This window comes from Cygnus atratus, chromosome 1 (assembly GCF_013377495.2).
Source record: "Cygnus atratus isolate AKBS03 ecotype Queensland, Australia chromosome 1, CAtr_DNAZoo_HiC_assembly, whole genome shotgun sequence".
NCBI classification, from domain to species: Eukaryota; Metazoa; Chordata; class Aves; order Anseriformes; family Anatidae; genus Cygnus; species Cygnus atratus.
Window position 1 is genome coordinate 94,044,478 of NC_066362.1, and position 70,116 is coordinate 94,114,593.

General features: G+C 41.3%; 4 protein-coding genes across 12 annotated transcripts in view; 3 read left to right on the forward strand and 1 right to left on the reverse strand.

Moving 5' to 3' along the window:
- The window catches only part of GPR161 (G protein-coupled receptor 161), a 12,141-nt gene extending 4,371 nt beyond the window's left edge, over positions 1–7,770 (reverse strand). For 2 of the 6 annotated variants that reach the window (XM_050711725.1, XM_050711719.1), the window contains exons 1-5: positions 7,497–7,595; positions 6,036–6,146; positions 5,525–5,936; positions 4,281–5,005; positions 2,699–2,803 (exon numbers count right to left, since the gene is read on the reverse strand). In XM_050711725.1, coding sequence (XP_050567682.1) covers positions 2,699–2,803; positions 4,281–5,005; positions 5,525–5,892 — 1,198 coding nt within the window. In that variant the 5' untranslated portion in view covers positions 5,893–5,936; positions 6,036–6,146; positions 7,497–7,595. Of the gene's footprint in view, positions 1–2,698; positions 2,804–4,280; positions 5,006–5,524; positions 6,147–6,843; positions 7,415–7,496; positions 7,596–7,640 lie in introns of those variants that run through there. The other 4 variants (XM_050711722.1, XM_035540703.2, XM_050711727.1 and 1 more) reach the window with 4 other exon arrangements.
- Positions 7,771–9,233: 1,463 nt separating this feature from the next.
- TIPRL (TOR signaling pathway regulator) lies at positions 9,234–19,365 on the forward strand. 2 transcript variants are annotated; one of them, XM_035540415.2, is made up of 7 exons: positions 9,234–9,482; positions 12,471–12,650; positions 13,509–13,608; positions 15,117–15,248; positions 15,649–15,744; positions 16,469–16,531; positions 17,717–19,365. In XM_035540415.2, exons 1-7 carry the CDS (start codon positions 9,382–9,384, stop codon positions 17,864–17,866), a joined length of 822 nt encoding a protein of 273 aa, XP_035396308.1. In that variant the 5' UTR covers positions 9,234–9,381; the 3' UTR covers positions 17,867–19,365. The 2 variants fall into 2 exon arrangements, with proteins under 2 accessions (XP_035396308.1, XP_035396309.1); XM_035540416.2 differs by lacking the exon at positions 9,234–9,482 and adding an exon at positions 10,263–10,398.
- A 1,596-nt stretch (positions 19,366–20,961) lies between these two features.
- SFT2D2 (SFT2 domain containing 2) lies at positions 20,962–35,277 on the forward strand. Of its 3 annotated transcripts, XM_035540414.2 has the most exons (9): positions 21,128–21,223; positions 21,619–21,705; positions 22,013–22,098; positions 23,271–23,352; positions 25,350–25,385; positions 25,507–25,565; positions 26,273–26,302; positions 26,932–27,034; positions 35,141–35,172. In XM_035540414.2, the coding sequence occupies exons 1-8, from the start codon at positions 21,161–21,163 to the stop codon at positions 26,969–26,971; spliced, it is 483 nt and encodes a 160-aa protein (XP_035396307.1). In that variant the 5' UTR covers positions 21,128–21,160; the 3' UTR covers positions 26,972–27,034; positions 35,141–35,172. The 3 variants fall into 3 exon arrangements, with proteins under 3 accessions (XP_035396306.1, XP_035396307.1, XP_050567739.1); XM_035540413.2 differs by lacking the exon at positions 35,141–35,172 and having other exon boundaries at positions 20,962–21,223; positions 26,932–31,573; XM_050711782.1 differs by lacking the exon at positions 25,507–25,565 and having other exon boundaries at positions 35,141–35,277.
- A 2,936-nt stretch (positions 35,278–38,213) lies between these two features.
- On the forward strand, positions 38,214–53,175 carry TBX19 (T-box transcription factor 19). Its single transcript, XM_050711777.1, has 9 exons — positions 38,214–38,322; positions 38,513–38,739; positions 44,255–44,519; positions 46,451–46,585; positions 47,402–47,463; positions 48,560–48,621; positions 49,281–49,469; positions 50,344–50,476; positions 52,252–53,175. The coding sequence occupies exons 2-9, from the start codon at positions 38,543–38,545 to the stop codon at positions 52,487–52,489; spliced, it is 1,281 nt and encodes a 426-aa protein (XP_050567734.1). The 5' UTR covers positions 38,214–38,322; positions 38,513–38,542; the 3' UTR covers positions 52,490–53,175.
- Positions 53,176–70,116: the final 16,941 nt, after the last annotated feature.

Here is a 70,116-nt window from a genome sequence, read left to right on the forward strand (position 1 = left end):
AACACCAGCACACAGTAACAAAGTCACGTGAAGAGATTAGCCAAACTGAAGTGGTGGCAAGAACTTTTCAGTCTACAGCAGTCCCTTAAAAAGATATCTAAACACAGCTTTTGTGGGTAAATTTCAGTTTCAATTAGATACTGCACAGAAAAAGATAAAAAAAGACGAGATCAGAGTTTTCATTGAAAGGATTTGGAAATATTTTCTCATTAGCAATCTAAAACCTCAAGCAGCTCCAAAATGCTCAACCACAGAGATTATAACATCAATAGGACGTCAGGCAAAGGTGAAACCTTACCTTCAGTAAATAAAGGGTGAAGTTGAGGGCAACTTCCACATCTCCTAGTCAAGACAGCAGCTAACAACAGCCACCACCTAAGAGGCAGACAACCACAGCTGCCAAATGTCATGCTTGTAATCAGACACAAATGGAAATCTGAACTGGAGAATTTTTCTGTACAATTTACTTTGTCTCTGACTACATATTTTGATTTTCATTAAGTGTATTTTAATACAAAAAAAAAAAAAAAGCTTGCTGTCCGGGAATAATTTTTGTCTGATGAGTCATTTTTTCAGTTTATGAGTCATTTTCTTATTTCACCTCCCAGGACTTGCTTTGCACCTTTCCAATATAAAACAGTGTATGAGGACAAGGAAATTCACCGTGACAACTCTGCAATGGTTTCACACAAAGGGCAAGACTGCAACCTAGCCCTCCCTTGCAATGCTGGTGTCTCTGCTGTATAAGGGAGAGGCAAAGAAAATATTTTGGGGAGATACTAGGTCTATGCTGAGCGAGCAGCCCTCAGAGCCACCACTGTTGCAAGGCACAGCTTCATCTGGCTCAATCTTTTACACTTTACTTTCAGTCCCCTTACTCCTGTGACACAGCAACAAGCCTTGGACAAAGAGCCTTCACAGGTTTCCTAACTCCTCCAGATGGTGACTTCACATCCCTCCTCATCCACTTCAATGCTTTTGATTCCCAAATTTATTCTTTTTGCAATGAGGAGGTGTTCCAATGCCAATTTTACAGGAAGCGAGAGAAAGACATCACTGGGAACATACCTCTAGAACAACACACTGCTTGATAGGTCTAGTCTTTGCTATATAACAATGAATCGTCAGCAAAGTGATAATTTTTTTTAAAGTGAAACTTGCATGCTCTGCCATGCGCCTCCCTTCAGTACACAAGAGAATGAGCTGCTGACCTAAGACACAGCACAAAGTAAGCTACCAATTTGCTATGTTGTTCTATGGATCAGTTGGGGTTTGAGGCTGTCTACAGAAAATAGTTGACTTACTGATCTCCAAAGATACAGAATCCTCCTCAGAAATGTAGTGTACAATGGAAGGGTGGTGCTAGCAAGAAAGAAATACTTTCTTTTGTGAAGCCGAATTTTAGCACATTTTTTCAAGTGTGCTAGTTCACTGCATTTTTTCAGATGAAGCTAGTGAAGAGACCAGCCTCTTACATGGTAGATCTGTCCTTTAGAATAACTGATCCGAGGCAACAATTCTAGCAATCAGGACTCAGATCTCCCACTTCACTATTTTGTATACAGCTGGCACTGCTTGTATTTTTTTTTTTCTTTAACAATGTGAAAAGTCCAGCCTCCATCTAGCAGGGTAGGGTACATACAAGCACTGCATTGCAGGCAACAGGATCATTTACTGCAGTGGGTAGCACTGAAGACGAACTAAGACTTATTTCTGCTCTTTAGTTCTTCCTAGTGAAGAATCCAGTGAAATGTTATTTCACAGTGGAGAACTATGCGTCCATTCCCAGATGTACTGTATCCCCTCCATAACCAACTGCAGCACTTCTAATGGTATTAGATATGAATTTGGTTGGTTTGTTTAAACTGCTTGATATCATTCCTCAAAAGATGATAACGTACCATATTCTCAAATGAGGCAGGTTTCATACAATGTTGCTCTCATTTATAACATACAGCTGCAGAATATCCACAGCAGGCATAGAGCTACCAGCATAAAACCACTACCAGAATAAGTCCCAGCTCCTTAGACTTCCTTTAGAAATGTAAGAAACAAACCTCTACTACCAAGTAAATGTTAGAAGATCACCCTCTGGTGTATATAGAGCAGAAATACTCCTTAGAATAACTATAGTGCAGTTAAGGGGTGGTAGCTGAAATAACTGCCAGAAAAATCTAGCTACAGTTCTGGATAGAAAATTACTGGCTGAGCAGTTTTTCCCCTTTTCTAAACCACCTTCAGTTGAGATGTTAAGTAATGACGCAATTCCAAGCTGAAACCATCTTAAGCGGACATGTTTTGATTGCAGGATGAATGTGACAAGGCCTATTGCAAACTAGGAAACAGAAGCGTTCTCCATGGCACTTCGTTGCTCTGTTCGTTGTGGATACAGGGAAAGACCCTGAAGAATGATAGAAACTGAAGGAGAAAAGCACGAGCAGTGTTTCCTGTTCCTTAGAAGCATTACCAAGTGAGGGTCATTATTCCTTAGAGTAAACAGTATTTTGCAAATAGATACATGGAGAGCAAGGAAGGAAAAGAACTGCAGTAGTTCTGTTGTGACAGCTGGAACAGATGCTTCATGTTATCCATCTACCAAGAGTCATCCAAGTATGCAAATAGACTAACCCAGAGAGTTCTGCCAAGTCACAAGTGCAAGCTTCTGCCCAATAAAAGAGAGCAAGAGATTTTTAGTTACCTGAATCCTGTGAACAGCTGAAACCTGTGTCTCCTGTGCTACTGCTGTTTCCCAACGGCCGTCCGCCTGCCATGAGGGCAGTAAGATGAGGGGACAGTCCCAAATCTGCAAAAGATTCATTCTCATTACACAATGGATGGTTAAGGGGCCTATAAAAGTAAAAACTTTTTCCAGTAATACCAACTTTACTGTCTCATTTACCCTATTCCACACAAACATATAAAACTTAACCTGCTCATCCAGAGTGCACAGCACCTGGACCTCTCATCTTAGAAGTAGTCAGCAGCTTTCACGTATCCTTGGAGTCCTTCCACATGCCAAGTTTCCTTTCTACCTGAACCATCTCTCCCCCTCACACTCTTTGCAATTGCCCGTTTTATCAGCACGCCAGGCTGAACACAGAGCGTACACACGGAGAGATGGGGCCACTTGTCAGACTCCTAGCCAGAAAACAACCTGGTAGCCACCAGCAGTTGCAACGGGCCATTAGCATGTCAGGAAGTTTACTAGCAAGGCCGGGGCACTGAGACACCTGGCTTCTCTCAAGTCCTCAAGTAAAGAAGGGAGGAGAATCCAGGATTCTTACACAGGTGCTGTCTTTAGATCCTGCAGAAAGATTTTTTATTTTTTATTTTTTACCAGCCTCTAGCTGGTATACCTAGCAAATTTGAAGCTATCAGTTTCTTATCACTTGGAAAAAGAAAGATCTTCCTTTTCCCTCCCACTCCAGTTCCCACTGTGTTCATCCACAGCATCTCCTCCATACAGATATGTGAAAGGGAGGAGTGTTAAGAGATCTATTGCACTCTCACAACTTGTGATGTGGCTGCAGCTGCACAACTCCTTCATTTAATTGGAGTCTCTCCCTGTGATTCTAGGTTGCAGAAACAGAGGTCTTACTGCTCTCCCTTTCCTTCTACGTTTCAGATTTTCGTTCCCAATTATATAACTTCAGTTCCCAGCTCTGCACAAAATGCCCCAAGGAACACCATAAAGATTTCCTGGTTTTGGAACATTCTAAATAGGATCAAAAATCAGAATTTCACTGTATTACTACTTAAAAAAGAAGCTCTGAGCATCTGGAGTCCTCAGCCCGCAACTTAGGGACACATCAAATAGTTTTAGTATTTTATGTAGTTTGACATCGTTTACGATCTTTTCTTCACAACCACTAATACTGAAAACTGAATTTACAGAAACAGTAACTTCAGTGAATCTCAAAGAGTTGTACTATAAAGCTGGTGTACTTTACGTGCTGCAAAATGTACTATTGGCAGTCCTCAAGTCTAGATAGCATGAAATGGCAGGTACATGAAAAGAAGAGTTTGAGAGAAAATAAGTAATTTTTATCAACCTCATCACTATGTCTTCTCTGGCAGAAAAAATTTTACTAGAGTAGGAGAAAGAGGTTAACTCCCACAAAAAACAAATTCTTCTTCCAAGTGTCTATGATAAACTGAACAAGACTGCTGAAGCTTCCAGAAACATCTCACTTTTTACAGAGCCCTGAAATATGCCAAGTACACAGAGACATTGCTCTTAATGGTATTAAGAGAGTACCTTTTGCAGCTGTGTGTCTTACCTGTGATCCTATTGGAAATACTGAATAACCTCGAAGTCCTGTGCCGCTGAACAAAGGACTCGCGATAATACCGATCCCCAAAGCACATTCCTAGTAGTTCCTTGCGCACCGTTTTGTTCCACAGTCCGTATATTAACGGGTGGCAAATAGCACTGGAAAAGGACAACCATGTAGCTAATGTTTCCAAGGCAGGGGAAATACTGTTTTTTCCCCAAAGTGCCTCCGATGTAATTACTACCATGTAAGGCCCCCATGTGATAACAAAAGCGCCGATGACAACCAAGATGGTTATGAAGGCTTTGCACTGGTTCGCAGAGTAGACAACCCCTTGGAAAGCGTTCCTTCGGCTGCCCGAGGAGGACGTGGAGGTGCTGGAGTTCTTCCTCCCGTTCCTCTGGGAGTCCTCCTCCACAATGACAACGCTACCACAGTGGATTTTGCGGGCTTTAATCCTAGCCACACGGAATATGAACCCATAGCAGATCATCATGATCACAAAAGGCAGCAACGCACACCAGATCTGCCAAAAGGCAGTGTAACCAGCCTCTTTGTGCCAGGCGGCCACACACATCCACTTGAACTGGTCAAATTCCAAAGACGACCAGCCAAAGAGAGGAGGGAGGCAGCCAATAAGGGAGTGTAGCCACACATACACGAGAGCTACCACTGCTCTGTTGCCTGTAATCTTCATTGGGTAAACCATAGGGTACAGGACAGCATAGTACCTGGAGGACCCAAAAAAAAGAAAAAAGTCAACAGGAGCAGAAGAGATGTACAGTAAAAAAGAGCATATTTTAATTATGTTGATATATAGTTCTACTTATAGAACAAGCTCTTTTCTCCAAACCTCAAACCTTAGGGACTCTTTTAAGAATAATTGCATATAAGAATGTAGATCTTTGCAGGCAAGATTGTAAAAGTCAGCTGAAGGCACAAATATATCTGTTAAATCTGTCCCTATATGTGTAGAGTATAATATGAAATTTTAAACCATTACTTTTTGTTTTTCAGGTAATACATGCATTGTTAGCATCAAAAAAATCTAAACGTATTGTCAGTTTTCTATGTCGTCATGACAACACTTTCTTCTGTTCTCTGTCAAAATTTCACACGAGGCTGAAAGAAAATGACATTGCAACAGTACACAGTGTGATCCAGTGCTATCCAGGTCCATGAACAGCCAACAAAGCACCCTATAGAACGACTAGGCAGTTAGTTATCATTCATTATAAAAAGCTGCTTACCGATCTATAGCTATGAGTCCAAGAGTAAGCATGCTGGCTGAGCTGATCAGCATGTAGAGCAGGGCTGAGAAATTGCACCAAACGACTCCAAAGATCCATTCCCTCCTGATGGAGCTGGTGACAACAAAAGGTAGCACCAATACGGAGAGCAGAAAGTTGGAGAGTGTCAGGCTGAACACAAACTTGTTGCTCAATGTGAGAAGGTAAGACTTCCGATAGAGGGTGACGACAATCACAAGGTTGCCCAAACAGATGAAAATAGCAATGATGATTATAGCAATGGACTCAGTGACTCTGACTGCGCCGTCCTCCTGCGTGGTGAGGTTCCTCAGGCCATTCGCGTTGCTGAGGGAGGAATTGCTGCTCATGGTCAGAGCGCACAGAGTGGGAGCAGCCAAGACATGCTGAGCAGCTAGAAGTAGAACACCACCACTCAGAAACATGCAGGCAAGATTTCCTCACACCCTCTCCAAAGAGGAGAGACCATTTGTCTGCATTAATTAAACTTTACCTGTAGGATGCAGGAAACCATTTTAGATGGAAAAGTGAAGGGACAGGAGATTGCCTACAGGCACACTAGAGGTCAATGAGAGAGCCAAGCCTAGAAAAGTGAAGAAACTATCTGAAAGACAAAAAAAAGGGAGGGACAGGAAACAAAGAAAATAAACACATTTTATTTACAAATTTTCTAAGTATCTTATTTGTTTCTAAGCCATACTTATGAACTGTACATCTCAGTCACTTCATCTAGGCCATGAAGAAACAATAATAACGTAACTATTAGTCTTTGTTTCTCTTACTTAAAATACACTTTTTTTTTAAACATTCCCCTACCCCCCCTTTTTTTTTTTTTTAATTCTGCCTGTTTATCCCTATTTTTACACAGTATTCTGCCTATGCAGCATTTGTTGCTGGTCTGTGGATGTCTGGCTAGTCATACCCTGCTGACTTTCTTAACAGTTGCCAAGTAACATTCAAAAACTCAGGGATCATTGCACGTACTCTCTTAGTGTCACTTCTCCATGTTCACAATCATCTTAGCTACATCAGCAATTCAATTTTATCACCAGCACCGAAGACTAGGGTAAAGTAGCCTTCAGTACAGCAGGTTCAAAAGACACTTTGCATTAAGCTGTGGTTCATTCACCTGCAGTAATGTTTGAGAACCCTTAACCAGTGATTTCTCAGTGCTCAGCACCCATCCCACTCACTCACAACCTCATTTTGTCCCATCTCAGGGTTTGAAAACAACAAAGAGTTTGGTTTCAACTTTTCAATACAAAGTTGACGTTTGGAAATCAGGGACTCAAGAGAGTTACCTCAGCTGTGGCTGTGCCCACCCGCTGCTCCCAAACAGCCAGCACACCCAGTGCCTCTCCATCCGTGAGGCTGCTGTGGCCCTCGGCGGCAATGTCAGGCTGGAAAGCCATCTTTTCCTTGATTTTTAACTGGGCTCGAGCCTAAGTGAAGGCATTATCGGGCCATGTTCTGTAAAGCACAGCTTAGCTCTTCGGCGAGGCAGCTCATCGCACAAGCTCTTCCCCTCAAGTTTCCCTCCGCGGGTGCCCGCACCGCCTCCGGGAGCCCTCCCGGTGCCTTCCTCCCGGCGCCGACGGTGCCAAGGCGGCTGCTCCCGGCCGCCTCATCCCCTCAGGGCTGCGCCCCGTCCCGCCTCACCGGGACGAGGAGGAGAAGAAAGCGCCCAGAAAAGCCGACGGGCACCCAGCAGCGACCGGCTGAGGGGGGCGGCCCGAGGAGGGCCCCCCGCCGGGGAGCGCCTCCATTTTGCCCCCGCGCTCCCTCCGGCAACGAACAAAGGCCGGGGGCCCGGCGGGGGACGGCTTCCCCCGGGCATCCCTCGCCTCGCCTCGCCTCAGACAGCCCCGCACCGTCCCCGCCCGCCCCTTCGGCGGAGAGCGGGGCCCGGCGCCCCCTGCCCCGCCCCGTAACGGCGGCGCTGTCCCGCACTCACCCGCCGCCGTCTTCGCCAGGGCGGGAGCTTGCGGCTGAGGGCGGCCCGGACCCCCCGCAACCGCCCGCGGAGAAGCGCCGCGCCTCCCCCCGCCATGCCCCCGCCCCGCCGCGCTCGCCCCCTCTCCCTCCTCTCCCCACCCACCGCCGCCTCCCTCCATTTTCTCTCCGACAGCCCCCGCCCTGCAATGGGAGGGGGTCGCCGAGGCTCCGCCGGCGCTGCTTGCCGTGCTTCAGCGACAGCCGCGCCCTTCTCGGGAATAGTGTGGCCAGCAGGACCAGGGAGGTGATCCCCTGTTCTCGGCTCTGGTGAGGCTGCACCTCGAGTGCTGTGTTCAGTTTTGGGTCCCACACTACATCGAGGCCCTGGAGCGTGCCCAGAGAAGGGCTACGAAGCTGGTGAAGGGCCTGGAGCACAAGTCCTGTGAGGAGCGGCTGAGGGAACTGGGGTTGTTTAGTCTGGAGAAGAGGAGGCTCAGGGGAGACCTCATTGCCCTCTACAGCTACCTGAAAGGTGTGGGGAGCTGGGGGTCGGCCTCTTCTCGCAGATAACTAGTGATAGGACTAGAGGGAATGGCCTCAGGTTGCACCAGGGGAGGTTTAGGTTGGAAATGAAGAGGCATTTCTTCTCAGAAAGAGCAGTCAGGCATTGCAACATGTTGCCCAGGGAAGTGGTGGCATCACCATCCCTGGGGGTGTTCAAGGAGAGGTTGGATGTGGTGCTTAGGGGCATGGTCGAGTGGGTGACATTGGTGGTAGGGTGATGGTTGGACCAGATGATCTTGGAGGTCTTTTCCAACCTTAATGATTCAAGGATTCCTCCAGCCAGGCCCTGGCTCTGCTCGGTTTATCATCCTTGGTAAGCCCCAGGACTTCTCAGCACCAGGGGGAACAGAGTTGTGCGCCCCACCACTGTGGCACCTCAGAGCCCTGTTCAAAGCTCAGAGGCTCGACGTAAACCCAGGAATCCATTTTCCACAGGAGGAGAAATTGCTTGCCCAAGCACGTGGGTCAAGTAAGTCACACAGAGAGGGGCACATCTCAATTGTTCAACCTTCTAGGCCGCCCTGAAAACTATTAAAAGTAACACAGAAGGTGTCTTACCACGGATTTTGCAAGGGGTGTTTTTCTTTCCCAAGAAGCAAAGAGGTATACTTGAAGGTGCAAAGGACAACCTACGTACTGTGCTTGTGCATCCCTAACACCAACCTTACCCATTTCCTGGCAAGGTACCTGGTGCAAAGTCAACAGCTCAGCTGCATCTGTGCTGCCCTTTCGGCACCCCGTAGACAGAGGTTGCTTTCTGTGGAAGGGCCATTGTCTTCTCCCGCCCGCTGCCTCGCTCACCCCAGCACAGCAGCCTGTCCAGCCATGCCCCATGCTAAGGAGCTGCTGGCGAGCTGGGCTGCCTGCCCCCAGTGATGCAGAAAAGCGGGACCGGCATCCTCTTCGTGCATCCCAGAACGGTTTTACACCCTTCACAGCCAGCGGTACCAAGGGGTTTCTACAGGACTTTCAGCTGTAATTTTGACGCTTTTTGAAGATCCCCTTTAGACAACATTAAAGAACACAACCAACCAGTGCGGGATGATTTCACACACATGTATATACGGACATACGCAGTACACAAAATACCCCGAGGCGCCTGGAGCGAAAGTCAGCGAAGTAACAGCCGGCGCTGCCCGGCAGCCGGGCGAGGCAAGAGGGCGCCGCGGGGCTGAGGCGAGCTCGGGCGCCGCCCCCTGCCGCTGCCGGAAGGGGAAGGCGGTTGCGGAGGTTGCGGCGGCGCCGTCGCTGCTGTTAGGGCTGCGGGAGGGAGCCGAGCCGAGCCGAGCCGTCCCTTCCGGCCCCTTCCCGGCGGCGGGGCCGTGCCCTCGGCCTGCGCCATGCACCCCGTTTTCCAGAGCAGCCGGCGCGACTTCACCTTCGGGCCTTGGCGGCTGAGCGCCGCCCGCACGCACATCATGAAGTCGGCGCAGGCCGAGAGGTGAGGCGGGCCCCGAGAGCCTGGGCCCTCTCGGGGCGGGGGAGGGAGACCCTGCCCGCGCCAGAACCTCACTTTGTCGTCGTCTGCTTGGTTTTCTCTCCTGCGAGGATGCTCTGGCATGGGAAACTGGGATGGTTTGGGTTACAGACCTTGTTTTTTAACGATGGATAACGGTTTGGGAGGTCTGGACCTGAAGCCCCCTGACTAGAAGCTTGCTTTCCTTAATTACCTTTTAAGGGACGTTAAGATGCTTTTAAATGCGATCAACAGACTCATAAGCCATCTTATGGTAACGTTTATTTCAGCGTATTTCATTAAAAATTGATTGCCTGCTCCCTACTTCTACCAGTAATTTCTGTTGCTGTAAAACTGTTGCAGAAAATGCTGCTGTGTCAGCATCAAGTACTTAAATCAGATTTGCTAATGTGGAACTGAACAGTTCAGCTATTTAGTGCTAAATTGACCTGAGTGGCAGCTGAGTTTGACAGATACTGATTTCAGTTTCTGGAACAAATATACAGAAATCTTGTTAGCTTTGTTAAAGGTAACTATTCAGGTTGCTTTCAGTTTTTCCAAGGAAAATTTGTTTGCTGAAGTTCCCTGGTATGGAGTTTTACACTTTGTTTCTACACTATATTAAGCTATGTAAACTTTATTATTTTATATATTATAACACCATCATAATATATTTTTTAATTTTATATCTGTGTCAAAATGTGTGAAATGATATGTTCTTCCATCTTTATTCTCGCTAAATACTTTTAACTAATTGTGCTGTAGTTTTTGCAGTTACAGGTAAAAAAAGATTTGAATCCTGTGTTTCACTTGTTCCTCTGTAAAGAGGATTCAACATTCAGCTAAGCTGTGCCTGTGTTCTGCAGCAGAAGGACTGTTATTACAGTACCCCATTTTTCTGGCAAGTTTGTGAAGACTTTTTGGACTTTTTTTTGTTACCCTTAAAAATGAAGATCTTTATTCTTAAGCTCAGGAGGGTGTTAATTCTTTCCATTATCTGTAAACAAGAGAGAGTCTAGAACCTGCCAGTCTAGAAGCCAAATTACCTGTTGTATTCATCTTCTGTTCTATTCAGTTTCTTTAACTGTAGCTGTTTTAAAATCAACTGTTATCTCTGTAACTTTCAAAAAGTACCTTTATCCGTTTTCAGGGACGCAAAGATTTTCAGAGTATGTTGAAAAAGGCAGAAAAATAAAGGTTCAAGGGGTACAATGCAAGCTTGAAAGAACGGAGAGGATTTTGCAGGGTGGGGAAGAAAAATCCAGAATGAGCTGTTTACGTGCAGGGGTTAGTACCTAACATGAGATACCCAAAACAGTTCCTCCATTTCAAATTTGATGGGTCAAAAACTATCTAGTTGCAAGTGCTTTTAGTCAGCGTCTTTTTGTAATGCATTTCTTTTGGCATTTTGCCTTCTTTATTGCTTGGAGAACATCATTATTACTTGTAGAAATGTTATTTCTGTCAAGCAGAATCACAAAGGTCCCTTGACAACCTCTGCAGATGTGAAGGATTAAAAGAGCCATAGCTACACAACTTCTTCCTGTCCTGGGGTTGGTCTTTGCAGATTGAGTGGCACTCGAAATGGAAAAGTGTGTAACCCTATGCCGCCTTCTCTGGGAAAAGCATAGGATCATACTTTCTAGGTCTACAAATTTGCTATTTTTTGTTTCAGTTTGGTTAGCATAATCACAGAATCACTTCGGTTGGAAGAGACCTCCAAGATCACCCAGTCCAACCTCCGCCCTAACACTAACAAGTCCTCCACTAAACCATATCACTAAGGGCTACATCTAAACGTCTTTTAAAGACCTCCAGGGATGGTGACTCAACCACTTCCCTGGGCAGCCCATTCCAATGCCTAACAACCCTTTCAGTAAAGAAGTTCTTCCTAATACCCAACCTAAACCTCCCCTGGCACAACTTTAGCCCATTCCCCCTCATCCTATCAACAGGCATGTGGGAGAAGAGACCAATATAATAAGAGTAAGAATAGAGAGCAGTAAATAATGTTCTTTCATTTGCAGGATTATAGAAATAACTACTTTTGTTCGGGAATGCATTATTAGCAATACAAAAGTTGTGAGCAGGATGCTTTTTTTCTCCCCATGTTGTATATTCCCCAATTAGTTGTATTTCCTAGAGTTTTCTTCTCTTCAGATGCTATGTTTGTTCTCTTTAATCTTGACAAATAAAGCACTTAGTGGTAGGGAGGAAATCGTAGAAGTATATGAAGTCTTTTGCTAAATAATCTCAGTGTGTATATAAAGCACCATGTGTATATATTTATTTTTATATAGTGTATGTATAAAAATGGATATAAATCAAAAAGTGAGGTAAGATAGCTTCAGATTTTCTGCAGGGATCATGCTCATTCGGTTCATGCAGTATGGGTCTGTGGCTTTCATGCTTAGAGGTTACAAATACCAGTATGTGTCCTCTGCAAGCTTGGGAAAGTAGTAGAGCACAGGAATGTCTTCCGCATTTTACTTTCAACGTACTCTACCAGGGTTGTTTTCAGACTCTTTTTTGTAAGCTTCCAAAGATGAAAGTAGAGACCACTGCATAGTGAATTTAAACTTGCTGACAGTAAGTGCTCTTTCATAAAACCTCTTTTTGGCCACCTGCAAAAATAGTTCATGGACCATCCAGGGGTTTGTCTGCAACAGGTTGAAATCTGCTACTTCATGCTTATCAGATATTTTTTGATTCCCTGTGTATGAGGCTTTTGTACTAGCGTGATGGAGAAGGAAAGCTTTAGGAAGAATCTTAAGGTGGAGAAATCACTTCGGATCAATGATTCTGCAGTTCATATCAGATGATTAACTGGGAAAATAACAAAGTTTTGTAAAAATATACTGATGGCATCATGTAAATTACTTGGTCTAGAGAATATGTACTCCACAACAGATTGCTTTCACTGAACTATAGCTGACTGATCTCTCTTTATTGGACTTTTATTTTTCTGCGCAGATTGGCTGAAGAATTACACATGCCTTCCCTGCCAGAGATGATGTTTGGAGACAATATCCTAAGAATACAGCATGATTGTGGTTTTGGAATTGAGTTCAATGCAACAGATGCTTTAAAATGTGTCAATAATTGTCAAGGTATGATCAAAGTGGCTTGTGCAGAGGAGTGGCAAGAGAGCAGGTACAGTATTTTATCACCAGTGGGCAAGTACTATTGTGTTGTATGTGAAACTGTCGTAAGGTACTTAAAGTCACAGACTGGGCTCCTGAAGACCTCTTTGTATTTAGTTTTGCCATAGGTACAGCGTGTGATGACAGAAGTCACCTAGCTTTTCTTTGCCATGATCATGCTATCTGTTACACGGGGTCAGCTATATTTTTCAGTTGCTTCCTGGCTTTCTTGAAATAAACTACATGTTTAACATGGTTTAGTTCTGTTTCTGTTTATTCAAACTTGTAGGTCCTCAAGGATTACAAGACTGTATCTTTTGGTGTTTGAAAGTGCAAAATGTTGTACGTGTCCAACATCTTAGCCTTAGGAATATAGCAGGACAATTACCATGCATGAGAACTAATTGTACTGCTTAGTATTTACCAAATTAGTGGTAGAGCACCTAGGAATAAGTCAAGGAAAGAAATCAAAGCTGTCATAAAAACTAAGGCAAATAGCAGTGTTAGTCATTTCTGTGTGTCGTCAGCAGATTATATTGTGCCTGCTCAAAGAACAAATGACTACCGTTGAAAAAATTGGAGTTCACACCAAACTAAAAATCTTTATTTTGTCTCATAAGATTGAGATAGTATTAGCACGAGAATTCTGGTAACGGTTTTCTAATTCACAATGAAAACGCAGATGCTGTGAAAGAAGCAATACTGGGTGGTTAAGTCTTGACATCATCAGTCCAGTACAGACAATACTGCTATTTTTCTTGAGTAGTTAGGACTTAAGTGTGGGGATCATAATACATAACCTTATGTGAGGTTGTAAGTTTTTTAATAATTACTACAAAGTATGCTATATTCTTTTTCACTTCTTGAGGAGTGAGACTGAGCACACTAAGGAAGTAGTCAAGCCGTATGACTGGACTTACACAACTGACTACAAAGGAACATTGCTGGGAGATACTGCAACGTTAAAGGTAAGCATTTTCTCCTTGTTAAATGCTGATTACTTATTGTTTCAGTCAAACACAAAACACTTTTCTTTTCTGAAGCTGTCAGTAGGCTTCTTTAAAATTTTACATGGTTCTTTGTTTCTGACTTCAAAGTATAGTTCAGGCTTTTCACGTCTCAGCATTTTCTGTTAATCAAATCATGTCTTATTTTAATAACTTTGGGTTTGGTGGTTTTTTGTTTGTTTTTAAGCATTTTAGGATCACTTAAGTAGGAACACTTGTGTTCCTTAGTGATGATTTACTGGGAGAGTAAAGCACTTGAGCATCTTCAGTGCTTGCTGGATGGCCCTCTGAAGTCCTGAGCTCCTCACGCACAACAGAACTATCAGCTGTGTAATTCTCTAGTATCACAGAATCGTTAAGGTTGGAAAAGACCTCCAAGATCATTTGGTCCAACCATCCCCCCACCACCAATATCACTCACTAGACCATGTCCCTAAGCACCAGGTCCAACCTTTTCTTAAACACCCCCAGGGATGGTGACTCCACCACCTCACAGGGCAAGCCTGTTCCAATGCCTAACCACACTGAGAGGAAACGTCTCCTAATTTCCAACCTGAACCTCCCCTGGCACAACTTGAGGCCATTCCCTCTAGTCCTGTCTCTAGTTATCTGCAAGAAGAGGCCGACCCCCAGCTCCCCACACCTTCCTTTCGGGTAGTTGTAGAGAGCAGTAAGATCTCCCCTGAGCCTAGTACTTTTACTCTGTGTTGCTTGCCATTTTGTGAAAGCAGATAACTTCATCTGTCTGCTTTCAATGGCTTTCTGTTTTCTGCAACAGTAACTTCTCATATTTAAACTGACAGCCCCCTCCTCCCCCCCTTTGTCTTTGTTTACTTTAAAATTAGGCTGAAGTTCCCAGGCAATCTATATTAATTCACTAGGATTGTGTTTGGTTACAGATCACTTGAGTTACTCTGGAATTAAAAGTACAGCATAAAAATAAACCATGTCTTGTCGGCCTATAGCCTTTAGGCAACAGAAATGTATTAGTATATACAGGGAGCACAAGATGGGGGGAAAAAAATACAGGTACTTGATTTCCCTGGAAAGGCTTTATTTTTGGAATATTGTTCAGGGTTTGTGGTTGGCTAGAAATACCAAGTGCATGGAATACTGTTTATAACCCAGAATTTCTCAATTATACGTTAAATATAAGGCATCTTTTAATGTTATGAAATACAGAATGTAAACAGAATTATTTTCAACTGTAACCTACAAAGCCTGTACCCTGAGGACAGTTTATTCAGAATTTTCCATTCTTGGTTTTTGCTTTGATCAGTGTTTCCTCTTGGAAACTTTTTAGTTTTAATTTTAACTTTTCCTATTTGAGTTTTGTATGTATTAAGCTCAGTGCTACGAAAGCTTTTTCCTTCAGAAAACTAGGAACTGGAGGATTCTTAAGATCGGGATAAACTTACTAACTTGCCACTGAATTGCATATACTAACTGTTCTTAATCATTTTCTTTAGGTTGTTCCTACAACAGAACACATAAATACGGAGAAATTGAAAGCCAGGGAGCAAATTATGTTTTTTGAAGAAGTACTTCTGTTTGAAGATGAACTTCATGATCATGGAGTGTCAAGTTTGAGTGTAAAAATAGTGAGTACTGAGAGGTGGATAAAAGAGGCTTGGTGACCTAGCTAGCTAATGTATGCACAATGTAGTCACTTATTGCACGTTGGTTCTTCTGGGATTTGAAGTTTAAAATGAAAAGTTCTTTATTCTTGCTCTGAAAAATGCCATCTTATTGAAAATTTTGAAATCTTTCTGTCAGTTGCTCTAGGCAACAATCTTTTCCATCTTTCTGCATCCTAAGACTCCTTTGAAACAGTCTGCCCTGCTGACCAGTTGTAGCTGCAGTATATCACCAGCCCAAATTTTGACTTTACCACTGAAAGCTCACTCATACTATGTTTCATTGTAAATTTTTGATGTAAATAAGCGCATACCTAAAGTAAAGCTTTGTAATATGCTGAATCAAACATATTTATTTTTCCAGAGAGTTATGCCCTCCAGCTTTTTTGTGCTCCTGAGGTTTTTCTTGCGAGTTGATGGGGTACTTATCAGGATGAATGATACAAGGCTTCATCATGAGGTAAACCCTTGTTCGTCACCATGAGTATTTTACAGATGCTCCCTTGCGGTGTTACTTTCAGAGAAGACCTGCTGATATTCCTGTAATTTAATACCGATATTCTGGGCCGTAGAGGTTACCAGAACTGAACTTTCAAGTGCATTTTATTATTATGGTGGTGCTGAAGCAGCAACCAAGTGATAGGTACTGTATGAGCAGAGTGGGCTATTGCTCACGTGAAGTAATGATTTAAATACATGTGACAAACATGGATTAGAGAGGCATTGCAAGACAAAAAATAGACAACAGTAAATAGTGTGATACTGTTCTTACAGGGTTTTTTTGCTTGTCTAGCGTATGACTGTGAATTTCATCTTGCAAAGGACTGTCCGTTCTATGCTGAGTTCAAGTATCCCATAAATAAGTCGGACCATAACAGTTGTGGTTTGCTTATTCCGTCTATCTCTATTCATATAGATGGCGGTGTTCTGACTAAAAATTAACAAGAATATTCAGTCTTTTTTTTTGCATGCCTGCATGCAAAAAGGTAATTTTTGGAAAAGACAACTTTGCTACACATCTTTCTCTGTACTTGTGAATTTGAACGTATGTTTCTGCTCCCAGGTGAAAATCTGTGGTCAATCAAACTCAGATGTTTACTAAATTGAATGTGTTTACAATGCTCATTTTGCACAGATATTAGATTATAATTTTGTAATTAATTTTTGCATTTTTTCCCCATTAGGCTGACAAGGCCTATATGTTGCGAGAATATACATCCAGAGAAAGCAAAATATCAAGTTTAAAGGTATTAAATTTTTTAATGTTGTTTTTCCTGTGTGCTTTTTGAAATAATATTTTCTGTGTGGACCATAAAACAACCTAAGTTGTTCTTTTGAAAGGTTTGCAGTCTAAACGGAGGGAAGGTCCTTCTACTTGTGTAGCATTTATTTAGGGATTTCAGGGCAGATTTGCATTTGTAGATGAGTTACTGATCACATTACAAGATACTGGATTATATTTTCTACTTCTGAGTTAACAGCTTTTTCATTTTCTTTCTTAAAACTGTTCAGCCATAAAATCAGGTTGTCTGTTTCCCATGGTGTTTAATTTCAGGGCCGGTTATATGCTCACAAGTAGTATTAGGGGGTAAGATCTGTTTGATGGTAAAAACTCACTCATTTTTTCTCAGATAGCTTTAATAGTTCATCTTAAAACTCCCATCAATGGCTCAGAATAATTGTAGCACATTTGGAGTTGTAACTGTTGATTTTTATTCTTGACCCAATACCTGATTTTAGGTACGCTTGTTACTTTCCTTCTTTTTTTTCATTATCTTCACCTGTAAAAATGTCTTCTGTTTTTTCTGTCGAATGTCTTGTATGTGGTGAAACTATGTTGTCTAGAGGAATCTACAGAGAAAGATATTAATTAGCTTAAACAAACTAATTTCTTCAAATATGAAATTAAAATCCAATGAGTTCTAGTATTTCATATAAAAAGCTAAACAATGTCTGTAGTAGACTTCGTAAAACTAAGACCTATGTTGAAATATCAATTATTAATAGCTAAATCTGAACAACTCCAGCAAATATGTTACAATGACTAGAAGACATTAAACATGGGATCTGTTGTGGCCATTCTAGTCTCTTCCAAGAACAGACTCTCAAAGAGTTTCTTACATTCAAATGATGAACATTGTAGATCTTCTGGAATGTCCCCGACTTTCTTGTGGTCATACAATCTGCTGCTTAAAAATACCAAATACCTTCCTTTAACCTACTGATATATGCATGAAGTAAGAGGTTATATGTATGTGTATTTGAAGTTATAACACAAATTTCTCTAATGATATCTGACTTCAAGTGTTAAAATCAGGTAAATTAGAGATAAACTGTCCATAAAAGTTTGCTTTTGGGATTCCCCTTCCCCTTTTTTTAGCCTCCCCACCCCCTCCCATTCACTCATTTTGTCTAAAATTTTTGCTTCTTAGCACGTGCCACCTTCCCTGTTCACGGAACCTAACGAGATCTCTCAGTATCTACCCCTAAAGGAGACGATCTGTGAAAAACTAGAATTCCCAGAGAAGTTGGAGCCTAAACCAGAAGCATCACTGGAAACCAAGTGTGTTAATTCTAAATAAATGTGACTTTATATGGACTTGAATTCGACTGGAGATCGTGTGATTGTGTAGCCATTACCGGGGGCATGGTTTCACTGCTAGTGGAATAAAGTATTTGGCTAATTTTTCTGTAGCCCTAGAAGAAAACAGGATTCATTTCAAGCAAGTTTCGCTAATATTTTTTGATCTTTGTTTATTTTAAACCTGTATCTGGAGTTATCTGGTAGACTGATGGTGAATTACAGTCTTCAGTGGCATTGGAGGACTCTCACAATTGAGAGTCTAGGTTCTGTTCAGTTCACCACTTAGGCAGGATATTGCCTGGACTCTCCAACACACACACTTCTGTGAAGATTCTGTTATTGCTGCTTCAGATACCAAAAGACTACTAGAGTCTTAAAATTGGCTTAATTTTATTTTTATTGAAAAATTGTCTACAGTAAAAATAAATAAAATTCCTCTGCATATGTTATGAGCTTTCAGTCCTAAACTATGCTTTTTGCTTGGTTTCCTCTACTGTGAGCTGATAACCAATCAAGTTACTAGAATCTCTGATCCAGATTTCTAACTTAAGAATATTAATTTCTTCTGAGAATAGTTTTAAGGAGGAGTAAAAAGTTGTATTTGTTTGACACTTTATAAAGGTAAAATTACCTTACTTGTGAGACATTCTCTCCAGAGCAGGAGATGAGCTGGAGATTAACAGAGACGCATACTGGTAAGTCTCTTCACAAATACTAGCTTAGTTTGATGTCAGGCAGATTTCTCAAGGCAGTTCTGGAGACTATTGCTTGGGGTCTCTGTGCTGATACAGTCATGCTATATTGGAAATGCATTGTACTGTATTTACCTTCCGTTGGACATACCAGATGGTGCCCATGTATGATGGTTATACTGTTCTGATGTTCAACTTGCTAAATTAGAGTGGCTTATGGCTGAGGAGAAGAGGGCTTTTTAGTCTTCAATCCCTAACGGATGCTGGTATTTACAAATTGAGAAACGGGAGCTTAAATAGCCTTGAAAGGATACTAGTATGTATTTCTGATATGTAATTTTGGTTTATTTTTAAAAGTCTTTAAATTGTAATATCAGTAGAAGTGTGATCACATATACAGTTATGGTTTTAAATCAGTAATTTGTGGATTAAACTTTAAATAATTATATTGCTCTTGGAAATCCTAAATTACATGAGTGGCTTGGTCTAAGATTGGGGGAGCTAGAGTTGTAGGTTTGCTTCTTGCACTCAATAAAGTGCAAGAAGCAAAGCAGTAGTGAAAAGCGGGCCTTTTGCTTTAAGGCAATGGCAGATAAAAATGCTCCAAGACACCAGAACGTGTACATTTTGGTTAAAAATCTTCAGATTCTACACTGCATATCTTTAAATACCAAGTTTTGGGGTGGCTTGTTTCTATTAATCAGGTCTTTTGAGAAATGGTTCTCATTTAAAGAAGAAACTTTTTATACAATTGTAGTACTGTTTAAATGACTGCTTTCTTAATAAAACAACCCACCTTGTTTCACTTCTGTTTGAGGCAGCCTGGTCTAATCATTTGATCGTATGGTTGGAAGGCAGGAGCTAATGGCAGTTTTTCCTGTGTCACTGATTTATTCTAACCACAGGGAAGTTACTTGTGTGCCTCAGTTCCCTGTATGCAAAAATAAGAGTAAGCCTCACTGAGTGTTGTGAGGATTATTTTTTTAAGAGTTGCTGATTAGAATAGGTTTCCTCTCTTTTTTTTTTTTTTATTCCCCTTAATAGACCTTCAGCCTTACCTTTGGAAAGGACTACTACAAAAGAAACTTATGATCCATAGGATAAGATGAGTGAAGGGAACTGAAATTTAAAAAGTCTCTGGAAGAAATTACTCATAATCAGGCAAACTGCATGAGTGAACTTATGGCTGCTCTGAAGTAGGGGTGAGGTCCTGTGTATTCCCCATTTGTGAGTCCTAAATTCTGTTTTTTTCATCTTCTTGCACTTGTTTTCTGAAGACTTTAGGAGTGATGAAGTGTGTATCTGTTTGTAAATGAATGCAGCATGGAAATGATCAGAATTAATTTGGTAATAAAAGGTTATTTATGACCCCTCCAGCAGTAAAGGTCTATGAGGAGAGAATGGAAAGGAAGGGAACAACAAACTGGAGGGGATGAAGAGATGGTTGGCTAGTGGAAGTAAATCATGGCACTTCTTTTAATGTAAGCATTTACTACTTTACATGCCTTAAAGGCTTGTAAAAACACACTTTAAAATCAGAGCTGGTAGTGACTGATGTTGTGGTAGCATGAAGGAAATCATATCCACGTTAATTAAAGTTGTGACTTGGGTTTAGTCAGCGATGCTAACATTAATCTCCATGGGGCTAAAGTCTAGGGGGGGAACCCACAGAATCAACACCTACTGTTCAGAAGGGTGCTCTGCATGTCTAGTTTATATCGTGTATTTTATCTTGTCCATCATACTTACTAATCTGTGACCTGTTGATGCAGTTGTCTTGAATGGACTTGAATCCTGAATATATAGATTTGTGATATCCATCTGTTTTGGGTGCTGTGCATTTAAGTGGAACGCAAATATTGGAGAAATCACAATGTGTTTAGAAAGTCAGTTACCACAAAGTAAAACTTGGAACATTCTTTGTCACTGTTACACCACATAGATTATCAAGAAACAGCACTATCAATTGCACTGTACTGCAAGTTCTCTTGTACAAATTTGCCAGAGAAAAATACTACTTTGGATATATCATTTTGGAGGGAGGGAGTGGGGTGATTCTCCAGCTGTTTTGTAGCACGTTGTTACAACATATATACAACGGTTTATATTCTTTCTCCTATGTCACTAAATAAAATATACCTGACGTTTTATAGTTCTGTTCTTATCTGGGAACAATAAAGGAAAATAAAGACTTGCGATGCAGGATTTTGTGTGATCATACGATCTATATAATCTTATTAGTTTGCCATCAGACAACTCAGGCTAGTTATGGAAATAAGAGGAGACTTTTCTGGGGTGGGGGAAGTTGTATAGTTGTGTCTATGTATGTACTAGTACTATGTCTAAAAGTTTCCCTGTTTCCCCGTAGCAGATTAAGACCCGGGGGGCGGGGGAGGGGGTTAACAGGTTACAGATTAAGACCCAGTGCGAGGCCCGGAGGCGCCGGGCTCGGCTCCGCCTGGCGCCCTCCTGAGGACTACATCCCCCAGCAGGCCCCGCGCCCTCCCCTACCTGCCGAGCGCAGGTAGCCCGCGGCGGCGCGTTGTATGCTGGGGCTCGTAGTCCCCGAGCAGGGGAAGAGCCGGGCCGAGCCGGGCGGCATGGACAAGCTGAAGCGGGTGCTGAGCGGCCAGGACACGGACGATCAGGGCAGGCTGGCCGAGGTAACGCCCCGCTCCCCCCGCACCTGCCGCCCCTCCTCTGCGGGTCGGGCCGCACCGGCCTCCGGCAGGCTGCCTCGGCCTCGGCCTGGCCCTGAGCCCCCGCGCCCCGAGATGGCGGCCCGCGGGCGGGATGGCGCTTGGCCCGGGATGGCCGCCGCGGCGGCTCGGGGAGCGCACCGCCACCCCGCATGGCTCGTGCCGCCGCCGGGGCGCTCGGGGGAAGCCCGGCCCCCGGTGCAGCGAGCCCGAAAAGGAGAGCGTGTGGGGGAGAGCGTGCCTGTGCGCTTCCTTGGTCGAGCTTTGGCATCTTCGGAGAGGTTCGGGCGCTTAGTACGGGGCAAAATCGCATAAATACATAATAATAACTTGCCCTTTTCCCTCCTCCTCGCTTCTAGGTTATCGATGCGACTTCGTTAGGTTGGGGCACCAGAGTGAAAGGCTTCATTGCTTGTTTTGCAATAGGATGCCTGTTCTCTGTCTTGGTAAGGACTTTTTGCCAAATCTGACCCAATACTTGAGTTTTGGGAGCCCCGGTAACTTGCTACACACTGGTTGATTTTTTTGAGTCTCTGTGAAGACATCTGACTCACTTCCGGTTAGATACAATGCTTGAATTGTCAATAAGAAAGCTAATAAACGCAATTTGCTTTTTTCCCCCGTGTGTGTTTGATTCTGCAGTTTGAATTTAAGTCTTCCGAAACATCTTTTATGTCATGACACTTTGTGTTTCTTTTGCAAAATAAAAACAATCTTTTTTTTTTTTTCTTCTTCCTAAATATTCCCTTTTAGGGTAGTTGTCTGATCTGGATACCAGGGAAAGGGCTGATGCTCTTTGCAGCATTTTATACGTTGGGGAATATCGCGTCTATTGGGAGGTAACAATCTATTCGTATTAGTTTCGTAATAAAGGTGAGAAACTGGAGCACGTGCATAAGTAGTAAAAAAGGTTGTGTTTGTTTGTATGTGAATATTTGCCTACGAAGGTCGTTATCTTTTTGCTAAATTTTAAAGACAACATCTCCTCAGCAGTGCCATGAAATGGTAAAGAAAATTTTTATTTTGTTTATTGTTATTAGCAGTGCAGTTCACTCAAGGTTAAAGTTACTCACCAATTAAAAACAGACAACAAAAAACCCCACCACCACCAAAGAATAAAACTCATGCTTTGAGCATTGAGTTTTTTGGGGTTTAGATTTTGAGGATCTTTTTTGGCCCAGGATAGATAGAACTAAAAATAGTTCTTTATCCTTTTGCCTTTGATAATGGTGGTGTGTGTGTTTGTGAAGTGTTTTGTTGTTTTGTTTTAGTGAATGTATCTGTCAGGGCATACCAGTGCCATGTTTGATATCCTTTCCATGTGTGTTGCAAAGGTTCCCAAAGCATAGCTCTACTGACTTTGTGAAAGGCATAACTTTCTGTGATTGAGGAAGTTTAACAAGATGTTAGAAAGTACAAGGAATGGAATTGGAAATAATATAGTAGCTACGCATGAGAAATTTTGTATGCGATAGAAATACCACTTTAGATAAAACTTTCACCTGGTTTAATTCATGCAGTGTCTATCATCAGGGCTGCAGATCTGGTGAGGGATCAGAGGGTAGATTCAGGCATCAAAATGACCCTTTACGATAGAGGAACAGAGATGGATTACCTGTCAATCCATGCAGAGCTTCTGTGGCTAGTATTTTTGAAGAGCAAGTTAAAAAAGCATCTGTCAGGAATGATCTAGCTGAAGCTGACCTTGCCCTATGCTTCTAGCCTGATAGTTCTGCTCTGCTTAATCACACCCTTTCAGTTATGATTAACATAAAGTTATAGAATAAATACCTTAGACAAAGAAGAACAGGAATCAGTCTTGTCTTGTATATCCTGTTCCTTTTGTTATGCACTGACTACCATAATGACATAGTGTGCTGGTACCCTATATGACAGCAGAGAAGCTTAAAAAGTAACTCCCCTTAATCAGGAATCTTATTTAGTGTCGCTTTTTCACTTTTGCCTTTACGTCTTATGTTCATCTTGTTTGTTTGTTTGTTTTTTTCCTCAGCACTCTCTTTCTTATGGGACCAATGAAGCAATTGAAAAGGATGTTTGAGCCTACCCGTTTGATTGCTACTGTTGTTATGCTAGTAAGTATCAAAGGGATCAGTTTTAACTTGTTAACTTGTAAACAATTTCCCCTGTAAAGTGCTTTCATGTACAATAATCTAACTATGTCTCAAGATGTGTTTGTGGGTGGGTTTTTTTGTTCGTCCTGTATATCCTGTACATCTGTTATAGTGAAAAGGTGCTTGTAGCACCACCAGTTTCCTATTATGAAAGACTGAATTGAAGCCAGGTTGTCATACTAAACGAGCTTTAAGTGTCTGTAGCTGCCATGTGTAAATTTTGTGTAAATCATGTGTAAACCTTTTTAGGGTTCTTGAGATCACATCATATTTTCAAGTTTCTTAAAAGATGAAAGACAGGAAAATAGTTTTTAAAACGTTGTATCATGGAGGTTGTGAGATATCCTATTTTGCATATATATATTTTTTATTTTCTATATGATTTGCTCTAAAGAGCTGTGTAGGTATTTCCACCATGATAAAAACAGTCATTTCTGACAAAGCAAAGGGGAATCTCTGTGACCTTGCATTAAAAATAACATCATCCCAGTTGTTTGATAGCACCAGGTTTCAAAACTGCCAATTCAACGTTTAACTGAAGTCAGCTCTTTGAGTTATTATCATCTTCAGAAGATGGGAATTGTGGGCAACCTTTTGGGGGGGGGGTGGGCAACGTTTGCTGTTAATTCTAAGATTTTCTTGTTGAAAGTGGGTGTGCTTTTATGTTTCTTAAACTCTCACACTTTCTCTTGGAGAGTCTAAAATCTGGAAGGTGGTTTAACTTGCCTGAAACTGTCCTCCCAACTTTTCAGTGTGAATGTCTTCAGAGCATTCGCTTGGTATCAGTGCTGCCTCGTTTATTTTTAAACATCCAAAGAGGCAACAGGCAACAGATACAGCTTAAGAAATTGACTGTCTATGCTCACAAATTAGCAGCAGCCAAGGAGCGTAGTGCATAGTGTGTGTTTGTTTCACATGCAATTAGGATGCTTGGAATCAAGAGTATGTCTGGAACATTCATTGGAGTAAGGCCAGGTGTTAGGTGTATGTTGTATGTGGACCAACACACAAATCATTACCCTAAAACTAATGGAAAAACTACATTTAATGCCAGTAATCATGGCTGAGGTGAAGTGTATGATTTGGCAATGCATGCACTACTTACTGTCTTGCATATGTAGTACTAAATATTTTTGTTGTTTTTACTCAAGCAGAAAAATGTACATCATAATCTAGCAGCACACTCGTACATCTGCTTCAGCAGACTGAGTTAGACATTGATGAAGGAAGGTGAAGTGTCAGCATTTGTCATAGCTAAATAAACTGCCACATCTTAAACTGAAAATGAAAAATTGAGCTAAAAGGCATTTTCTGTTAAACCTAGTGTTAAAACAGGAAATAATCCAAAATGGACCGCTAGTCCCCAAGATTTTAACTGTAGTAAAGACACAATGTAACAATGAAGAAAGAACACACTGCCTGTGCTGGACTACATATTAAGCAGGAATGCTACTAAGTGATAGCTGAAAGTACTTGAAAGTGTATTGTGGCTTTAATTGGTAAGAATTCAGTAATTACTTATCTTCAGCACTGTGGTAGCCTTGAGAATCAACAGGAAATGTGGCACGTACAGAGGCAGAAAAACTAGAGTTGTAACTGAAAAATCTTACTCAAAAAGACAAAGTGTGGTCTATGCTTAGCCCACCAAGAACTGTGTAGGAAGGAGCAGGAACCTGCTGATGTTGCAGAAGAGCTGTGGGAGCCTCATGCTCTTGTTTCTTTGCAGTCATGAGCTTATATTCTTAAGATATCAGGCTGGTGTTTTCTCGTTGCTTTAATTAACAAATGTAATAGTGCAAGCATTTTAAATAAAGGGAACTCTTATACTGGAATGGATAAAACTAAGAAATGAAATAATCTGTTTCTGTATCTGTGAAGGAACTATTACAGTGTAATGACATCTGTAAGAACTGGAGAGTTGTTTGTATGTTTAATAGAAATTGTTTGTTTTCTTCTAGTTGTGTCTCATACTAACACTATGTTCTGCTTTTTGGGTGAGTATTTGAGTCCTGTATGTGTATATATAACAGGAGTATCTTTTAAAAATGAGATTCTTACATGGTTGTCTCACTGATTGTTGTGTTTCTGCCCCTTCCCCTTGCCTTTCTCCCTCAGTGGGCTAAAAAAGGACTCGTGCTCATTTTCTGCATCTTACAATTTTTTGCCTTGGCATGGTAAGTGATTTCCCCCACCTGCCTACCCCGCTCTGATTTCTATTACATCTAACATCAATAGTGGGATTGTGAGTGGATTTTGACCCTGCATGAGTTAAAGGGATGGAGAATTATATCTCACCATTCCCCTAGATGCAAGACAACGCATCTAGGAAGGGCTGACTTGTTCCTGCTCTTTACTCTCTCATTCCGCTTCTGGAAGAAGCGCCTTTGAATGCGTTTGATTTCTGTGAGCTTGTGAGCTTGAGGTAAAACTCTTTTTTTGTCTTTTAATCCATATGTTGCTTACTGTCTGGTATTTTGCTTTTAGAGACTCCTGAACTTGTCTTGTCAAATGACCCAGATGTGACAATCAAATTAAGCATCAGTTCTCTTTAAGTTACCAAATGCTCTGTATAACGTTCCTGGATTAGTTCAGGAGCTGGTATGAACATCTAGCCAGCCCTCAAAAGCAATCTGCCTGTAGGTGTTGGAGCATTGAAGAATATGACGGGTAGGAAAATTGCGTTTAGCATGCTTCTGTAAGGTGCCTTCTTAGTTAACCCTTGAGCTAAGGTTACTTGCAAGGATGCTGTTGTTCACAAAGTCAGAACTTCACTTTGGTTGTAAATCTTGCAGGTCTCTGTTCAGAGCAACACAGGTTATTCTTTTTGTGACTCCAATATAATCTGACACAAAGAGTAACTTTTTAAAATGTTTCTTCTTAGGTACAGCATTTCCTTCATACCTTTTGCAAGGTAAGCTTCCCCACTCTATTACTTTTTGTTGTCTTGAAGTTTAGTGATACAGAAGACTGGTTTATAGAAGCTTGTAACGTGTGGCTTTAAATTTTTCCATGGTGATGTAGGAGGTGGAAATGCATGTAGGTACCTGAAAATAGGAATAAGCATCATCTCTAGTGGGGGAACACAATTTAAACGTAACAAAATGAGAGGGCTTCCTATAAAAATATGTAAGTGTGCTGACCATATGCAAAACTTAAGGTTTGCCTTCTAAATGCTGGTCCAAAATGCTACTGGACAAGTGTATTCTGCTCTGTACTGCTTTTTTTTCCTTACCACTCCCTTGCCCTGTGAGCACCATTACAGCATTTGAGCACAGTCTGTCCTACTTCATCAGCCCCCCGTTTCCCCAGTGCACCACCATGAGACAGGCCTCACTTCCACTGCAGTTGGGTGGGTGGAGGATGAGCAGACCCGCTTGTCTTTAATATGTTCGTGTAGGCATGCAAAGTATTTGAGCACAATTAATACATGGTCAGCTGATCTTCGGAGGTGTGTGAGTCAGTGGTGCGATACCAGCATGGAGCGAGTCTCATCAGGAAGCAAAACTGAGGTGATTGTTTTTTTCTTTCTCCTGCCTGTAGGGATGCTGTGAAGAAATGTGTGTCTGTCTGTCTGTCCTGAGAGGAATACTGGATGCTTCGCAGAGTTCTAGGACGCACAGTAGAACTATGTTAAGATCACTGTGTATGTAATTACCTAAATCTGTCTTAAACACGTGCCTTTCAGCTTGTTGTTAGAGGCTCCTTGTGATAAAAGCAGTGTATGCAATTGCTTGTTTTTGTAAGCAATGGTGTCTGTAGGACAGAGCGCCCATGTGATGAAGTTCTGTCTGGCAGAAGAACTGGGCAGAGATCCAGAATTTGTCGTGATAATTCTCATGTAAAATCATGAATTTGTTTCTGCAAAGTTAGCAAAGTAATGTGTGAAGTCTGTAAAAAGGTGACCTTGACTCTGATGGGACCATGCCAGTCTAGAGGATTACTTTTTTCTTGAAAAAGATCAGTTGCTAGCTCTTTTCTTACAAAGAACTTTTTTTAAATAGCCTTACATCACTTAATCATTGCACTGTTTACATTGAATAATGGAATATTGGAGTTTTCTCTCTTTTTGTGCCTCTTGCAAGAATTTAGGCTTATGGTATTTCTAAAAGGTCTAATTCTAAATGAAAATACTGTTTTGGAGTAAGTATTTATGAAATGTTTGATTCTTTAATGAATTATTTCATTTTCAGTTTAGACCAAAAGTGTTTCCTTAAAATATATGGAAGGGACATTATCATCTGCAAAAATCTTGTTCCCATAGGAAAAGCACTTTCAAAGTAAGGTTAATCAAATTTTTAGTTGCAAGGAACCTGAGTTCTTTTTGACTCGAGATAATGGCAATGCATACAAGCTAAGATCAGAAATCTTTTGCTTGAAGTGAGATGCTTCTCTTCTCCCCAGCTGTTGCATAGAAGCAGTGTGAAGCTGAGAGCATGATAGGTGAGCTCAAAGAATTTGTATATGTCCTTTCTCAAAGGACAAACTCTCTTGATAAGGTATAAGTGGGTTAGTGTTTAAGCAAGTCTGGGGCAGGGAAAAGACATTTTCTTCTGAGTTTATGAATAAGTTAAAACTTCAACGTATCTTTTTGTAAATGAAATCAGTTTCATTTCTCCTAAAGCACTCTCATACACTAGTGAATTTCTTCCACTTTGTGGAGAAAATACAACTTTCTATTGCCTGTTTTAGCAAAGGAAGTGTGCAGCAATCTAGTTGCCAGCTTCAAACAAATGCCAAATGGTCAGTATCCAAATTCCAAGGCCACTCTCCATTCTCTTAATCTTCTGAGCTGTATGTAATCATTTACTCCCTAACCATTTCAGTAGTTAGCTGTTTAATATCTGAACGCAGGTTCCTGCTTCTGCTAGGTGGGATATTGTTTAACTGCTCATGCCTTTCCTATTACCAAACTGTCTTGCTGGAACTGATGGCTGTGAAGATAATTATCCAGTGGACTTTAGTATGAATTGAATCCTCTTTCTAGATCTACCTAGTGTTTAGTCATTTAACTGTATTGCATTTGCATAGCAAGTGCGTCCCAGACTTGCGCCACAAAGACTTTAATGCAGCACAAACCTAGTTCTGTTCAACAATAAAATATAAGCCCACAGTGAAGCCAAATAATTCTACAGCTTTCAGAAAGTTACTAGAAGCTGAACGAATTCTAAACTTTAAACTTAATTGTCCTTCTGATAATTTATAAAACATAGTACCACTCCCTGTCAGGATCCTCTTACATTTTTTTTTTTTTGGATGGTGATATAAAAGAGGAACTCTAGCCAGCTGGAATCCAGAGAAAGTAAGAGTTACTCTTACAAGCCATTGGAACAGAAAACGCCTTTTTGAAAACATGACATTACTATGTTGGGATGGATCTGTTATGTGGGATGATGTTCCTCAAGTGCTATTTCCCTGTGCTTTTTTTTTTTCCCTAGGATTTGGAAGTTAGTGTTGAAATCATTAGGTTGACTATTACTTGAAAGAAAGAATTAGTTCAAGGCCCAAGAGAGACTGGGAATTAAAGAATGCATATAGATGTTTTCCCTGACTCTGATTGAAGACAAATATCTAATAAGTTATGTGACTTTTTTTTTCATTAGTGAGTAGGTTCAAAGCCTAATTTACAGCTGTCAAAGGACCCCATGTTAGCGTTTTACTAGGACTTTGATAATGTTTACAGAATTCCTTTGTGTAAGAGCAATGGAAATGCAACTCTAATGCCTTTCACATTCCAATATTTGTTTAGCTTTTATATCTATGGGTGTTCCTGGAAAACTCTACAAGTATAGCATACAATATCTCTCCTTTCTCTCTCAGGGAAATTTCTCTTAACTTGGATAATCATTTCAGGGTTATCAGCAGTCAGCACAATGGAATTTGACTCCTCTGTTTCTCTTCCTAATCTGAAGCATACAAAAAAAAAAGAAAGCCTTTTGCTTACTCCTTAGCAAGCTTTTGCACGACTGTAGTACCATGACTCTCCAGCTGTTTCCCTGGAAAAACACGAGATTTGGGCATGCTGCATAGTGCTTTTTTGATTGGTACACTAGCTAGATGGAACCTTTTAGCTGACTGTTGTGAGCACAACCACTTGGAATTAGGAAATTTAGGCTCTGAAACTGCTTCTTTCGCTACCGATACACAGTGGGTAAACTTAAATGCATTCCCCCTACACTTGCACCTTTTTAAAGCTATAATTCCAGCTCCACAGCCTTTGATTCAATAAGAGAGAAGAACAAAGCTTTATTTGACTGCATAGCACAGTTATGAGGCATTAAAGAATAGTGCCCGTAAAGGAAGGGAACTCAAAAGGAGATGGCAAAGACATGCATAATTACCAGACTGCCACTAGGGTTTATGTTGCCCTTTGGTGTTGCATTCTGTTCTTATGGAGGTCAGACAGAAAGAGAGATTCACCATATTCTTGCCAATATGTGAAAAATACTCAGGGTTTGTCACTTCATCTACAAACAGTTTTGATTTAAAAATAACTCTTCTCTGTCAGAACGAAATGTTTTAGGTTCTTCCTCACTTATCAGTAGTTGTATTCAGGCTATTGCCAAGTTTAGCATCAAAATATTCTTCTATCTTGTTGTTAAAATACTTTACTTTATATGACCGAGGGGTAACCTAGTATATGAATGTTGCCTCTTGACCAGTTTCAATCCAAATTAGATTATACCATTGTACCATTTTTGCCATTAAAACTTCTTCTTGTTAAGTTTTGATATCAGCTTTGGTTATCTGCTTGACAGGAAGTGTGATGGGCATCTTTAAAGCCCTCTAGCTTTCTATCTTAATGTCCTTCAGGGCAGAAATGTTTGCTGTGTGCACTATACTGCAAAGAGACATCTGTGTTTTAAATCACAAGGCTCCTTCCTTCACAAAGTCCTTGCTCAGTGGCCTACACCACTTGACTCAAGGCTGACTTTTATGATGTTGGACGCCCAACTCAGTAGAGTTTGGTGTTTTACCAGAAGGTGGTTTTTTAAAGCTTCATTGTTGGTCAACTTGCTTAATCACTTCTCTGTTTTTTTTTTGCTTGTTTGTTTTTTTTTTTTTTTAGTACAGATAACTGTAGCCAATCAGCCTTAACATGAAATGTGCGTGTCTGGGATCAGCTGACTTTACTGATACAGTAGAAATGGAAATGGGTGGTGGTGGGTGTCTGTTTCCATAGCACTGAGATTCTGTACATGAAAATCTGGGGGGGGTTCATCATTTCAGACTTTTGCTCTGGTTGATGTGATGAAGTTCATTGTGAATACTGGTGCTATCTGAGATGGTTCTACTGTGCTGATGTGAACAATGTGATCTTGTTTAGTATTTACAGTAATAAGATTGCTTGTGAGTTGTTGCAAAACCCAAGGGAGAGATTTCTGCACGGAGTTAAAATGACTTTAAGAAATTGCATTTAAAAAATAGTCTTGGGCTTTGTGTGGATACTTAACGTGTAAGTTTGGGAAATGGGGGACACTCTGTTATGGGATGGCTTCCAGCTAGGTGCAGGACAGGCCTGAATCAATCATAACGTGTGGGTAGATTGCAGCTGTGCCTGTAATGCATTTGGAGGCTTAGAGCATTGTTGCTTACGTGCGGTCTGAAACTCATGTTCTGGAAACTGCCTGGTGGAAAAACTTGCACTTTTGAAGGCTGTACCCTTTTGCTGTGTGCTAAGAGATTGAAAAATCCTCTGAATTTCTCAAAATGGTTCTTGCTTTTGGTACTTAATGATGTTAATGAAGGCAAGATCACTGTTGCTGTTGTTGACTCTCAAAACTGAGGAGAAGGAGGACATTGATACACACATTTGTCTTAACTATTGATGTTTACAACCATAGCAAACGCTGACCATGTAGGACAGAAAGCACAAAAATGGTATATTTTCTCAAAACTGTATGACTCACTGTCATGCGACAACACTAAATTTTGTAACAACTGTGGGAAATTGTTTTATAAAATAAAAACTAAACTGTCAGAAATTCTCCACAATGTTTTGTACTGCTACCGGTTCCGTTTGCTCTTGTGCTTTTTCTATGTATTTACACTGTTCGATTTCTACTTTGATAAACATCTTTTTTTCTGAACTTTCTCTATAATGAAATTTAGTCCTCACTTATGAGTATTGTTTTCCTTAATAAAGTTGTAATTGCATTAAACTTATTGCTCTTATGGTTAATATGAAGATTTTAATGATATTGTCTCCAGATGTTGCTGGAATTGCCGTGTGTGTGTGTGTTTGGTTGGTTGTTTTGGTGGTGTGTGTGTGTGACTCTCATTTTCTTGTCAGCTGTTTCACCCAGCAAAACTAGCTCAAAAAATATCTTTTTGGCATAAAGTTGTTAAGGTGGGGGTGTTACTTTTATTACCTTTTTTTTTTAAATTTCAGATGTCAACCTAGCTGTGCCAACAAATTATTGATTTAGTTCATACTACAGAGCAAATAATTCTTGATGCTATTCTGTCAGCAAAGATTAGAGTTATGAAGGAGCATACCTCTTGCTTTTCTTTGTGAAATATATACACTCTGAATACAGATGTACACTGCCAGTAAAAAATCAATGATTTAGGAATATGCATGTCAAAAGTAAGGTTAGAGGCAATGATTTTAGTTTTACCTTTTTTTAAACCTTCAGAACGCCCATCAGTTTGTGTGCAAAATGCATTCAAAGACTTGCTGTGGTTTTAATTTCCCTTGCTAATGTATGGGGCCTTGCATTGGGCTGTTTAGAGTGTGTTAAACTTCCTGCTGATTGACAGGACAATCCCAAACAGCTGCCTTTTTTGCAAGGGTGGTGGTGACACTTGTGTGCCATCGGAGACTTTGTGTTAAGTTTTCAATTACTTACATTTCTTTTTCAATTTCTTCCAAGAAAGTTGTGTCTCAAAGCTGAATACGCTGAAATTGCTGTTGCACAGGAAAGTCCAAAATTTTGTTTGAAATAGGAGATACTTGTCATCCTGTGACATAGGAATGTAGTGGTTCGTATTTTATCTTTCTTATATATAAGAACTCTCTTGTCAAGACAGCTATAAACCCTAAAAATGCAATAAATTCTTTCTTTAAATGCTTAGAGCTATTTTGCTTGCCTTGTTTGACCTCCTGCACAGCAAACTGTTGAACTTTGTAACATTGTTCTCACTCCGAGGTCTTAACACCTGAATGAGCAACAACAAAAAAATAAGTCATGATTTGAAGTCAATGAACAATGAATTATCAGCTGCTCTGTAGGGAAAGTGTATTCTGTAAGTGATTTTACTACTTAGTTGTAAGGGTTTATCAGTTGTGCTACAGCATCTAGCCCCTGAATTGTGCTTCTAAACTCTGCAGCAAAGTCATCCATGCTGCATTTGAGTTTAGTGACAAGGTTCTCGGAGGGCTGCTCTGCACCTAATGACTGCCTTTTCCCCTTCTCCAGACAAGGTCTGATTTATAGGAGGGGGGTATTTCATTGATGAAAGTATTTGAAGGTTGATTTTTTTTTTTTTGGTCTTTCCTGTTGAACTCAGCCTTCACTGCATTATCCATGGGGTATAGGCTTGTAACTGCCCACCCATGTGGAGCTGTGGAGACTCCTGAAGGGAACAAAACCCTCTGTCTTCTCTCTCTCTCTTTTCTTTTTTTTTTTTTTTTTCTGAAGAAAGCTTCTGATAAATTAGATAGAACAGAATATTTAAGCTGCCAATCTTTGGGACTGCTATTTTAAGTTAGCCTATTTGAAACCCTTTTAATTTTTTTTATCAGGTTCCCTTGTGGCATCTCTAGAAGAGGTTGTTCCTGAGAGTCTGTGACTTAAAATCTCTGCAGAAACAAGTGTGGAGTAACATTGGTGTAGTCAAAAATGTGACACTGAAAGTATAAGCTGGCCAACACAATTTCAATGCAGCTCTGAAGGGCTGTCTCTTCCAAATATGTGGAGTGAAAACAAATTATTTTGTCATTGCTATTTACTCCCGTGTTTTCCCCTGTGTAATAAGATGCATAAGACTCACCACTTTTGAGGGAATCAAGCGTTTCAACCTAGAAAAGTAAAATTACCATTTTTTTGGTAATATTTTTGTTTATCACCAGCCTGCCTAGATCAGGACTTTTTTTTTTTTCCTGCTTTTTTAAAAGGGAGGAATGATTACTCTGGAAAGTTTCCCGTGTTTTCTGGGCTGATGTCAGCTATAACACCAGGCAGGGAGGTACTACTCGAACAGGCTGCGTGAATAACTGCTAAAAATATACTTGGTTGAAGTTACTGAAACTGTCCCCCCTGCCACCCCAACCTTAATGAAAAGGCTAATCTTCTCTAAGTCTCTTATAACTGAGCAATCTCCTAAGGGGCAGGTTGCATGATTAAAAAACAGAGGAAAAGCAGCTGTCTTTTTATCCTCTCTTAATTATTCCTTGGTAGCTGATAGGTGTTGATTTCCTGGGAGTGTCATGGTGATAGAGGTTACATTTCCCCGTGTTGCTGGGACTGAATGTTCAGATGGGGTTAGGTGTTCGCGTGCTCCACCGAGAGCTCTGGAGATGGAAAGAGTGAGTCTTGGTCTGTGATTTCATCTGGTCATGAAGGGCTGGCTTTTATTTGGAAACATGCACCTAAAGGCCAAAAAACAGCTATCCAATGTCAAGGCAAGGAAGGCCTCTTTAATTACCTTTTTCTTTTTTCTCCTGCCGTATCTCACCAGCTGGTGGTCGGAAAGGGTTTTAGAATGGGTTTAATTAGAAAGTCAAAACCAGCAACTTGCTTTTTTACTGCTACAACTTGGTGAATAAACTTCAATAAGCATTGCAGGATTGTTCTTTCGTTGCTCTCCCCAGACCTCAGTGCTTCATTTAAAAACATAAGTCACTAAATTCTTATTGGTAAGACCTGGACGTGGCTAGAGATGGTTTTAAGTGTTGTCCTTGCACTTTTGACTGGTAGGGGTTGGTTCTGAGCAGCCATGAGCTGCAAGGGGTCCCCTTCCTGCTTGGAAGCTGGGCTTCAGGGGAATTTTACAACATCATGTGTTTTGTATGCTTCCTTTGACATCCCTACCGATGTACTTGTTTAATTACAAAGCTACAGGAGACAAGTGCAAGAGGGGTAATAGCCTTCTGTTCTTCAGCCATGCTCTGTCCTACTTTCAGTGGCAATGATTGTCAGTCACCTTGTTACTATGTTACTTGGTAAATGCCACTACCTTTTCCTCCAAATGTCAAGTTCGGGGAGATATAACTTCAAGCCAAGAAATAACCCATCTGACATCTGCGAACAGGTTAGTCTCAGTGCCCCAGGAATACCTACACCTGGTGATGTTAATCTGTTTGTGCCTCATTTTCAGCATCTGTAGACTTGGAAAAATTCATCTTGGAAGAAGGTAGGAGGGAAAAGGGATGTTGGGGAAGTATTCAAGACTTTTACTTAGGTGAACAAAGACATAAGAATAAAGGATGTCTTTCACCTCTCCTAAAAGAGGCTATGTATTGGGAGTGAAAATGTCAACCCTTAATATGTTTTTTTTAGAAATGAAAAGTCAACAATAAGCAAGTAACTCTGACCATGGCTTGGTTCCCTCTCCTCAACCCCTTCTCGTGGCAACTGTCTGTATGTAAAGTAGAGACTATGTATGATGTGAGGAGACCTGATGCGCAAGGTGGAAGTTACATAGGTCTGGATGTATATTTTAAAGTAAAACCCCTGGCCTGAGCACATTAACTGATCACTTTCTTGCATGCATGCAAGCTTGTTATTTCCTTGGCTAATTCTTCTAGGTTGGAAAGATACGTCAGTGGTGAGCTGTGCCTTGTGGATATGCTGCTACATGCATCACCAATTGTTCTTAGCCTGAGCTCTTACAGCTGAAACACTCTTTCCCAAACTCAAAAATAGCAATTGGCCAGTGCCCACTAGCCAACCACAGGTAACTACTCTTTTTGGAAAATGTTGAGGTTGCAGGCATCCTGAGCTATGGTAATGCAGTTATAAATTTAAAATACAAGCTATGCAAAAATAAGTGTTGTTTTTGTTTTGTTTTGTTTTTGTTTTCCCTCTGGGAGAAAAGATTTACAATCATCAGGCACCTTATTTAAGTGATAATAGTAAGCACCCAATTATAACTTACTTTTAGTATGTCAAAATGCATTTTCTTGTTGTTCAGTTTTAATGTAGTACTCCAAAGAAAATGCCTTTGTGCTTCTCCCTTAGGGCAGACTAACTGTAAAAATCCAGCCTTATTGATGAAAAACTTGCTTCTCAGTCTACTGCTGGAATGGGTCCATTATCCACTCTTTCCATGTATTTTTCCCCTCCATAGCTCTGTCCTAATGATTGCTTGTCATTGGGCAAGCAATTAACTGGCTAGCACCTACCTTTCTTTGCTTTGTGGCTGCCTCCATTTCCAGTCCATCTTTGAGCATATTTTTTTTTATCTCTAGCCAGATTTTTTATCTTGAGCCATATTTTTTATCTCAGTCTACTGGTGAGGTACACTTTTTTTTTTTTTTTAAATCCTTCCACCAATGTAAACTGTTGTCACTTTTGTTAACGCTTTTGATTTTCTTTAAGCTGTAAGCATCTTGTGGAAAGCAGATTGGATCTGATTTTCCTGAGGCTTCAATCTGGTGTCAATCTACTTGGAGGCGGGAGAGATGGGTAGTCAATATATCTGAAACCCAAGCTGCTTTCCTTTCTATTTGTCTATAGAAAGAACTGTGTGTAACCACTGAAATATTACTAATTCTGTAAGCTACTGTCTGTATGGTTGCCTTGACTTTGAGTGTTCTGATTTCTGAGCAACTAATCCTCAAAAAAGCTGTGTGGAAACTAAACTTCAACTAAAAATAAAATTAAATATATGTATGTATACCCAAGATTAACACTGATGTATTTTAGAGCTGTCTGAAAACCTGATGTTTTTGAATGGAAATGCACAGTACTTCAACTAGCTCTGATTTGTGTTTATATTTTATAATATAGTGAAATTGAAAAGTATTTTAGTATTTTACTTAGTCTTTTATGCATTTGCTGTGCCATTTGATCTTATGCAGCATGTGCATGGAAAAATGACAGATATTCTCTCTTCTTTTTGAGCATTTGTAAAGGAAAGCCTGAATATAAGCCTATTCCACGTTGCACTAACATATTACCTGGTAGGCATTTTTTTCCAAATGCAAAGTGGCACACTTCAACATGCCTAAATATCCTACAGATTTTAATGTACATTCTTCTGTTGTTCAACAGTGGAAGTAGGCTAGACAGTAACTAGAAGCTGCTATTTGCATAAATCCAGGCAGACACCTTCTAGTGTAACTCACAGAGTGAATTGACTGATAATCTCGTTTTGTAATGAGCTGACAACTCAAACAAGGTACATAAAATGTGGAAAGATGGGACAGAAGGAAGATGTGTTAGTGTGGAGTTTGCAATCAGCATGATTGGGATTACCCAGATGTAAAAATACCTCATACCTGTGTGACTTGCACCTTCCTGTGGTGCTGACATTGGTGGGCATTGAAAGTTCTTACCGAAAGTGTGCATGTCTCCTCTGTTCTGCAGAAAATCACATTGCTGCACACCTGGAGCTGTGCTGTTCTGAGGACTTGCAGTCACTATCCTCACCCTACTTGGTGCTGAGGGTTTAGTAGACTATTTGCCACCTAAGGTGCCGTACAACACAAATAGGATCAATGAGCTCTGGCCATTGCTGCTTAGGTAGATGATACCTCTTGCATTTTTGCACTGGAAGATGTTTTGGGCCTTGTCAAATGATGGTTTAATTTAAATCCTGTTTTAAAGAGTTTTTTAGAACCTTTCTTGTCTCTATAGTCCCATCAGTGATCCATAGTAGGCCCTGAAACCAGGCCATTTCATCTTTTAGAAAGAACTGGAAGCACCAGAGTTCAAGAGGGGCTATTGAATTAAACAAATGCAAAGTTCTCAATGAGTAACTAGAAAATATATTTCTCTAAAAACAAATTCCAAAAGTATGCTTTTATAATCAAGTCCCAGACTATGTCATGTCCAACAGACCAGAAATGTCACAGACGCTATTGGAGCTAGATGCATCAGGAGAAATTAGGCACTCAAATGCCTTGTTATGTGCCAAAGTCCAGTGTTTACGGATCAGTGGTATTCACATAGCCTTCACTTAGCCCTTCAGCATGGAGCTGGACACAGGTTTCTCATGTCCCTGGCTCAGTGCTGAAATTGTTGGACTTTTTTTGTAAAATTGTAAAATGGTGGCTCCTTTCATGCCTGCCCTTCGTGGAGCGTATGGATAGCTGGAAAAGGCTTGCCAGAGGGAGTCTCAGGCTGAGAGGAGAGGGAATGCCTGTTTTAGGGATGCTGAGGGATCTTTTCGATGAAGCAGACCTCGAGCAGGTCAGCATTGCCAGGCCTCAGGACAGTTATGCCCATACCCAGCCTTAGAAGTGCAGGCTCTGTTCCTAGAAATGCAGAGGGGAGCTGAGGTGCTCGTAAGGTGCAGGTGAGGTGCTCATAAGGGATTTTGTGAAAGACATTGTGGACCCAGGGATGGACAGAGTACACATCACTTGCGGAGTATAGGGATGCTACCTTCTCTTAGTGCATTGAAACCTTGGTGCAGAAGGGTCTCTTACTATTACATTTTAATTAGGATTGTGGAGGAACAAAGTTAATGTGTTTACCCAACATGCCAAGTGAAAATATTTTAAGACTATCTTCTCTGTGTAACTATCTTGACTGTTACCAGCTCCTTCAGCTAGAGTCCGCATCAGCGCGAACGCAATTTCCATGCATTGTTTCAGTCTGGAAATGAAACAATTTTCATTAATGGAAACCTGGTTCTCAAGCAGAACAATTAGACCCACTTCAGGTTGAAAAAAGATAAAAGCATGCTAATTTGGATGGAGGACTCTTCTTTCAAGGCAGCCAATTGAGTCATCAGCCTGCCACCCACCTGACCGTCAGACAGGTAATTAGGAGATAGTCCTCTTTTTGTGTGGAGTGTGTGCGTAAACCTGCACACGCTGGTGTCACTGCCCATTGGGACTTTCAGAGGAAAGAGCTAGTCAGTGGCAAAAGAGTGAGGAGCACACTGTCAGACTGTGCCTAACAATCTGACTTGCTTTTAGATTCAGCTGACGATTTTTGTCTTTTAACAGCCACCTGAAGTTTCTGGCAGTCAAGTCGTCATGGCTGACCTGGGCTGCAAGAAGCCCAGTGACTGCACTGTCTCCAGGCTACTCAGCGTAGTGGAGAGCGAACTCCGGGCTGGGAGAGACAAAGGCGACCCCACTGAGAAACAGCTCCAGGTTGTCTTAGAGGATGCTACGCTCTGGCAGAGATTCAGGGAAGTCACCAATGAGATGATCGTGACCAAGAACGGCAGGTGAGTGATCTGCTCCGCATTGTGGCTAAGTGTAGATGACAGCCAGGGGGGCTAAGGGGTGTGATGGTGTGGTAATAAGTAGCGTGTGTACAGGCTAGAGAGAACTGCTATGAGCATGTAACAGTGCTACCCCTGCAGCCTTTCAGTCCCCTACAAGCAGCATACAAACAGAACGGGGTGTCCCTGCTCTGTTCTGCTAAGCCATTCCTGCCACCCTTTATTCCTGCTTGTGAAACGTGCTGGAGAAATATACTGACTGAGTTAAGGTTGCACAAAAAGGGAACTTTCACTAGGGAGCAGAAAACCTCAAAACCTTCTGGATCACTTCTTGTACCACCAGCCATTAGTCTTTATTAGCAAATCCTTATCTGTAGACCTCAGATGACTGTACAGAAGCAGATCTGTGTTGTTATCCCCAGTTGCTGTTCCTGTCTCCCTGGCTTTGGAGGTTTGCACAGTCCACTAGGAAGGGGTACAAGATAGCTGTGCTCTATGTAGCATGTATGCACAGTCCAGGCTTGTGTGGTCCCACAACTGTACTGCTCTGTAGCGTTAACTGGTGCACTTAGAAACCACTGCAGAATATTGGTTAATACACAGAGATTTAAAAAGATAAAATATTGTGATATCTCACTGTTTGCTGAGTGCAAAACCTGGAGAGAAGAATGTTAATTCTAAATCAGATACTGGCTCTCCAGAGAGGCTCTGCTCTGAACTGGGCTGACGACAGAGTCCAGCCAGTAACTAGAGGAAGGTTCTCCCGTACAGTCGTATTAACATTTTTATTTAGCGTACCCTCACCAACCCTCTGTCTCCCTGTCCCCATGCGCACATTTCTCTTGCAAAACCCCTTGGAATATCCACATAGGAGAGCAGAATTAAGAGACAGGAAGAAAGATTCATTCATGTGGTGTCACTTTTATCAATTTTGCAGAGACTTTGATTTAGCAGAACTTGTGGACAATATTTCTATTGACTGTATCCTGACAAGGGACATGGGTGAAAGTTTAAAAGAGGAAAAATTTAGTCCGTTAGCTCACCAAGGTTATTTTGTTGAGAGAGCAGTTCTATTCCCAAAACATCAGCTCTTGGTGTAACACTGCTTATTGCCAGTGATTCCTCCTAGCAACCTATAGGGACAGAATTCATCTTCTGCTGAGGCTCTCTTTACACTGAAGAAGCTGCTTTTGCTTAATTTAAATGTTTTTAATTGCTGTTAGGCTAGAGCAAACTTCTGAGTGGACTTTCACTTAGCATTAAGGTAGCTTACACTGACTCCTTATCAGCCTAAGTAACCAAAATGTAGTAAGATAGGTTTGCCTCAAATTAAATGGGTACAAAGAATTGTGTCATACTGACAGGTTTTGCTCTTTTTTTTTTTTTCCTCTCAGCTAATGTTAATTGTGATTGCAGGTGATACTATTTTTTTCTCTAAAATGTCTAGGTGAGTGCATGGATATAATCTTTTTATGCTGCTGCTGATAAGGGTATCTGTCATTATTTGAATATGCGTTGTTACTTTTTATTTTATTGCAGAAGCTTCTTTATTTTTCTTCATTCTAACTTCCGCTCTCCTTATTAGCTTGCTCCTATTTTTCCTTAAAGCCAGTGACAGTTCTAGTAATGTCATTGGGGAAGGTACAAGTTCATTCTCTATTATCAAAGTACAGCAGTCTCAAAACAAAAAAATATGTATTATAGTCATTTGCATAAATCCTTATAACTAAGCTTTTGTAGAATTGGGGACTATGAAAAAGGGTGAAAGTATTATCCATAACAAACACATCAGTGCAACAACAACAAAAAAGAAATACAGACAGTGGCCTGCAGCAAAACCTTCTGAACAACTCTATGCTCTTCAAAAGGAGACCAACTTGAGAGACTTTCCCATGAATCCTGAGCTTTTTTTCAGGTGCAGGATTCTTCAGTGACAGCCTCCAGAGGGATTTTCTAAAGAAAAAATATTGATCCAATTTTGCTGCTGCTTAAATCAGTAGAACTAACTCAGTCATTCTTCCTGAAGGATATATGAGCGCTTTTGAAAACTGTTTTCTAAGATTAAGAAGAAAACCCTGTCTGAACTTGTGTGTTTGAAAACTAAGGCGATTTGTGTGGACACATTGTTAGCAAAACTCAGAAATTAAACCGAAACCCGATACAGGAGCATCCAGGACTGACTGGTTAGTGATCCTCAAGTGTAAAATTCTAGCATGTGTAATTCTATCTGCTGTGACTGAGTCATCTCTAATTTGTGCTGAGGGTCCCAAAATGTTCTGAACCAACTTCAGTGTTAATACATAGATATTTCTCCGCTGTTGCATTGTGCTTCACTATAATAATCACCTGTCATAGCAAAATACCTAAGTGCACAGGGAAGATAGATATATTCTGAACAGGACAGATATCAATAAAATTAAAGTCCATGCTGTATCGCAAGATATATCCAAAAAAGTGCAGCTCATATGGTGAGAATCAGTCTCCTATTTTACTCAGATTTATTGTATTCGATTGGCATTTCAATATTCAAACACCCCATTTGCTAACTGAGCAGATTTTCTGTTATTGTGGATACCATTTCAGTTATGTAGTATTCTGAAACTTCACAATCCACCTTACTGCCCGGAGGGGCCACTATTCCCCTTTGTATATGGGGAGGATCTGTAATGGATCAGTGCAGACAGATGTGCGTAGGGATGTGGGGAAAGGCTTAAATGGTAGAGCAACTTTACTAGTTTACTACATGTTCAAGTTTGATATCAAACATTCCCACTTGAGCTCTGTACCATGGAGTAATTGTAGCAGATCTGCTCTAAATGAATTGAAGAGGCTGAAGTGCTCAGCTATTGCAGTAATGGAGGTCATGTGTGTACCCACCTGATCATTGAAACAAAAATTGACTGAAACAAATGCTGAGAAATGATCATTTGCCATGTTAAAACATATGATTTGAACAATAAAGCCACTTAATCAGTGGAACAAGTGAGGTGGTAGGCCTTCTGTCATTAGCATCTGTATAGTCAAGATACGCTGGTCTAAATGAGATGTGGATTAATTGTGTGGGAAGCAGAGATTAATACAGGGAAGTGCTATAGTCTATGTGGTACAGGATGTTAGAGTTGGATGATGACTTCTATTCTGGCATTAATAGCCTGTAGACCTTTGGGGGATAAACTCAAGCCTCCCAAGTAGAAAGGCAGAGAAGTTTGCACTGTGGGCAGAGGAATTAACAATCTTCACATAACACAAAGAGTTCTGAGAAATCTAGTGAAATTAAATTTTCATGAGGATGAATTTTCCTCTGTACTTTAATTTCAGCTAAATATGTATGTGTGTTATGTTGCAGACTGACTGCAGGGGGAGCAGGCTGCACTGGGAGCAATGCGTGCACGCTTTTTGTGAAGTTCCAGTTCTGATAGCTGGTGCATCCTGGTCGGAAAGACATGTTAAATGTAGTGTATAAATCTTCAACTAAGCTTCTATTTAGTTAGCAAGTTCATGGTTCAACATGTCTTTCTCAGTGTTGCATTGGCCCTGCATCACCAACTATCTATGTTTAAATGAAAAACCTTTTTCAAATACTGTATTTTTCTGTGGGCAGAAGGTGCTGAATGTATGCAGCAAGAACGGTATAAAAATGTCCAGGAAGGTAGGGGGTGAGTAGGATAACTTATGAGCAAAGGAGATTGTCACCAGCCTGAAGGTGGAGGCTGCTGGAGAGTATGGCTCCTGGGGCAGAGACTTCTGGTGTCCCTGGAGAGAGCGCGTGACGTTTCACTTCCCTTCTTGTGTTTTTTTAGACATCTTGTGCTGCTATTTCACTAAGCCTAGAGAACCACTTTACCTTATCCCCATGGACATCAGGCAATTGCTGAGGTTGCCTGGTGTAACTAATCGCTCTGAATCTGTACAGGAAAAGAGCTTAAAGATTCATTGTCCTGCGCATAAAAATGTGGCAAAATGATGACTGCCAGGAGAGGTCAATATGGAGGTCCCTGGAGCAGGGAGGCCTCACACTTTTTGTAGGAATGTAGGAGGTGATATATAACAGCTACAATAATCCTCCACAGTAATGATGTGTATTACCTGACAACCTAAGAATCTAACTGAATAGGATACCTTTGTTGGGACATGGCTATTCTGCTGTCTTTTCCCAGTTCCTGAAACTGTGGGGGGCCCTACTAATTCCATTGCTGTATACTTTTTCAGGCCATAGATGCCAATTCAAAGCTGTGTGGTATGGATCACAAGTAGTAGGGCAGAGAGAAAACTGAGAACTGCTGCAAACCTTTACAAAGGCAAAAAATAACTAGAAGGGGGTTGAGAAAAGGTGGCATTGGACTTTTAAATGTAGAAGGATCCACTTGAGGAAAAAGATGCTTTAAAATGTTCTTCCAAAACTAAACAAAAGCAGGATTTCTGGTCTAACAGCAAGGATTTTAATCAGATTTCTCAAACTGCAGATTTATATAATGGTAGTGGAACAATATGTGAATACTTCTCTATAAGAAAGAGAGAAAACATGTTTCAGCTAACTACATTCTTTTAAATATGTCCATGTAATGAGTTCAGGATGTATTTTGAAATAAAAGGTAATAAATATATGGAAGACAATGGAAAATAAGAAAAAATATGTTTTACTAAATTTTAAATCATGCCTGACTAACCCTGGTAAAGGAAATACATAATTTTACATAAGGAAAATGTAGCAGATTATTAGGGTGTTTAGAGTAGTCCTATCTGGAAACTGTAACTCAAGTGGGAGATATTGGGAATTAGCACAAGAACCAAAGGAAATGACAGAGGGAAATGATTTACTTAGCTCACAAGACTTTGGAATATGACTGTCCCTTCAAAGAAAGGGAGAAAAGCCTTTGTATAGTAGTGTGGTCAATGGATCTAACTGGAGTCTCGTGACTACCTGGCTGTGATCATATCCTGAGGGCTGGAAATGGCAAGATGATTTCGGAGGATATATCCAGAGTTGGACAAAGTAGAACTTGGACACTGGACAGTGTACTGGAGTGTCTGTGGGAAGAATCAAAGCACCAAAGAAGTGCAGCTTATTACAGGAGTCTGCAGTTAATTCAGTTAATCTGTGATTCAGCTTATCAGGAATAAGAAGGAATCAACCTTCTTGACCGTTTTCAACTTTGTTCAATCCTGTTCATGCCTTCTTGTCCCAGATCTAAGGCTGCATTTAGCATGTCTGGATCCCATGGACTCTGCTGATACTATACAAAGCTCATAAATTGAGCGCATTCATCAATCTAGACACAATGAAGGTCTTAGTGCCCTACTTCAGAGGTAATGCTTTTTTTCCAAATGATCAAAATACAATGAAAGATTAATCTTTAAGAGAATTTTCTTCAGCTAGACAGAGGGAGGTAGGGGTTGAAGAGGAGGGAGGATGGTTTTTACATTGACCTAATCAGTGAGATTCTGGCCACAAATTTACTGAGAAGAGTTTTTCAAAATCAGTTTCCAGTGGTGTCTCCTTTTTTTGTTTCCGGAACAGGCGGATGTTCCCTGTTTTGAAGATCAGTGTGTCAGGCTTGGACCCAAATGCCATGTATTCCTTCCTGTTGGACTTTGCCCCGACTGATGGCCACCGCTGGAAGTACGTCAATGGAGAATGGGTGCCAGCTGGGAAACCAGAGCCACCAAACCACAGCTGTGTCTACATCCACCCAGATTCTCCCAACTTTGGGGCCCACTGGATGAAAGCTGCCATTTCCTTCAGCAAAGTCAAACTTACCAACAAGCTCAATGGGAGTGGGCAGGTATGGCCTGATGTTTCCCCATACACCTCTTGGCTTCAATTGCAAGCACCTACCAATCAAGAAATATCAAGGGTGCATTTATGTAATTATAGAGGCCCTTAGAGGCCTCTTCACCCACAGATGCCAATTATTCTCTGGAGGCCACATGTAAACAGGAATAAACAGGCCTTAATTGGCGCTTTCAGATTTTAATGGACTTCTTGATGTTAAGAGAGACAGAGTGCTGTGGTTTACTTAATCATCAGGGGGCTTTTCAGAGTTGGTCTTGTGTGCTGGGTTTTTTTACATAGGACTTCAGAGAAGGGGGAAAAAATGGTCACGGGTATTAGGTTTTTGTTGTGTTCCCCCATGTTGTTTGGTGTAAGTGGAATGTTGGCAGGAGTCAGATAGCAGAATAAAAGGCTGCTCCTAAATGAAATAATTACTATGTCTGCTTCTGCATCATGATAATTATCAATATTCTATTGAATCAGCTTTGGCCTTTGGAAAGAAACCACATGTACCAGAAATAAGTGACTTTCTCTTTGAACCCCTTAAAAATGCAAACAGGAAAATTAGTTGTTTCGTATTTCGTTTTTGATGATGCATCTAAAGATGAAATATTGCACAAGACCTTTTGTTTGCTTGTTTTTGTACAAAACTCCTACATTGGATGCTACTTGTCAGCCCAGAATCAGTTTCTTTCATGTAAATATTATATGTTCTCTACCTACTATTTCCATTGGGTTTGTGAGGTACCTACATAAACCTAGTACCCTAATTAGGTAGGAAATTATCTCAGTTTTTGCAGAGTGAAGAATAGAAAGATGACCAGACTTTCCCTAAAGTAACACATGGAATTGTCACACAAGATTTACTGTGTAGTGTAGAACAGGATCTGAATTTGCAAATTCTCATCCTGCATCCAGGACCTTAGAAAGGTCAGAAGCTTCAGAAAAGTAAGTGCTACAGAAAGAAAGGGACAGACAGGACCCCCCCACTCCCCCTTCCAAAAAAAACAAAACAAAACAAACAAACAAAAAAAACACACCACAAAACACCTTGACCTTTCTTGGGGTCAAGAGGGTCAAAAAGACCTTGGAGGGGGGAAAACGGGAACAAGATGTGTATACACAGTAAAGAGAAAGTAGAAAGGAAGGGAGGAAAAGCCAAAGAAGAATCGGAGTCCAAAGAAAAGCTAGCTAAATGGCAAACAACTGAAGCTCTCTTTGTTTTTCTTTTTGAAATATTGGCAGCCTTGTTAAGGTAAACCATTTTTCCACTGTGTTTCATCTTCCCTTTTTGTGGTGTTATTAGCAGAATGCACTGTTAGTCAGCTATTGGCTGTTATTCCACATATATACGCATGCACACAGCACTTTCCAAAATACATTTTTTTCCTTAATTTTAAATATATTTTCTTGTATTAGAGAGAATTAAGGAATGTGCTTAATGTGCTTAAGCTTTCTGAAGAAGGTATATTGTAGGATTGACACTATGCACAGCTTTTAGTGCCAGGGTAGAGACATTTGCCAAAGCTTGTTTAGATAAGTCTTGCCCAGAAAGATGACTAGGTGATTGCCTTAACTCTCTTCTGCCCTGTTTTCTGTGACTGTAATTCTGAGTTTTTGGATAGCCAAAGCAGGACAGGGATTGTCCCTCAACTGCCTGAACAACCTGTTCACTGGAAACCCAATGGTTTGAAGGCCTTAGCTGCTACCACAAATCTGCAGCTGTATTGAAAGCTTGAAATCCCAGTCCAGTGAAGTCTCTCTCTGTTCAGTCCTGTGGCTTGTCAGAAGGTAGGATGGCATCTGCCCTTCTGCTTTCAATAATCATAAACTGGAAAGGTTTAGTGGTGACGTCTGGTTTATTACAGAACAGGAGTGAAAGAGCAGCTGTGGGGTACCAGAGTGGCAATGGGGTCTGTCTGTCTGTTTTGTTTTCTGCAGATAATGTTGAACTCTCTGCACAAATACGAGCCTCAGGTACACATAGTTCGTGTAGGAGGCCCCCACCGGATGGTGATGAACTGTTCCTTCCCTGAGACTCAGTTCATAGCTGTGACTGCCTATCAAAACGAAGAGGTAGGCGGATGCCATGTTGTGCTCTTGGACATCATTGATGAGATATATTAAAAGCCTATTAACTACAAGATCAGTATGGATAGACTGGTCCTCTTCTTGTTTCTCCATCAGTCCCATGCAGTGTAATGCTCCATGAGTCTACTACTGTCTTCTTTCTGCAGTAGAACATTATTTAATCCAGCATCTGGCTGCAATACTAAACCAGATTTAGCTTAATATTCTGCCACTGCTACTCCAAACAGGTCCATCTGTCTTGGTATCCCAATCCCTTATTGGAAAAAAAAAACAAACTAAAAAAAAAGAAGACGAGTCAAGTCCAGAACTTTCTCTAGTAGTGACTGATAGTTTTAACGATAATCTTTTTTCTCTCCTCTCTTTAAAATATGTACAATTGCAGAACAGCATATCGTTCCATGGGAAAATTTCCTCCCAACCCCAAAACTGGAATTGTGGGATGCTTTAGATTGTGACAATTGCTCATTCATATGCCATATCCCTCAGCAAGTGTTGCTGCAGATTTGATTCAGGAATTCAGTGCTTCAGCTCTCTTGAAAGGGTTTGCAGTCCCACAAGACTTAGCAGACCAGACCATGCAATTAGGTTGCCCCTATTGGTGTTCTGCCTGTGGCACTGATCAGTACGTGGCACCCTGCAACAAGCAAAGCTCCCTCCAACCACCCCTGGAAAACAATACATGGGGATATATTTTGTTTGGCTAGCTAAAGTAGTTCCACTTAATTTACTGTGGAAGATGTTTTCTCAAGTCTCTATTCCAAGTTACCTTCACTAACATGCCTTGTTTTCTGTAAACTCAAGATAACTGCTCTCAAAATCAAGTATAATCCCTTTGCCAAAGCCTTCCTGGATGCGAAAGAAAGGTGAGTTAATCTTTTTTTGTTCCAGTAATATTTTGTTGCTGACAAGGTTAAAGCTGTGGCATCATAATGTGAAAGTAAATTGTACAACTCTTGTTTCTACTGTCTTAAATCTAGAGTCACTCCACTGAAACTAGTGGGGAGATTCTCTATATAACTGTTACCACAGTAGGGTCTGAGGTGAGTAAGTATCCTCTTTGGGATCCAAGAACTTAGCACTGTCTACACAGGAAGCCTGAAATGAGACTGTGAATTTCCCCAGTAATGTTATACACCACATATGTTCACTACATTGTACTCACACTCCAATGAATCCCACAATTCAATAGCTCAGGGATGGTAAAAGTAAGCTGCATATGTCAAAAAGAATAACTAAAGTGAAATTGCACTGTAACTGTAATATGACTACACTGCTATGTATGTATGATAGTGTATGATGCATTTAGTAAAAGTAACCTGTAGGTGCTCACTATGTAAGAGATGCTTCTATTATTGGAAACGAATTGTGGTTTAATGTTCTATCAAAGTTTCCCTTGCATCTCCATGCTAAAGCACTGAGGTATCCAAATGATGAATTCCAGTCCATAATTGCTAATAAATTTTGTCTAGACTTGCTATGTCTTCTGATGTGTGATGTCTCCCACATGCCTGAAGGAGAATCTGTATTTCTTTCCTTCCCTCACATCAAGCTGCTGTGTCTCAGCATCAGGGTTCCCATCTGTGGAGGGAAAATGTGCCTTTGTCTTGCCTGGCTGTGCAGGAGGCAGAGCCCTGCATCAGTCTGAGTGATGCCAGACTTAGGCTGTTGATGCAAGCAGGAAAGGTGCCCACAGGTAGACTTAAATTCTAGGCTCAGTCCCTGAATTTGGCACGACTGTAGGAAAAAAATGTATGGATGCTGTGAAACATAAGTGCTTCCTTTATGGCAGAGTGCAGGAAAGTCTACTGCTGCCTAGCAAGTGGTTAAAGATGATAGAGTTCTTTCCTATTTAATTTATTTTTCTATTTTTAGTGAATAGTTTTCCGTTTTTAATCAAATGATATCAAATTTCTTTGATAATTTCTCAATGAGAATTTTTACCGCTGTTTTCTTTTTCAGAAACCATCCCAAGGATGCTCCAGAAACAGTCTCTGAAGGTCAACATATGACATATTCTCACTGTAAGGTTTTTATTCATGTGAGCCGGAAGACTTACGTGTTATGATACATGCTGGGAACCTGGGATCTGCTTAACTGGATCAGACCAGTGGTTCACTGAGTCCTGAACTGTGTTTATAGAAATGGACCGTTTAAACAAACATACAAAAAAGACTGAATAAATCTTAGAGTAGGAAGTTGAGATATTTTCTACAGTGGGATCATTTTCCTTATGATCCCGTTTTTGATGTTAAATAAAACCTTGAAAAAAAGATACATTAAAGAATTTTTAGCGCCATTTTTAGGGCTATTGTTTTGTATTTGTAATTGTAAGGACTTTTGTCATCTATAAAACTAACTTTTACTGTTGAAAGCTCAAAAAAATAAATGGGGGGAGCAGAGGTTGTGCTCATTCATTCACTATTTCTTTTCTTTGTTCTGTGATATCAGTGACATTTTCTATTAGTTAGTTTTCAGGTCTTGTTTTTAGTGGTTTTTCTTTTTTTTTTTTTTTTTTTTGCTTGGTTCTTGCTTGCCAGTTGCTCCACAAACCAGTATTTCAGAATCAGCTTGGTATTTCTGAGGAACAGCTGATTCTGCAGGAAGGCTGGTTATTTTATTACTTTATTGTACTGCCATGTTTTAGTGCAATAATAGTTTTCTTCTGTCTTTTCCCTCAAAGTGGGTGGCTGGTTGATTTCCAACCCAGATACAATGTGTGCATCAGGAAGCTCTAATTATCAGTACACTGGACCTTTGCCTCTGCCAGCTCCGCATGCTCCCCATGGTTGTGAGCGATATTCAGCACTGCGAGGTCATCGGGCTGCTCCATACCCACCTTCCTACATGCAAAGAAATCATTCACCTACAGGTAGATCTGTAAATCCGCTTTGTTTCCAGGTAATAGACACAGTTAGACTAACTGACCCTTGCTTTAGTAACCTAAGCAGTGAAACAATCAAGAGCAGAAGCTAGGAAAGAGCATGATGGGTCTCTAACAATCTAAACTGAACACTGGATCCATGGAATATGTTTAAGGCAGCAAAAGAAATGGTGTAGAATTTCTGGGTGCATTGTAATTGCTAATTATAAACAAGAGTGAATGATCTTCCTTGCAGTACAGCTCCCAATTATACAAAAGTATCAGAGCATTGCAAGCCTTCTTTCAATGTTGTATCACGAAGCAGTCACCCTCTCAAATTGCAGCAGTCATTAGGAACATGGTAGAAGCTGACTTGAGATGAGAGAGTTTTGTTATTGCCAGAATGTCTTTCAAGTCCCACCTGCTCTCTAGACCTGGGTGTGGAGATACAGAAATTGGTCCTACTTTGATTGGAGGAAATTGGCCAGAAATGAGAGTAAGGATAAAGTAATCTGTTCACTAACTATAATTTAGCAAGGCATCTTGTTTAACTGAAATATTTAAGCTCAAGTTATACAGAAACCTGTATCAAAGCATTGACAGTCATATAGCAATCATCATTATCAAGAGACTATTAGATTATTGAAAAAATGCATGCTCTACATCTATCGCACTACCTTCTCATATATCATAAATGGAATTACAATGGCACATTGCTACTCTCTTACTAAGCAAGTGAATTTTGTCCTTTTACCTATGGTTAGGAACCCAAACCCCATGATCAGATAGCTTCCTGAGGCCTACCCATTTTCTGTTGCCTTAAGACAATGTATCTGCAATAGTCACCGAGGATTTGTTCTTTTTTTTTTTTTTCTCCTCAAAGTGAATTTATTGGAAAGCTCCAGCAATAATCTTCAGGTATTCTCAGGACATGACAGCTGGACTTTGCCATCCTCTCCACATGCTAATTTGCTCTCAGTGCCACACACCAAGGGAGCTGCCAGCCCTGGGCCCAGGTAAGGTTTCAGGAAAACTGCTAATATTAGGAGCAGTGAGGCTTGTAGGACTGTCATAAGGCTTTGTTCATGCCTGATTTCTTAACCAATTCCACCCCTACTTAGTACATAGTCTCCCTTAGGCAAGTCATTTCTTGACATCAGTTTTCTGTGTGTAAAATGGAGATAGTGTTTACCTCAGGGGTCAATCTGCCATTAAAGTTTTCCTATGTTACAAGAATGTGAAATACTACAGAAACAGTAGTTATTAATATGTGCACATAATTGCTCACGTCCCTCCAATGTTCTCTCTAGTACAGAATATCCCAGGTGAAGATGTATTCTAGCAGTTTTCAAAAATAACTTTTGTGCAGAAGTCAGCTTGCCTGCTCTAATTTTAGCCTTTGTTATCATGGACCTATTTATATTGAATTTACAACACAGGGAATGTTTAATCATACCTGGGCTTTATAGAAATGATTGGACAGTAAATGTCTTTTTAAGAATAAAAAGGATGTTCTTTTTTACTGCTAAAAGGTGCAATAATGACTTGACCTTATGAGGAAATACAAATGAGATTTAGTGGAGGAATGAGAATTACGATGCCTGGATTCTTTCCACCTCTGGAAGATAGAGTTACCCAATGTTTAAAGCAAGGACTATCAAATAGGATTTTTATGGCTGTTCCTAGCTTTGTCACCAGAGTGGCTTCACGCAGGTGAAGGTGAAGGAATTTAAGCCCACTTCATCCTATCATGGCTTGCGACGATCTCCAGTTCCTTTGCTGCAGCACATAAAACTCATGCATTCTTGGCATGGTGCTACAGCTTCTCTTCAACTCCCTAATCCTGTACAGTTTATGCAGGGAGCGACAGTGAAAATGCCACCCTACAAAAAGAGGGAGAGGGTGGATGTAGCTGGGTAGGCTTCCCACTATCTGCTATCCCATGCTTTATGTCTGTTCACATCAAATAACAAAATAGGGTCTTTCACAGACTGATGTGGATGAGTGGGAGAGGTCTCTGCACCTATCCACATCAGGACCGTACCTGCCCTAGAGATACATACTTTGTTCCATGCTTTAATCAGCACACAGATTTTTAAAACATGTCCCAAGTGTCCAACTTGAGATTCTTGGACAGATCTTTATAACAAGATAATTGTCTTCAGCTCCAGCTGAAATCAGTGGAAGCTTCATTTTTCCCTAGCACTTCTGAAAACAAGGATCTTGGAATAGCCGCTGAGAACTCAGGTATCTACAATCAGTAGAAGTTTTAAAGCCAAATTATTTTTCTCTCTCTGATCCTCACTACTGCATTGCATGAAATAATTACTCTGCTCAGCTGCAGGGTTGTAACAAAGTCTAATTCATGTTACATTATGGAAATGTTGTTAACAGGGCAGTAATCGGTTCTAGGAATGGCTGAAATTTAGACACAGAGTCAGTTAATAACAAATATTTCACCCTCCTTTCCCCAAAATAAATGCACAAATTTCCTTAATTTAGGCGCCAGGATAATCAGCTGAATTTATTTAAAATGTAAACATATACAAAAAAAATATCTTGAAACCTCACATGTATTTGCACATTTCTCTCCATGCCTTTCTTAAAGGTCACCAGGTCTAATGGTCACTGGTGGCTTTTCACTTAAGATCTGCAAGTCCTACCTAGTTCAGCAAATGGATTGGGATAGCTGCTTTTTAGCAGATAATGTACCTGACTCTAGTGAAGTAAGTCTTGTGCAGATGAAAATGTTTTGAAATTAGTCATTCAATTTGTACTGCTTTTTTTCCAGCCACTACCCTTGTCTGTGGACAGTGAGCAACAGTGCTGTAAATGTCACCAATCCAGGAAGTGAGGTGAACAGCAGCACTTCAAGCATGTTTCTGAGGGGTAATGTCCCCTTACCTACTGCATCTTCATCAGTCCAAATCCCTCTGCAGGGAAATGTGTCTGGCAGCATGGAAACACAAGGGGAAACCACACTAGCCAGGCTAGCCGACTCTGCGTGGACATCCTCACACTCCTTTTAATGGACAGGCAGCTCACAAGGAAAGCTCAGACCAACAAGAGTGACACAAATGGCGAAGGATCCCCTGGAAATGCAGCTTAGAGCAGGGATGTGTATGCAGAAAACTTTCCACCAAGCATCACTGCATAATGTACCTCTTGCGTGCCAGAGAAACCAAAATGCATAATGCAAGGCAAGAAATGTTAAAGGAACTGGCTTATTACTGTAACCTTCCTGCATCATTGAGGATGAGGTCCAGAAAGAATCTTTATAGTTGGCTTTGCTTCTTTATCACATCAAAACAATCACAGACACAGGACTGAGTGAAGCAGACATGGTGGTTAGATATCTGCATGTGGTTTTGGAAGAGTACTTTCTGTAACTAAAGACCAAGTCCAAGGAAATTTTGAGCAAGTTTGCAACTGGTAATCTGAAGGGACAGCACTGCTTTAAAGACTTTCTGAATTTGTCATATGAGGGTTTCTGTAATACCTGAAACTAAGCTCTTCAGGGGATGTGATTTGTCTGACACCCTAATGCCACCTGCATACAGTATTCTCTTTACCTTCTCCAGCTCCTGTGCTCTTTCTGTGCTGTAGGGATAATGGACACACTCAAGCTGAGAAAGTGGCTGCATTGTAGCAGCAGGTGAAGGGCATCTGGTTTAGCATTTATAGTCTGATGTGAAATGAAAAGTTCCAATGTTTTCTGTATGTACTGTTTTTGAGAGGGTGGAGGGAAAAGACTTATAGAAAAGATATTCAGCTTGCATTTCCACTTTGCTTCAGGTACAGAGTACAAATAAAATATCAATCAATGGTGTATTATGGTTTCAGTTTCCTTTCCAGGGTGTAAACACACATCACAGTCTTTTCTACCTAACAGCCTTTGAGGGAATGTAAAATAACTCTGCCAGAAGCAAATCAACAGGAATTTTCTATTTCTCTGCCAGTAACCATTATCTTGAACATGGTATTTCATGTTTTTTTTTTTTTTGTACCTGTTTCCCCTCTCACCTTTTGTCTGTTTGAGCTTCTCTTTTCAGGGTGCAGCTTTTCCTTTCCTATGTGACTGTACAACATCTAGCATAGTGGAAGCTTGAGCCTCCTAACTAGTAGTGTAATGTGAATAAGTTACACCCCCGGATATACCTTGTCCTCTCATTCACCTCTCCAAGCAAGTCCTATCAAGTTCCGCAGAGGCCTGCTTAATGACTTGGTTTGCACCAAGGAAGGAAGTGAGCAGGAGCAAAACATACTAATATGGATTACAAGATGGGCTCTAGTCTTCCACTCCATGCTGATGTCAGATGTGTGGAGGTGTTTTTTTCTTTTCTTTTACATTCTTAGCCCCCCTCCATTCATCATCCCCTTAAGGTGCTTTCAGTGCTATGTAGTTTCATGACATCCCTCTCTGGCTTTTCAGATTTACTGTGGGCCAGGCACTGCGCCAGGATGTGCTAAAGATGCTGTTAGTTTTACTGACTGATGCGTGCTGCTATTGGCTAAAAGCAAAGTCATAAAGCTGCTCTGGATGTGCATTTCTGTTAAAAGAGGCATTGGTCAAACAGGAGCTAATAGCAGAGGGTGAAAAGCTCTGTAGCCTACTATCAGTCTAATCATTGTCAGTTCTGACTTTAAATCTGCCTTTCCAAATTCTGTCTAAAGCTCAGTGAAAAGTTTCTCAATATTGTCTTTCTCTACCTTGCAGCCAGAAATGCAAGTAGATGTTTCTCTCACAAATAGCTCTGCTTTACAGATGAGGCTTATTAACTAACTTATGCTACCCTCTTCTGGCTGCTCAGCTCCCCATGTACACAGCGTGTGCTGAGTATACGTAAAATGTCTGGAGATGCTAAAAAAGGCAAGTGATGACTTATCTGCATTCCAGGACTTGCTATGCTTTCTTCACAGTTAATGAATTGGATGATGGGTTAGTTTTCTCACATACTGCATTACAGTAGCAGAGTGATTGTAAGATGTTACGTAGGCAATGTACGAATTTATTTCACACATAAACAATCTAGAGGAAAATCCAATTAGCTTTCCTGATAGTCCCATAGGATTGAGGGGACTGAAAAAGGATCAGAATGAACAGGCTGAATCATTTTTCTTAGCACTGTAAAAGCAGTCATGACTCATGTCACAGGAGGCAAAAAGTTCTGAGATCTCAGACGCATACCAAGTTTTTGTCATTGCAGAGTCTGATTTCGCCAAAGCCTGCAACATGACATGGCAGGATAAAAATACCCTGACATTTTGCTATTTTGATAAAGGCTTTGAGAATTGGCCTGTAGCTAGGGTCAGCTTGCTTCTAAAGAGAAGTAGGAGTGATGGAGAAAGTTTTTGCCACATGTCCACATGACAAAATGCCATTTTAAATTTGCAGACCTCCTTTCCCCAGCACAGTGGAATTGCCTACAGCGCAGCTGCCTGTCGAGGTGCTTGTGGCACCCTCCTCCCTTAAGAAGAAGGCCCCTTAAACTGGATGTAAATCATTCCTCTCACAACAAACAAACATTTTTGATCTGACAGACTTCTCACCACACACTACAACTATTTTATTTCACTCGTTGTTATAGCCGATAACTGAAACTGCCACAAGAGAAAAAAAAAAACACTCCCAGTGCCCAATTTTTATATGTTCTGAGAGAACCACTTCCTCATGACCTTGCACAAGACCTCGTTCATGGAAAATGGCACTGATGGGGGCTGCTCCTGCACTTTCCCCGCCCTGTGGGTGTTCAGGCACAGTCTTCCCACCACTGCGGCGCCATTTTGTGTAGGTGACGTGCCGGCCAGAAGGGGGCCAATGGCGGCTGGCACCGAGGGCCGTGCCCAGCACTCGAGGCCAGGGTTTTGGCAACATGCAAACCCCCAGATGCCGTGGTGAGGCTCTGCTCTGGCCCGAGGCAGGTACCTTTCTCCTTAGGTGCTTCCCCAGGGCCTTATTTGTCTGAAACTCAGGCTGGTGTTGCCCCTGGGGTGGTGAGGAGGTGCCTCCAGCTATAGTGTGGGAACACAGAGAAGCATTTTCCTGAGAGCGTAACCTGCAGCTCCTGTGGTAGCTTACATTCTAAACCTGTGAGGAAGGTTGATACCTGTCAACCTCTGTGGTGATAGCTGGTCTACGATGCATGTTTACACAGCAGCCTAGGCGGTCCCATCCCCAAAATTCTGAAGTGCGACACCTGTTGTGCCTCACCCTCTCCTTGCCAGGTCTCCTTCCCCGTCTTTCAGGAGAAAGCCAATGGGCCTCACTTCAGACATCCATGCTTATGCCAACAGAAGGGCTATACAGCTTCAACTTTCCCATCCACAACTGTGGAGTTTTAAGGGAATATCCCCCCTTGCTCCCTGACAGCCAGAAGACCAGAAGGCAAATATGCACCAGCTCCTGAAGTCCCTGGTTCCAGCTCAGGTGCCTCTTGGTGAGCCAGCCCTGGGTCCCCATCAATCAAAAGACATCTGCACCTCCACTACCAACAGAGACCAGCAGGTAACCTCCTCAGAAGACGCTTTCCTGCTTCACGCCCTCAGTGGGCTGTAACCTCTCCTCCACAGGAGGCCCTGCCTCTATGGCTGCACTGGACCCTATGTCACTGGTCAGCAGGTCTAGCCACTTTATCCTTCACTGTGGGCTTGACTGAGATGTTTCCAAGTTCTCTTTTGTTTAGGGAGTTACATTTTTTTTTTCATTCCTGTTTTCCCACACAATATTATGAACTTTTTTTGTCCGTGTGCTCGGTTCCAGGCACCAGGAATTGAGTTGTATAAATGAAGACTGGGGAGGGCTGTCATGAGAGGGAAGGAGATGGCATGTTGATACAGCATGTGCTCTTTAAAGGCCTTTGGGGAGAGTGTGAACGATCACAGATCATCAAGAGTTCAGTCTCATAAGTTTTCAGGCTTTTTGGGGATTGTTCAATGAGGATGTCATGCCTGCTGCAGAGATGCTTTAGGATGTCTGCCCGTTTTTTCCCAGCATGTACTGCTGTAAAAACACAACAGGCCTTTTGAGAAGGCTGGGTGTTTGATTAAGTACATGGCAAGCAAGCAGGGAAGTACATGGCAAGCAAGCAGCCCTCTGCTGTGTGACACAGTTCAGCCGGGTTTGTAGTGAACAGAACAAATAAAAATGCCACAGCCTGGTTCCCAAAACACTTTCTAGGCAAAGTCAAGTCCATTTACAGACTACTTTTGCCAACAAAGCTCTGCAGTGCCTTCTGTGCTCTGCTGGGGCATTGGCTTAGCACTGACAAGAGACAGAATGGTGCTCTGTGCTGTATCTCCAGCCTGACCTTCATCTATCCACCTCTTTTTCTGTCAAAAAGTTGGCTCGTAAAAGGCACACTGTAAGCTATATTCTGCCTCCATTCTGGCCTTGATCTTTGTTTGTTTGTTTTTTCCCAAGGTGTTTTTTTAGTCAGTTAATGTTACTGCAATACTTTCCTCCAGTAGGGCAGTTGTAGATTGCAGGTGAGAGATACTTTGCTTGTAATCTGTGTTTGTTCACCTTTACTTTCCTCTTTGTCTCGCAGTGTGGGCTCTCCACAATAGTGTAACAGTCTCTGGGATCTGGACTTGATTTTTTGGCATCCCACATTTTTGAAGTATCCAGAGCTTTGTGTTCAATACAGATTTGAACTATTTTTGCTATATATAGATTCTTGTTTGAGTCTGAACGCTGTACAGTTTGCAGGGCTTACCCTGCAATTTACTTCTGCATTAGGATTCAATCTACAACTGGAACAATCAGATTTTCTTAGGAGACAGCACTTTTCCAAGTGCCAGATCAGTTCCCACAGTTCTACCTGTTTAAGAAAGCTGTATCACCACTTCTGAACCTGAAAAAGCGACTTTATAGCATTGAGAAGACTAGGTCTAGCTGCCAGTATTTCTGTTATCTGCCATTTTTTGACCTGTCTGCCACAAAACATCAATTTTCTGACCTTCTGTTGGCTAGAACGTAGCAAGCACAGAAATGGGGAAAGAACAGATGGTAGTAAAGCTAACAGCAATTTAAAAATTCTGAAAAAATATGGAATTTTGTAATGCAGCAAAATATTTGTGTCAGTTTAAACTTAACCTTTGCTGTTTGTCCACGCAAAAGTTCCGTACTAGGCACTTGGTTCAGGGCACAGCTGTGGTTTTGTCTTGAAGTCAACTCTGGACTCTCATCCTTGGGTAAATCATGCAGCACTTCTGGGTTCTGTATTGCTGTTTGTCTGCTGTTAAAACAAGTGCTGTGACAGCTGATAATATTTAACCTTGTTTATATTTTAGCCATATAGTATATTGCATACAGTCACAGCCCCCAGAGTGGAGACTCAGCTGAGGCTAATTAAAGGCACTTATACCAGTGTAAGTATTCTGAAGGAAGGCAAAATATAGATAAAAAAGGACATTTATGTAACTTTGTCTCCACTAATAGTTAAAAAGGTACATAGGTTAAATTTCATCCTTCTGAAAAAAAACAACAAACAATGGTACAAACCCACTGTTTTCACCTAATGGATGTAGCTATGGTGTGTCATGGTCTGCCAGGCCTGTAGCAACAATAAATAACAATCCTTACCAGAGACATGCTAGTGCTTACTGTATGGTTTGAAAATCTCATATTAAAGGTGTTACTGAAGTGTGAAGTGTGAGTGACCTTATGCTGAGTTGAAGGAAATGAAGAATTGATGGAAAAAAAGCAAACTATGCTAGGATGTGAATTATCTGGACAGAATTCCTAGAATTTTCATAGATTTTCTGTAGGATTTTGCATAAATGACTTAGAGGCTCACAGGTCAAGTGCCTGAGTATTTTTTTTTTGTCTCAGGGCCATGATGTTGGATCTTTTGTCTCATCTTCTCATCAGAAAAGTGAGCATTTTGCCTTTCTCTTAATTTCTGTAGGAAAAGATCAGTAGAGTAGGAATTCCTCCTCCTACTGCAAGTACGTACAGTACCAGCAAAATGAAGCCCTTTCCCATTGGGGTCTTCTGGCATGCTATCATACATAAAAATTACAGAGCTTTGAGTGTTTGTACATTTAGCTGCAAGGGAGAAGGCTGCACTTTGCAGGGCTATGGTCCTAGTACTCTCAGACCTGGGAGCCAAGCTCTGCATAAGGCATTATTGGTGTTCCCAAAACACAGCAAGACTCCTAGAAGGAAGCAGTCGCGTGGTCTAAAATTTTGGGTAGGCCTGTGTGATGCCAGGAGTTGGACTCAATGATCCTTATGGGTCCCTTCCAACTCGGGATATTCTATGATTCTATGATTCTAAGTAACCTGCAGTGCTGGATGGTGCGGCAGAAAATCTTTTAAAATGTTTCAGAAATCTGTTTGCCATGCTGTCCATTTGCAATGAAACAGGGGTAAAGCTGTCTTGTCTTTCTAGGTTGCTGTGAAAAATCAGGAAAAGTCCCACATTATTCACCTTACCTTTATAATTGTGACAAACCTGAAACTCAGGCTAGGTTCAGACCTGCTGACAGGACCAGGACTTGTGGACTTCGTGGATTGCACGGAACAAATTGCAGAGGAGCTCCCAGGTGAGTGGGAGCTCCAAATGTGGGAGGACAGGCAGGACTAGCACCCGTGTCTCTGTGCCACTGCTGTCCCTGCAGCTGGGGTTGGTGCCTCACTTTTATTTAGGAAAGGAATGAAGAATCAAATCCCCCAGGGACAGGGTACTTCCTGACTGCTGTAATCTGTATCTCCTGTACTTTATATTCTAGTAGGTAGGTTGCTTTTTAAAGGTGATGTAAGAAACACAAAACATTAAAACATAACTTCCTAATGATGAGACATTAACGAAGCACCTTATTTAAACCACACATTCACTGTAACCCTTGGTTTTGTTAGATCTCTGAGTGCACTAATAAGCCTTAATTGGGCTGATGAGCTTCATTTGAGGTCTCCACCCCACAGCCTTTAAGCTCAGCCTAGGTGGTCAGTTTCTGTTTAGGTTGTGTCCAGGGGTGCAGCTGATTTTGACTCTGTTCCTGAATTGTTGGGCTTTCCTGGACCTAGTATATCACCTGGCCCAATGCTCACTGGGGTGATACTAGGATTTGTTGCCATCATGTGTCCCTTAGAGAGCAGCACTTGATTTTTCTTGTAATTATCTATTTATTTTTCCCTTCATGTGGCCCTCTCTGGTGAATGAAGAATTTTGGAAATACAGTCTTGCTACTGACCTGGCCATTTTTAAACATGCATGGAATTATCCTGTTTATGGGTATGGGTACTGTGCTTGGATGTTTGGAATGGTGATACTAAAAATATCCATGATAACAGCAGGACGGCGGCTGAACGTCAGGCTTGTGCTGTATATGTAGTTAAAACTTCGGAGAGAGAGGTCATGCCTAGGAGAGAGCTATTTTACTTTCTAACTCTCTACTCTGTTTGAAGAAGAGAGATTATTCTTTGCTTGTATGATGCCATCTGTGGAGCGTTGGTGTATGAAAGGCAGGTCTCGGGTGGGACCCAGGAGAAATGGGGATAAACCTGTTTATCACCCCTGTTTCACCTCTGCTTACATGCAGCTTGTTTATCCTGTATGCTCAAACTGTGAGCCAGTCTGAATCAAGACAGTCTCTCCCTGTGTTTTTTTTCTTGTGCTTCCTAAATGAGTTTTGTGGGGAGAGCAGGGCTTTGAGTCACAAATGTAAGGATAAATAACCAGGTGTGTATGTATGCAGAGATAAGGGTCTTCATGCCCAGTGGTTTTTTGTTGCTACTGTTACAAAATATTAGCTTTTTCTGAAAAGAATTAGAAATATGAAAATAAACTTCCATTGATATTTTTAGATGTTTTTGGAGAGGTCAAAGCATTGTTTAAAATATTCAGAATGATGCTTGAATGCCAGTAGTTCACCTTATTTCAAAATGAAAGGCTTACAAAAGAAAAAAACAAAAATCTAAATAATAAAAACTTATTTTAAGGGTTCTGAACTCCTAAACTTGAGATGTTTACTAGTACTTTTCTATGTACTTTTATCATGCTTTCTGTCTCAATCTGGAATATGGAAACTTCTAGATTTTTTTTTTTAAATGGTGGGTAGAGGAGATGGGGAAGGAAGGACACCTAAACAAATGTTAGGTCTGTTAGAACTATGATTGCTCAAATTTTCTTCCAGCAAAGTCAGTAAGAAAAGCTTGAAACTAACTGAAAAAAAAAAGTCAGTGAATCATTTTCTATAAATCCAAAGTGTATACTTATGTTTGGGTTAAAAAACAAAACACTTCTGAAAAAGCTATACTCTTTTCCTTCTGTTTCTATGTACCCTTGCATGAAGTTATGGGTTTTAGGTGCTGTATCTCTGAACTCTTGCTCTGGCTTCTGTTCAGCTCATGCTTTAGGGGTAGTGGCAGGGTAAGATGTGATCAGAGTGCACCTGTGGCTGCCCAAACAAAGTGAAGGGTGAGTGTGAAGCAGGTGTGAAATACACGTGTGGCTGTGTGGCAGGATGAAGTTAGATCCTGAAGGCAGCTGTTCTGCTGGTGCAAAGCACCATCTTTTGGCCCAGCTGACTTCATGCTGGCTGATGGTGTAGCCCAGCGCCCTGTCAGCGCAGCTTGAATAAAAGCGCGCACCCCTTGACCTTCACTTGCCCGCTGTTTGTGCAGGCACTCCTCCCTCAGGCTCAGTGCGGCTGGCGGGTAGGGCAACTCGTCTGACACCCAACTAGCCAGGAGCAGGTGCGGTGTTTGCTGCACAAGTCTAGCAGACTAAATCCCTGCGTGTGAGTGGGTACGGAGCCAAGATGGAGAGTGACATGGCTACACAGTGATACTTTTCCTTCCCTTTCCTAAATGCCCAAGTGCATGGGAGTCAGCATGTTCGTTAGTGCAGAAGAATACTTAGTCTAAGTGAGCGCTGCTCTTGGACAGGCCCTGCTCAGTACGAGGTGACTGTAATGTGGCAAGCTGTAGGGCTGAGCTGACTACTTATGATCAAGCATCAGGGCACCAAGTTGTCCAGGGGCAGGTTTTCAGCCATTGTGAAATTTCACCATGCCAGCGGAAGGGGTTTCACCAGCTGAACGTTTTCCTTTAAAACCCTGCAGTGTCTCTAGGCTAATCAATTTTAGCCCTGGGATAAACTGTTTGCATGTCTGCGGATAATCTGTATTTGTAACTCTTCCCATGAGAGTAGCTTGCAGTCAAGAAGCTGGTTGTGTTCCGGATCTGATGTGTTTGAATGTCCTTGGGTCTTTGCTGTCCCCTGCTATAAGAGATCCTCTCTGCACAAGCAAATAACCAGACCAAAAAAAAAAAAAAAATTCAATTTCTGTAACATATGTTGGTCAGTTGAGCCAATTTTGCCCTGAAAAAGACAAATCTCCAGAAGGGACACACTGCTTTTGATATATTCTGTTAGCAAGCAATAAAATGCTTTGTCTGAATTTATTTGAATCTTCAGTTTGAATTGCCTAGAGTGTTTTTTTTTTTTCTTTTTCTGATGTTGCTCACAGCAAGAAACGTAGTTTATGGAGCCCTTTAAATGTTTTCAATAATTTTTCTGTTGGAAGGATTGATTAAAAAAAAAATCAAGCTAGGAATGTAGAATTGGAAGGAACCTTCAGGTGCGTGCTCTGTCCCCTGCCATTGGAAGGAAAACATCATCCATTTTATAAACTGATCAAGATTTTATTAGCATATTAATTGAGGCTTTGCTTCCAGCAGCCCAGTGAGAAGGCTGATGTTTAGAAAGCTTATTTCCAGTGCAAATGTGTTTATGGGCAATTTATAATGATTTATTCTTGGGCTGGCATTGTCCCTTAGCTGAAATTACTTGTCTCTTCTTTTGTTATTTGCCATTTCTGTGTTTTTTGCAACTGCTGTACTTAGCAGCACTTCATAAATTGCCCTCTTAAGACAGTTTTACGCTCTGCTTCTGCTGAAAGAGGAGATGCTTGCTTTCCCCTCAGCTGCGCAGTCCTGCTGTTCCCTTTGTCAAATCCAGCCGTGCTGCAGCAGCAGGGTGAGCTGCACCAGCTCATGACTGCACTCCTCCGATACAAGGGAGGTGGCCAGAATGTGGGATGGGGGTGAGCGGGACTGCCCTTCTGACAGCAAGCTGCTGCAGATAAAACACTGTGAAACTGCAGCCCCAGCCTTAATTTTGCTGGCTATCCAAGAAAAGATCTGGTGTTGCTTCCCACCCCTTTCATGCAGTAGGTTTTCTGTGCTGTGTTCATCCTAGAGTCCTTTTCTGTGTTGACTCCCGTTGAAATTCATCTGTCTTGAACTTGGTGAGCAGAGCTGCATGCAGCATTTCTGAGGCAGTCTTACCAGTGCCTTGCACAGTGCCACAAAACCCTACCCTCCCTCTCCTGGGAATACATCAGCAAATTCATCTTACCGTCATACTTGCCTCTGTCACAGAAGGTAAGCTTCCGCTTTGGGCAGCACTGATGCATGAGGCATGACCTTTATTTCCCCTTACTGCTGTGGGGATCCTATGAGTCAGAGCTCCTTGGAGCTTTTACAGCATTATCTGAACCAGCAGAGTTAGTACTGTGAGATTTGCTTTGCTAAAATCTGGGTGCTTCCAGAAAGCCTGGAGCTTAGGAAAACTTGAATAAGGGAAGAGACGCATTGTTAGCTACCCAGGGTAAAATCCTGGCATTACTTTCAGTGACTTGATAGAGTAAGGATGCAACAAGGATAATTTGTCCTTTAACACTACGCCTCGCTGACTCAATGAGGACCTTACCTTACCTGCTGTCTAATAACTGCTCAACATGATTCATCCCTAATTTCAGTATGAAAATAGGAAAACAGTGGGGAGAGGAAAGGAGTGGGAAGTAGGAAACTCCAAACCTCCAGAATGTTTTATACCCAATTTAATTTCAGCCAAGCTGGTGTTTCACCTTGGTGAAAGAAAAAAGTTTAGCCACTCCATCCAGTATTGTAAGGAGCTAGGTGATGTGCGAAATAAATTTGACCTGAAGAAACAAGAAAGGGGGGTGCAGTCTCCTGCCATAAATAAGCAATTAAAAGCTATCTTCTTGCAGCAGTGGCAGCTGCCTAATTAGGTGCTAAAAATATCCCTGGCAGTCTGTGAAAAGTACATGTTTGCACGGTGGTGACATAACTGGTGCTTTACCCTTTGTACAGGATGCAAGAAACCAAGGACTGATGTCTTAGCTAAGTAATGGCTGCTTCCTCTCGCTGCACGGGCTCTGCATCCCCAGCTTCTGACTCATGCTGAGGCCCTGGATTTTCAACAGAGTGCCAGCTCCTTCTGCGCTCTTCCTTTTAAGTTACATTCTGACTTTGCAGAAGGCTTGCTTTCAGGGTAGCTTCTTTTTCTGGTGTTACTTTCTTTTTATTTAATCGGGAAGGGGTAAAGCAGGACTACAGATCAGCGGTTGTCTTGAAGCATAATTGTATGGTACAGCCCCCTGTACAATTTGTACGATCCAGAGCAGAGGGCTTTTCGTCTTTGCCTGCGGTTGCCTATTAATGTCAGCAGCCCAGATTTGCCTTTCAAAAAGAGGAAAGAAAAAATAAGGTGTGGGGTGGGGTTGATGTGGGGACCCCAGTCAAAGCCAAGCCCCAGGCACCTTCATGTTTTGCTTTCTTTCTCCCTGGCAGCAAATTGCTGGTATAATTTTTTCTCCACAATCCAGCAGATGGTGTTAGATGGCTATTTAATGACTAGCATGGGACTGAAAGAAGATCTCGCTGGTGATAGAGCTGAAAGGATGCAAGAAAAAAAAACAACACACTTCTGCAGGGATGTTCAGTGAATCTGAAAGCTGGGATAGGCTATGGTATTAAGCATTTGCATGTATGATTTTAGCTCGCTACTAGTGGGGGGAAGGGGAGCTTCATAGCTGTAGTATTCTGCCAAAGGTGAAACTTCTGTGACATCTATCATTCTTTTTCCACCAAGGGCTTAAGTGTATTTGACTCCAATGGAATAGAATTAATATAACCTTAACCCTTCCTGAATGCTTTGAGGTTAGGGGTGTTTCCAAGTTATTTTTGCGTTTTTGATTAATAGTTTGTTCCTTGCATGCCCTGAAGAGGGAGGGTGATGCAGTACAATTGCTCTGCATGCACTGCTGTGACAGAAGTATCTCCTAAAACACACTGTGCATATAAAGGCAATGTGTGGTGGAATGAATAAAATATGAGCGCAGCAGGTTATGCATAGTCCAGTCAGGCTAAAAGATGACACCAGTCTCTGACCGCTTTTCATTAGGAGGTGGGAGTAAGGTGTTAGGTCTCGGTCAAGTTCCTTGAAAACAACTGTCTGTCCATACTGCTGCTTTGGACCTGTTATGGATGATAATACCCATGGAAATTGATAAATGTGAGGTGATTAGTGCCTCTGGGTGGGGTACGACAACACATAAATAAGCCGGATAGGTATATACATACACACAAACTATCATTTAGTACTCAATAGGAAAGGTCTTGGGTTCGTTATGAATATTTTGTAAACTATCTGGTTAGTGCGCAGCAGCTAGAAAGTAAGGAATTGTGGGGAAAGATAGACATTAAGGCATCCATTCTGTTACCATGCAAGTCAGTATTGTAACCTACCTTTTTAATACAGTTTTAAGTAGTCAGTTTTAACAACTCTGCCTCAGAAAGATTATGTAAGAGCTAGAAAAAAATAAGGAAACAGGAGCAAGTCCCTGCCTTTGACTGTGCTTGTTCTGTGTTAGAAGAGGGCTTGCGTAGTTTGACTTCACCCTGGAAGAGGTGATGGGAGTAGGATATGGGGGAGTGCTATAAATGATGTGCTAAAGATGAGTAGGGAAAGGCTGTTTGCAATTTCTTGTAATGCAATTGGAGGCAGTGCCCCCAAAAGACTTTTTTTAAACCTGCTGGTTGATGAATAGAGGCATCTTTTCCTGTAGTGCATAACGCAATTATGGAGCTTGTTTTAAATTCCTTATATTTTGTGGAAGTTAAAATATAACTGGATCCAAAATAGTGAGAAGACCCATTGTTGGCTCTAAAACCTGCTTTATGAATGTGGGTTCTGTTAATATTACACAAGAATGGTTAGCCTATGTGATCCCTCTTCAGTCTCTTACCAAGCTTAGTCTTTGCTGGCTGTTCTTGGTAGGTCAGCTGTAGGTCTATCCAGTGGTTACTATAGTATAGGTGGCTACTAGGAATAGAATTACAGACCTGTAATTCTGTCATTCAGGGAGCTGCTCATAAAACTCAATGTAAATCTGCTTCTGCCTTAAACAGTCTTCATTCTAGACCCCAGGGCTAGGTTCAAGTATGTTGTTCAGACTCAACATCAAACAGTTAACAGAATGACATGGAAAATCATCAGCAGAGCAGTCCTGACATGCCACTCAAGGGCATAATTTATGCAATCCCAGGAAATTTGTTTTATAAAGTGACAGCTTTTAGTGATGGGATAATGTATTCTGCTTGGTAGACTTGTTCCTGAGCAGTCACTAAGAATAGCAAGCATTAGGGTATACAGAAGTTCTGGGTAGAGGCACAGAAAACGAGACAATGGTGGAGCGACGTGATTAGTCTGCTATTAGACTGCAAGACTCATGTTTCTTGGGAAGCTTTTTGGCTTTTGGATGGAGACATGGTTACTCTCCTGTAGTCCATGAGAAGCAGTGCATAAATCCGCATCCAGTAATGAGAATAACTTGTATTTTGATATTTTGTTTTATAGGTTCCAATAGCAGTTTACAAACTAACAACCACAAAGGGGGCTTTATCAATATATGGTCTGGAAAGCTGAGTCATCCATAAGTGTGACCAGCCTTGGACAGGATGCTAGCTGGGAATCATGGCTGTGCTGGGCTACTCATGCACAAATTGACTGAACTTCCAGGTTTTGTTTGGCCTTGTTTTTCTTCATGTGCTTGATGATGACAGAGGAGGTGTCAGGACGTGTAGTGTCCTTTCTGGCCTGCTTGTGGTATCCTTTAGAGAAGGGAGGGTTGTGTTCTTGCACTCTGCATTGAATTGCCAGAGGGGATTTGCCATCTGTAAGAAGGGCCAGGTTTTCTTTCTTTGTTGCTTTGCTCAAGAAACAGTAAAGAAATAGAGCATGTAAGGAAAGGCTTCTGGCTAGTGCATCTCAAAGTCCATGCTTGTTCCAGGTGGGACCTGATGTCTAGTAGTACCAGCTGATATCTCATGTATGTGCAATTCTGCATTGCAGATCTGATGTAGATGAACTAGCTGGCTATGTAGTATACTGTGCTTGAGCATTTAAACTGTTTCCTTGGGCTTGCTTAGCTCTCTGTTACTCTTTAAAAATGGCTCCACTGCTTTTATCCCATCTGCTTCACGTCTGCAATTGCAGTCCCTGGTAGAAATGGACTTTTTACTTTTGCTGTACTATAATAAAATAAAAAGTAAGTGAAGAGAGTTAATGTCAATTTAGTTGATCAGTTTCAGACGTGGCTAGATGTATCCCCGTCCTATGTGGGCTGAGAGGGAGCAGAGGCTTTCAAAATGGCCCTTGGTAGCCGAGAAGGTGCAAGTTCATAATAACTGTTGCTGTGGTAACAAATCAGTGCTGTCTTTGGACTGAGTTTTCGCTGATAGGTGCTAACATTTAAAGTGATTGACCTGGACTGGGAGACGTGTTGGTGGCACAGTTGCAAAATGGGATTAACCACTTGAAGTGCATTAAGCAAAGACATCTGGAACTTCCCCAGGTGGTTCTGAAGGTTGGTGAAGGACAGTCTTTGAGGATTTTCAGATATTCATCAGTCTAAACAAAGTATGGTTGCATTGATGCAAGAGTGGATCAAGTCCACAGGCTTTCTTTCCTTTGCTTTATTGGCAATTTTGGCAAAAAATCCAAGGGCTGCTTTAAGAAATTGGCATGCTTCAGATGCATTCAAAATCCTCCTCTCCTTGCTAATAATCACTAACCAGGCTATTGGGAATCTATGCTGTTACTGTCCATGCTGAGGCAAGGTCTTCAAAATGTTCAGGACAGTTTCCACTAGCACTAAACTTGCACCAAAAGATTGCAAATGGGAGTATTGGACAAGAATATAAACATCTTCTCTTCTCCCAGTTAAGCTTTTTAAATACAAGTTGCTCTATATTTAGAAGCTATCTGGTAAGATTAAAAACATTTTTTATGTATAAATAATCCCTGTGGACTGAAAGAACATCATACATTATTCAAACGCTCTGTATGCTCTGTTAATTGTGTTTTAGTGTTTATTCTCAAAGAAATGTGAGTGTAACTCCACTGTAGTTATGTTCGGTTTCACTTTCTGGTGCTCATGCACTGACTCCATACCCTGATATCATCTTTCTGGGATGAGGAAAGGTTTATTTCACCAAAACGGTTTTTTTTTTTTCCCTCTTAGTATTAAGCCATGTTTGTTCATATAGCAACTCTGGAGCTTGAGAAGCCTATTTTTTTTCTAAAAGATTTCCTATTTTCAGAATGAACTAAGTCATGTATCCTGTTTCTATATGAAGCATCTCTTTTTTTGGTGATAGCTGTGGGTTTTATGGTTTATAAACTCGGATTAAACACTTTCTAATAACCTTTCTTTTCAGGGCTGCACCATCCTTTTTCTGACACAAAGTATTTTTTGTCAATATAAAACATGATTTTCATCTGGAATTCTTGATTATGTTTTAAGATAGTTATTCCTCTTGTACTGTGCCTGTAGTGTCACATTAATGCACCTTAAATGGCCTGGTGACTTGGGACAGGGCTTTCAGAAGTTCCAGATATGGCAGTTGCTATATGATATTAGATGCTATTCTATTTTTATGCACTGTTGATCTTCAGTGAACTTCTGGTACCAGTGGCTTTTCCTTGAAGAATTGTACTCTGCTTCCTGTATTTCCTTATATGAGAAATGTTTTGAATTTAAACTCTGCTTCCATTTTTTTTTAAAGCAATTATTTTTCATAATGAAGCAATGTTCCTATCTGCTTCCAGTGACGAAAGAAACTGCTTGAGTACCAAAGGCGTGAAATAACTGCAATATCTCGTTAGCTGCCTAGTGCTTTGCTAACTAACTACTGGTGGTAGTTTGCAAAGAGCGGCAGTGTAAGCCTGCAGAACTCCCATATGTACGTTGCTAAAGACCACGCACTTTCTGAAGGTGCATTTAGTCAGATTACGGTCTCACAGTCCTAGTTCTTCAATTGGTTAGCTCCATATTTGAGGCAAATTCTGATCCAGAAAGATTAAGTGGGTGGGGATTACCTTTCCTGCGAGTCTGTGCTACAGTTAATCTGTTCTGCAAAACTTTCTTAACCTTGATTGGGTCAGGATACTTGTTTTTGCTCGTAATTTGCTCATAGCCACCTTCAAAGGTAAAGGTTAGCTGATGGATCTTCACCCTGTGCTCAACTGGATGAGGAGAAAAGAGCTAGTAACTTTTTTTTTTTTTTAACCTATACTACAGGAAGCTGAAGTGTTTCCCTCTCCCTGCCTCCCATCTCTATTCTGGACTAAATGATGTGGCGTTGTTCTAGAAACTGGTAAGTAAGCTAATGTGATAAGAAAGGCTCTTCACCACTGAAATCATGTCCTTGTAGCAAGGATGTGTGAAGTTCAGTCAGAGACTTAAGTTCTGGAGCTTTCCTTCAGTTCTGCCCTCAGGCCTGGAGCTATTTAGCAACATGCTAGAAAACTTAAAGCATGAAAAGAAATTTGGGTGAATGGCAAAATGCCTGATGAATTCAGGAAGGGGGAGCCAGCATTCACTTTGTCTTTCCTTGATCTCCAGTACTCCTCCTTCCTCTCTCTCCTCCGCTACACTGGAAGAGAATATTGCTGAACAAGCAAAACTTAGAGCTGGCTGCCTACTACTCCTCTGTAATGGATTCCAATGGTAAGGAGCCCACAGGGGTACCATGAGAATTACTATTTCTTGTAGTGAAAATTTCACAGGTGAACTTGGGTAAATAGCTTCCATTTCATGTAGCAGTTTTTTCTTCTCAGGTAGACTGGAATGAGGGAAACATCAACATGTACTCAGTACGGGATGAGCTATTCTCAGTGTGTTTTCCTGATCCTTTCTTGCCTAGGACAAGCTTTCAGTTTTTGTCTACTTTCACAGTAGCACTCTATAGTGTTGGAATTGGTGCTGGTCTTAGTGTAATTCACTATGTGGACACTCAAAGGGATGTAAATGACATCAGAAAAACGTACACATAATGAAAACAGTAGGGTTGTATGCCCAAGGAGCTAACGTTAACAAAAATAAAACCATACTAGCATAGTCCTGGCATATTCCCTTTTGAAGAGGAGCTATTTGACTGTCGTATACCTGAGTTTGATCTAAAAAGGCCTGTTAGGCTTATGCTATCTGCAGTTAGCAAAATACTCCAGCCACCTTCATAGGGGAACAATCCATGTCAGTTGCCTGGGAGCTCATGCCATCTCTTCAGCTGTGTGCCAGAATGCTACACAGATCAGATTCAGCGTTACATTTTGCGAGTCAGCTTCTGCTTTCTTTTTGCTATGACCCCTTTGGGTTTGCGTCACTGAAGGGTCTGCTGCTATTCCCCCCTCCAATGACTGCCCTAGCTCAGGGATCCTCAGCCTTTCCCATATCACAGCGCCCTCTTCACATATGTTCACCATCCCAAACCTGCGGGTACCGCCTGCCCTGTGTTGACAAGACCCTCAGGAAGAGTTTTCACCCCAGTGGCTTCTCT

Coding starts and splice junctions, on each gene's coding strand:
- TIPRL (XM_035540415.2), top strand. CDS start 9,382: ATGCACCCCGTTTTCCAGAGCAGCCGGCGCGACTTCACCTTCGGGCCT. Junction 15,249..15,648: donor CAAGTTTGAGTGTAAAAATA/GTGAGTACTGAG, acceptor TTATTTTTCCAG/AGAGTTATGCCCTCCAGCTT. Junction 16,532..17,716: donor GCAAAATATCAAGTTTAAAG/GTATTAAATTTT, acceptor TTTGCTTCTTAG/CACGTGCCACCTTCCCTGTT.
- SFT2D2 (XM_050711782.1), top strand. CDS start 21,161: ATGGACAAGCTGAAGCGGGTGCTGAGCGGCCAGGACACGGACGATCAG. Junction 21,224..21,618: donor ATCAGGGCAGGCTGGCCGAG/GTAACGCCCCGC, acceptor CCTCGCTTCTAG/GTTATCGATGCGACTTCGTT. Junction 25,386..26,272: donor CACTATGTTCTGCTTTTTGG/GTGAGTATTTGA, acceptor GTTTCTTCTTAG/GTACAGCATTTCCTTCATAC.
- TBX19 (XM_050711777.1), top strand. CDS start 38,543: ATGGCTGACCTGGGCTGCAAGAAGCCCAGTGACTGCACTGTCTCCAGG. Junction 38,740..44,254: donor ATCGTGACCAAGAACGGCAG/GTGAGTGATCTG, acceptor TTTCCGGAACAG/GCGGATGTTCCCTGTTTTGA. Junction 49,470..50,343: donor AAGAAATCATTCACCTACAG/GTAGATCTGTAA, acceptor TTCTCCTCAAAG/TGAATTTATTGGAAAGCTCC.